Source organism: Pongo abelii, chromosome 5 (genome assembly GCF_028885655.2).
Source record: "Pongo abelii isolate AG06213 chromosome 5, NHGRI_mPonAbe1-v2.0_pri, whole genome shotgun sequence".
Taxonomy (NCBI): domain Eukaryota; kingdom Metazoa; phylum Chordata; class Mammalia; order Primates; family Hominidae; genus Pongo; species Pongo abelii.
The window spans coordinates 113,542,157-113,614,245 of NC_071990.2; the positions used below are offsets into that span (position 1 = coordinate 113,542,157).

General features: G+C 39.9%; 2 protein-coding genes and 5 pseudogenes across 2 annotated transcripts; 3 read left to right on the forward strand and 4 right to left on the reverse strand.

Moving 5' to 3' along the window:
* The first annotated feature begins 255 nt into the window (after nucleotides 1-255).
* LOC112133910 (ret finger protein-like 4B) lies at nucleotides 256-1,050 on the forward strand. The gene has a single exon (XM_063724957.1). The coding sequence runs from the start codon at nucleotides 256-258 to the stop codon at nucleotides 1,048-1,050; it is 795 nt and encodes a 264-aa protein (XP_063581027.1).
* Nucleotides 1,051-6,133: 5,083 nt separating this feature from the next.
* Nucleotides 6,134-7,127, forward strand: LOC129059829 (NADH-ubiquinone oxidoreductase chain 1-like; annotated as a pseudogene).
* A 1,168-nt stretch (nucleotides 7,128-8,295) lies between these two features.
* LOC129060034 (cytochrome c oxidase subunit 2-like) lies at nucleotides 8,296-8,961 on the reverse strand (annotated as a pseudogene).
* Nucleotides 8,962-15,166: 6,205 nt separating this feature from the next.
* On the forward strand, nucleotides 15,167-23,071 carry LOC100447442 (ret finger protein-like 4B). Its single transcript, XM_054558050.2, has 4 exons — nucleotides 15,167-15,546; nucleotides 19,060-19,175; nucleotides 20,966-21,094; nucleotides 21,380-23,071. The coding sequence occupies exon 4, from the start codon at nucleotides 21,485-21,487 to the stop codon at nucleotides 22,277-22,279; it is 795 nt and encodes a 264-aa protein (XP_054414025.1). The 5' UTR covers nucleotides 15,167-15,546; nucleotides 19,060-19,175; nucleotides 20,966-21,094; nucleotides 21,380-21,484; the 3' UTR covers nucleotides 22,280-23,071.
* Nucleotides 23,072-27,580: 4,509 nt separating this feature from the next.
* Nucleotides 27,581-28,466, reverse strand: LOC129060035 (small ribosomal subunit protein uS2B-like; annotated as a pseudogene).
* Nucleotides 28,467-30,168: 1,702 nt separating this feature from the next.
* Nucleotides 30,169-31,457, reverse strand: LOC100443012 (keratin, type I cytoskeletal 18-like; annotated as a pseudogene).
* A 5,279-nt stretch (nucleotides 31,458-36,736) lies between these two features.
* On the reverse strand, nucleotides 36,737-38,733 carry LOC100443379 (protein fem-1 homolog A-like; annotated as a pseudogene).
* Between the last annotated feature and the right edge of the window lie 33,356 nt (nucleotides 38,734-72,089).

Sequence of the window (72,089 nt, forward strand, 5' to 3'; positions counted from 1 at the left end):
TTTCATACACAAACAACAGAAATATTATTTATTTTTTGTTATTCTTAATTTCTTAGTTAATAAATTTATTATTATTTATTAAATAACATAATTCATTTATGTATGCCAGTAACTTATTTATTAATTTGTATTATTTAATCTTGGATTTAGACTATTGAAGAGTGGATTGTGTACTGAGGGCTCCCAAGTGCTTCCAGAAGCCAATAAAGGATCATTTCAGTTTACTTCACAGCTAAGGAGTAACCCTTAGGAGCCATGGCCCAATACCTGCTATCAGAGTTGTCCTGTCCAGTTTGCCTGAATTTTTTCTTCTCTCCCATTTCTCTCTCTTGTGGACACGTTTTCTGCTTTGATTGCATCCAGAATTGGATGCTAGAAAACCATGATTTTAGAGTGACGTGCCCCTTGTGTCGAGACGTGGTGAAGCTACTTCCTTTGGAAGAATGGCAAGTGAGAGCCATAGTACTTATCACCAAGCAGCACCGTAACCGACTTGAGCAAAGTCTGCACATGAGGAAGGAGCTCCGGCATTTTTGGGAGGATGTGACCCTGGATGCAGCCACTGCCAGCTCTCTCCTTGTCTTCTCCAGTGATCTAAGAAGTGCTCAGTGTGGGAAGATCCACCACTACCTGACAAAAGATCCCAGGCTGACCTGTGTCCTGGGTACTCCCTGCTTCTCCTCCGGCCAATATTACTGGGAGGTTGAAGTGGGAGAGGTGAAGTCATGGTCCCTGGGTGTCTGCAAGGAGTCGGCTGACAGAAAGAGCAGTGATTTATCCCCTGAGCATGGCTTCTGGATCATTAGCATGAATGCAGGAGCAATCCATGCTAACACCGATCTGGAGAGAATTCCTGCAAGCCCTGGCCTTCGCCGTGTGGGGATCTTCCTGGATGTTGACTTAGAAGAAATCCAGTTTTTTGATGTTGACAATAATGTCCTCATCTATACACACGATGGTTTCTTCTCTTTGGAGCCTTTGCGTCCATTCTTCTGTCTGGAGCTCTTGGGAGAAGGGGAGAGTGGCAACGTCCTGACCATCTGCCCATGAGAAAGTCAACCCTTCCTAGAAGCTTTCTAAGAGGTGAAAGAGAATTTTGGCCTGAGAAAGGTCAACATGATTGAGGAAGAGATAATGTGCTATAGTGCAAAGACTTGGTAAATTTTTAAAGTAGATTTTGTAGACTTTGTAGCAAAACAATTTTTGGATTTTTGGGGTAAATTTTTTAGAATTTGTAGCTAGGTAACTGGGGTCTTTAGGGCTGTCATTAAGTATTCTAAGCCTCAGTTTTCTAGTCTGTAGATGCGGATAATTCTATTTCAGTCAAACAACTGTGGTAATCAGAGACAATACTATGCCTTTGTCTTATAGTGAATAGCAAATAGAGCAATATTAGATTATAAGTAAGCTAGATATTAGGTTTTGTGGATAGACAATATCTTTTTCATTATTTCAGGCTGTTTTATGTAATTCCTGATAACGTCTGAGGAGGAAGAAAAAGTAAACAGCCAGTGTGAGTTATTTTGTTGATACGGCATGAAATTTCAGCGAGACAAATTGGTATTGGGGAAGAACTAAGTTTTTCATTTTTATTTTCTTTGAAACACAGCCACATAAGGTCTCTTGAAAGACAAAGAACTTTGACCAAAATGTATTGTTAATGGTGATTCATATTCTTATGGGAAGTGTCATTTACCCATCTCAATAATTGGACTACTGTGATTTATAAGAATTCTTATCAACCATGTTAAGTAACACATATTCATCAAAAATTGTTTTCAAGGTTGCTTTTGGATTTATTTTTTATTTGTAGAATTTATATTTTCTTGCAAATAAATTTATAAAGCATTGGATGTGTTCGTGTTTATGCTGTTTGGTCCGTCTCTCACATACAGTCTGAAGTTGGTACCCTCTTCCTCCACCACATCTACATGGTCCCAGACTGTGATTTCCAATATGTCATCCTTGTACTCTCATGATGGCTCCTTTTCCAACTATTCAGGTCTCTTAGGGTTGTATTTTTTCTGATTTACTGAGTCAGCCACTTCTGAGATTACAACTGCCCCAAAAGGGCTGGGGTCTGAGCATGTTCTGGAATCTGCCTTTGACTTCCTTTCTAGAGAGACCCAGAATTGTCATTTCCCTTCTCTTTCCAACTTCACTGGGAGTAGGGAGATAGCTGTTTTCCGCTCCTTATTCTCTTTTGATGTCTACAACTTTATTTCAGGGGACTCATTGCCCTTCCCTAACACTGGGCAAAATTTCAGGATACGAAATAAATGTACAAAAATCACTAGTATTCTTATATACCAAGAAGAGTCAAGCTGACAGCCAAATCAGAAATGAACTCCCATTCAGAATTGCCACAAAAAGAATAAAATACCTAGGAATATAGCTAACTAAGGGAGGTGAAAGATCTCTACGAGATCTACAAACCACTGTTGAAAGAAATCAGAGATGACAGAAACAAATGGAAAAACATTCCATGCTCATGAAAAGGAAGAATCGATATTGTTAAAATGGCCATACTGTCCAAAGCAATTTATAGTTTCAATGCTATTCCTATTAAACTACCATTGAGACTCCTCACAGAACTAGATAAAACTATTTTGAAATTCATGTGGAACCACGGATTTCCCCCTCAGATAGTTGTTTCTCGCTCACCATCCTCCGTGAAATCAATGTCCCGCACAAGAGTGCTACTCTCCTCTCTCCGGGCCCATAACACTTGGGGGTAGCTACAGTGAACTGTATCCGGCATCTGGTTTTTACCTCACGACCATAACACCCAAGATCGCCCACACGTTCCCCTTAAATAAGACATCACGATGGATCACGGGTCTATCACCCTATTAACCAGTCACGGGAGCTCTCCATGCATCTGGTATTTTTATGTGGGGGGTGTGCACGCGATAGCATTGCGAAACGCTGGCCCCAGAGCACCCTATGTCGCAGTATCTGTCTTTGATTCCTGCCCCATCCCGTTATTAATTGCACCTACGTTCAATATTCTGGACGAGCATACTCACCACAAGGTGTTAATTAATCCATGCTTGTTGGACATAACAATAACCATTGAGCACACCCACAACCACTTTCCATACCAATTCTACGATAAAATTCTACAAACCCCCCTCCCCCCACCTCTGGTTATACCACCTAAGAAAGACATCTCTGCCAAACCCCAAAAACAGAGAGCTCTAATCTAATTGAACCAGAATTCAAATTTTCTCTTTTGGCGGTATGCATTTTTAACAGTCACCCCTTAACTAACCCAACTTTTTTCCTCAACCTCACTTCACCAGCTCTATCAATTTAATTTCTTCTTCTAGTCACTTTATTCAGCACACATACCGCTACTAATCCCACACCCCAAATTAACTCTACCCCAAAGATACACTCCAACACAGTTTATGTAGCTTATTCACCCAAAGCAATACACTGAAAATGTCTCGATGGGCCCACACTGCCCCATAAACAAATAGGTTTGGTCCTACCCTTTCTGTTGGTTCTTAGTAAGATTACACATGCAAGCATCCCCGCCCCGGTGAAGTTGCCCTCTAGATCACCAGGATCAAAAGGAGCAAGTATCAAGCACGCAACAATGCAGCTCAAAACGCTTAGCCTAGCCACACCCCCAGGGGAGACAGCAGTGATAAACCTTTAGCAATAAACGAAAGTTCAACTAAGCTATACTAACCTTAGGGTTGGTCAATTTCGTGCCAGCCACCGCGGTCACACGATTAACCCAAGCTAATAGAAACCGGCATAAAGAGTGTTTTAGATCACCCTCCCCAATAAAGCTAAAATTCACCTGAGTTGCAGAAAACTCCAGTTGATATAAAATAAACTACGAAAGTGGCTTTAATATTTCTGAACACACAATAGCTAAGACCCAAACTGGGATTAGATACCCCACTATGCTTAGCCCTAAACTTCAACAGTTAAATCAACAAAACTGCTCGCCAGAACACTAAGAGCCACAGCTTAAAACTCAAAGGACCTGGCGGTGCTTCATATCCCTCCAGTGGAGCCTGTTCTGTAATCGATAAACCCCGATCAACCTCACCATCTCTTGCTCAGCCTATATACCGCCATCTGCAGCAAACTCTGACAAAGGCTGCAAAGTAAGCACAAGTATCCACGTAAAGATGTTAGGTCAAGGTGTAGCCCATGGCAAGAAATGGGCTACATTTTCTACTTCAGAAAACTACAATAACCCTTATGAAACTTAAGGGTCGAAGGTGGATTTAGCAGTAAACTAAGAGTAGAGTGTTTAGTTGAACAGGGCCCTGAAGCGTGTACACACCGCCCGTCACCCTCCTCGACTATATTTCAAGGACTATCTAACTAAAACCCCTATGCATTTATATAGAGGAGATAAGTCATAACATGGTAAGTGTACTGGGAAGTGCACTTGGACGAACCAGAGTGTAGCTTAATATAAAGCACCCGGCTTACACTTGGGAGATTTCAACTCAAGTTGACCACTCTGAGCTAACCCTAGCCCCAAACCCAATCCACCCTACTAGCAAACAACTTTAACCAAATCATTCACTCAAATAAAGTATAGGCGATAGAAATTATAACTCGGTGCAATAGATGTAGTACCGCAAGGGAAAGATGAAAACATATAACCAAGCATGACATAGCAAGGACTAACCCCTGTACCTTCTGCATAATGAATTAACTAGAAGTAACTTTGCAAGAAGAACGAAAGCTAAGACCCCCAAAACCAGACGAGCTACGTAAGAACAGCTAAAAGAGCACACCCGTCTATGTAGCAAAATAGTGGGAAGATTCACAGGTAGAGGTGACAAACCTATCGAGCCTGGTGATAGCTGGTTGTCCAAGACAGAATCTTAGTTCAACTTTAAGTTTACCTGCAGAACCCCCAATCTCCCTGTAAATTTAACTGTTAGTCTAAAGAGGAACAGCTCTTTAGACACTAGGGAAAAACCTTGTAAAGAGAGTAAAAAATACGACACCCATAGTAGGCCTAAAAGCAGCCATCAATTAAGAAAGCGTTCAAGCTCAACACCCAACCACCCAAGAAATCCCAAACACACAACTGAACTCCTTACACCCCATTGGACCAATCTACTATCCTATAGAAGAAATAATGTTAGTATAAGTAACATGAAAATATTCTCCTCTGCATAAGCCTACATCAGTCCACAATATTACACTGACAGTTAACAGCTCAATATCTACAACCAATCAACAAACCATTATTATCCCTACTGTTAACCCAACACAGGCATGCCCATAAGGAAAGGTTAAAAAAAGTAAAAGGAACCTGGAAAACCTTACCCCGCATGTTTAACAAAAACATCACCTCTAGCATTACCAGCATTAGAGGCACTGCCTGCCCAGTGACATATGTCCGACGGTCGCGGTACCCTAACAGTGCAAAGGTAGCATAATCACTCATTCCTTAAATAGGGACTTGTATGAATGGCTTCACGAAGGTTCAGCTGTCTCTTACTTTCAACCAGTGAAATTGACCTGCCCGTGAAGAGGCGGGCATAATAAAACAAGACGAGAAGACCCTATGGAGCTTCAATTTACTAATGCAAACAACACCCAATAAACCCACAGGCTCTAAACCACTAAACCTGCATTAAAAATTTTGGTTGGGGCGACCTCGGAGCATAACCCAACCTCCGAGCAACATATGCTGAGACTTCACCAGTCAAAACGAGTTACCGCGTGCAATTGATCCAATAATTTGACCAACGGAACAAGTTACCCTAGGGATAACAGCGCAATCCTATTCTAGAGTCCATATCAACAATAGGGTTTACGACCTCGATGTTGGATCAGGTAACATCCCGATGGTGCAGCCTCTATTAAAGGTTCATTTGTTCAACGATTAAAGTCCTACGTGATCTGAGTTCAGACCGGAGCAATCCAGGTCGGTTTCTATCTATTCTACATTCCTCCCTGTACGAAAGGACAAGAGAAATAAGGCCTACTTCACAAAGCGCCTCCCCCCCATAAATGATATTATCTCCATTTAATACTGTGCCTACACTTACTCAAGAACCGAGTTTGTTAAGATGGCAGAGCCCGGCAATTGCATAAAATTTAAAACTTTATAATCAGAGGTTCAATTCCTCTTCTTAACAACATGCCCATAGCCAACCTCCTACTTCTTATTGCACCTATTCTAATTGCCATAGCATTCCTAATGCTAACTGAACGAAAAGTCCTAGGTTATATGCAACTACGCAAAGGACCCAACATTGTAGGCCCCTACGGACTACTACAACCTTTTGCTGACGCTATAAAACTCTTCGCCAAAGAACCCCTAAAACCCTCCACATCTACCATCACCCTCTACATCACGGCCCCAACCTTAGCCCTCACCATCGCCCTCCTATTATGAGCCCCCCTCCCTATACCTAACCCCCTGGTTAACCTTAACCTAGGCCTCCTATTTATCCTGGCCACATCCAGCCTAGCCGTCTACTCCATCCTTTGATCAGGATGAGCATCAACTCGAACTACGCCTTAATCGGTGCATTACGAGCAGTAGCCCAAACAATCTCATACGAAGTCACCCTAGCCATCATTCTATTATCAGTACTACTAATAAGCGGTTCATTTAACCTCTGTACTCTCATCACAACACAAGAACATCTCTGATTACTCCTGCCATCATCACCCTTAGCTATAATATGATTTATCTCCACACTAGCGGAAACCAATCGAACCCCCTTCGACCTCACTGAAGGAGAATCTGAAGTAGTCTCAGGTTTTAATATTGAATATGCTGCAGGCCCATTCGCCCTATTCTTCATAGCCGAATATATAAACATTATTATAATAAACGCCCTCACCGCTACAATCTTCCTAGGAACAGTATACAACATTCACTCCCCAGAACTCTACACAACATATTTCATCATTAAAACCCTACTCCTAACATCCCTATTTTTATGAATTTGAACAGCATATCCCCGATTCCGCTATGATCAACTCATACACCTCCCATGAAAAAACTTCCTACCACTTACTCTGGCACTACTCATATGACACATCTCTATACCTACTACAATCGCCAGCATTCCCCCCCAAACTTAAGAAATATGTCTGACAAAAGAGTTACTTTGATAGAGTAAATAATAGGGGTTTAAATCCCCTCATTTCTAGGACCATAGGAATTGAACCCATCCCTGAGAATCCAAAATTCTCCGTGCCACCTGTCACACCCTATCCTAAAGTAAGGTCAGCTACATAAGCTATCGGGCCCATACCCCGAAAATGTTGGTTATCTCCTTCCCGTACTAATTAATCCCCTAGCCCAACCCATCATCTACTCTACCGTCTTCGCAGGTACATTCATTGCAACACTAAGTTCACACTGATTTTTTACCTGAGTAGATTTAGAAATAAACATACTGGCCTTTATTCCAATCTTAACTAAAAAAAGAAACCCCCGCTCTACAGAAGCCGTTATCAAATATTTTCTTACACAAGCAACAGCATCCATAATCCTTCTAATAGCCGTCCTCTCCAACAACATACTCTCTGGATAATGAACCATAACCAACGCCACCAACCAATACTCGTCATTAATAATCACAACAGCCCTAGCAATAAAACTAGGAATAGCCCCTTTCCATTTCTGAGTCCCAGAGGTCACCCAAGGAACCACCCTAATATTTTTGGTTTTAAAGCGGAAGCCTGTGGTCACTGTGCCTGCTCATAGGGGGATTGCCATGGCTAGGTTTATAGATAGTTGGGTAGTTGGTGTAAATGAGTGGGACAAGAGTCCGAGTAGATTGGTTGTGGCAATAAAAATAATCAGGGAAATTAGTATAAGGGACCAGGTTCGTCCCTTAGTGTTGTGTATCGTTATTATCTGTTTTAAGATAAGTTGAATTAGTCATTGTTGAGTGGTGATTAGTCGGTTGTTGATGAGGTATTTGGAGGTTGGGATCAATAAGGGGGGAAATAGGATGATTGGTACTGCGGCGGGTAGACCTAGTACTGTAGGGGTAATGAATGAAGTGAATAAATTTTCGTTCATTATGGTTCTCAGGGCTTATTGTAGTTTTTTATTTTAATAAATTTTGGTGGGGCAGGCAGATGATAATGTGTGTTTAGTATTCTTAGTTAGGTGATGAGAAATAATGTGAGGAGTATTGAGGTGATGATAGTAGGTCATACAGTGGTGTTTAGCTGCGGCATTTCACTGTAAAGAGATAATGATTCTCTCGGTCTCTAACTTAAAAGGTTAATGCTGGGTTAGCTTTACAGTGAACTCTGGAGAGGGAGTGAAAGGCGGGTTATAAAGTGAATACGGGTCCTATTTCGAAGATTTTTAGGGGAATTAATTCTAGGACGATAGGTATGAAACCGTGGTTAGCTTCGCAGATTTCTGACCATTGGCCATAGTATGCTCCTGGCCGTGTAGCAGTAAATGTGGTTTGGATTGCATCTGTTTTTAGGCCTAATGTGGGGACAGTTCATGAGTGTAAAACGTCTTGTGATGTAATTATCATACGAACGGGGCTTCAAGTGGAAGGACTACCTGGCTATCAACGTCAAGGAATCGAAGGTCACCTGGTTCTAGCAATAGCGGTGGGAGTATGTAGGAACTGAAGACTAATCCGCCATAGTCGGTATATTCGTAGGTTCAATATCATTGATGTCCGATTGATTTAATTGTAAAGGAGGGGCCGTTGATTTCGTCTGTTATATAAAGGATACGTAAGGATGGGAGGGCAATTAGAACTAAGATGATAGCGGGCAGGATTGTTCAGACAGTTTCGATTTCTTGGGCATCTGAGATGTTAGTGTTAGTTTTGTTGTGAGTGTTAGGAAAAGGGCGTATAGGACTAGGAAGCAGATGAGAAAAATAATTATGAGGGCATGGTCATGAAAGATGATTAATTCTTCTATGATAGGAGATGTAGCGTCTTGCAGACCTACTTGCGCTGCGTGTGCCATTAAGATATACGGGGTTTAATCTGTAATTTAACTTCGAGAAAGTTATGAAATGGTTTTTCTAATATCTTTTTGAAAAAGTCATGGAGGTTATGGGGCTGGCTTGAAACCAGCTTTGGGAGGTTCGACTCCTTCCTTTTTTGCCTAGGTTTCATGTAGATAGGTTCTTCAAACGTATGGTAGGGTGGAGGGCATCCATATAACCATTCCAGGTTGGTGGAGGGTTGTTCAATTATTAGAACTTCTCGTTTTGAGGTGACGGCTTCCCAAATTATAAAAATTATTAGTATTACTGCTGTTAGGGAGATGAATGAGCCTACAGATGATAGAATATTTCATGTGGTATATGCATCGGGGTAGTGGGAGTAACGTCGGGGTATTCCAGACAGGCCAAGAAAGGGCTGTGGGAAGAAGGTTAGATTTACGGCAACAAATATGACAGCAAAATGGATTTTGGCATAGGTTTGGTCTAGAGTATCACCTGAGAATAGGGGGAATCAGTGGATAAAACCCCCTATGATGGCGAATACAGCCCCTATTGATAAAACGTAGTGAAAGTGAGCTACAACGTAGTATGTGTCATGTAGTACAATATCTAATGATGAGTTTGCTAGTACAATACCGGGAAGGCCGCCTACAGTGAAGAGGAGAATAAAACCTAGGGCTCAGAGCCCTGCAGCAGATCGTGTGGTGTTACTTCCGTGGAGTGTAGCGAGCCAACTAAATACTTTGACGCCAGTGGGAATGGCGATAATTATAGTAGCGGAAGTGAAGTAGGCTCGTGTATCTACATCTATCCCTACTGTAAATATATGGTGGGCTCATACAATGAAACCTAGGAAACCAATTGATATTATGGCTCAGACTATACCCATGTAACCGAATGGTTCTTTTTTTCCTGAATAATATGTTACAAAGTGGGAAATCATTCCGAGGCCTGGTAGGATGAGAATATAGACTTTGGGGTGACCAAAGAATCAAAACAGATGTTGGCACAGGATAGGGTCCCCTCCTCTTGCTTGGTCAAAAAAGATGGTATTAAGGTTGAGGTCTGTTAATAGTATGGTAATGCCAGCAGCTAGGACTGGAATGGAGAGGAGGAGTAGGACAGCTGTGATTAAGACCGATCAGACGAAGAGGGGTGTTTGGTATTGAGATATGACAGGGGGTTTTATATTAATAATTGTAGTAATAAAGTTAATAGCTCCTAGAATAGAGGAGATACCTGCTAAGTGTAAGGAGAAAATGGTTAGGTCTACAGAGGCCCCTGGATGAGAGTAGTTTCCTGCTAAGGGAGGGTAGACTGTCCAGCCTGTTCCGGCACCGGCTTCTACTACAGAGGATGCGAGCAGTAGTAGGAAGGAGGGAGGGAGGAGTCAGAAGCTTATATTATTTATGCGGGGAAATGCTATGTCGGGGGCGCCAATTATTAAGGGGACTAGCCAATTGCCAAAGCCACCAATTATAATGGGTATTACCATGAAAAAGATTATTACGAATGCATGGGCTGTGACGATGACGTTATAGATGTGATCATTACCTAGGAGATTGCCGGGTTGGCCTAAGTCAGCCCGAATAAGGAGACTTAGGGCTGTGCCCAGGACTCCAGCTCATGAGCCGAATAATAGATACAGTGTTCCAATGTCTTTGTGGTTTGTGGAGAACAATCAGCTGTCGGCGAACATCAGTGGGGGGGCAGAGGGAGGGGCGGGGTAGAAGGTAGAATGGCTGAGCAAGGCATTAGACTGTAAATCTGAAGACAGAGGCTAAACCTCTTTTTAGCAGCCCTGAGGTGATTATCATGTTGAATTGCAAATTCGAAGAAGCAGCTTCAAACCTGCCGGGGCTTCTCCCGCCTTTTTTTCCTTGCGGCGGGAGAAGTAGATTGAAGCCAATTGATTAGGGTATTCAGCTGTTAACTAAATATTTGTGGGTTCAAGTCCCACTGGTCTAGTAAGGGCTTAGCTTAATTAAAGTGGCTGGTTTGCTTTCAGTTGATGCAGAGTAGGGTTTTGCAGTCCTTAGAGTTGCAGAAATTAAGTCTTGTAACTTACTGAGGGCTTTGAAGGCTCTTGGTCTATGTTTAACCTAAATTTCTATGAGATGGCCAGTATGAGGGGGGAGATGGGTAGAAGTAAGGTGGTGAGGACAATGAGTGGGGGGAGGAGGGGGGTGGGTTTTGTGTTTTCGAATTTTCATTTTATTTTTACGTTATTGGATATGGGGAATAGTGTAATTGAGGTGGAGTAGATTAGGCGCATATAAAAATAGAGGTTGAGGAGGGTGATAATGGCTATGGCAGTGGGAACAATAAGGCTATTTTTTTTGTGAATTCTTCGATGATAATTCATTTGGGTAGGAAGCCGGTTAGTGGGGGTGGGCCTCCCAGGGACAGTACGGTGGATGGGATTATAGGTACTATTCATGTTAGTTTGTTTCAGGTGCGAGATAGCAACAGGATTGTGGTGCTCGAGTTTAAGTTGAGTACTAGGAATGCGGTAGTCGTCAGGATAATGTGAATAGCTAGGTTAAAAATAGTGATGTTTGGATTATATGGTAGTACTGCTATTATTCAGCCTATGTGGGTGATTGAGGAGTATGCGAGGATTTTACGTAATTGGGTCTGGTTTAGTCCACCTCAGCTGCCTGCTATGATAGATAAAATTGAAAGAGTGAGGAGAACATTTACGTTTACTAATGGAGAGATTTGATACATGATTGAAATTGGGGCTAATTTTTGTCATGTAAGGAGGAGCAGGCCTGATTCCATTTTCTCTTAATACCTATCCTGACCCTTTCAAGCTTGTGGGAAGCACTCTTTCATCTGCTCTATAGCACGATGTGTTTTCCGTACCATAACATTTACAGAACACGTTACATTTGCTAGTTTACTTGTGTCTAACATTCACTAGTCTGCAAGTTCAGGAACTATACTTAGCTTGCTCATCTATTTTATATCTGTTACTTAGGAAATTGCCCCAAATATTGTAGGGACATGGGATGCAGGGGTATAGTAGTGTATTATTTGTGGTAAGAATACATGAAGAAATAAACTCATTGCAAATTATCAATGCATAATACTTGTTGGACATTTCCCGTAGGACAGTTATGGTAATGGGTAATTGGAATTGCGTTAGGATGGGAGGAAGGCTTGGTTAGAAAAGTAAAGCTACAGGAATTATATTGAATCCATTCATGTAGGATAGGTTCATTAACACTGGTTTGAAAGGTCTTTGATGATTTTAAGAAATAAACGTTACTTGTATGGAGGTTCTGGAAAGAGAATGTCTGAAACAAGTCAAAATACATTCTCCTTTGTTATATATACATAGACGTGACTAAAAACGTATATATGTAACCAGCAGTCCACTGCAACATACTGTAGACAGTCTTGTCTACTTCACAACATTATTTCCCTTCTCATGTACTGGTCTTATCTCCCTTCATCATGTTATAACATGAAGGGCATCGGCTGTGTCATTCCATGATTTTTTTCTGGAAGGGATCCTAGTACTTAACGGAGTACCTCAAAGATAGTAGACGCTCAGTAGATGTTCAGGTGCTCTTGGGTGTTGCTGGCTTTCCTGGTAACTTCTGAAGAAGAGTATTTATTTTGATTAGTTTATTTTGCCTAACGTCCTGACAATGGGCAGCATGCTACTAAGATCATGTGTTGTGTTTAAATGATAGTTAACTGAAAGATTTCACTGCATAATTGAAAGATTTGACTCTCTCTACTGAGTTCACAGGACTGTGCTGACTCTGCTAATTAGTTATTATCTTTCCTTGTTTTGCAATAATACCATGCTAGGGAACTCACTAATAGGATTTGTTAAAAGCTGAAGAGCTAGTCAGGCAGACAAGTACTGACAAGGACATTTAAAAGGAGAGCAAAAGATCAGGCACAGTGGCTCATTGTGCTGTAATCCCAGCACTTTGGGAGGCCAAGGCAGGCAGATTGCTTGAGGCCAGGAGTTTGAGACCAGCCCGGCCAACATGGTGGAACCCTGTCTCTACTAAAAATACAAATATTAGCTGGGTGTGGTGGCACGTGCCTGTAGTCCCAGCTATTTTGGAGGCTGAGGCATGAGAATCACTTGAACCTGAGAGGCAGTGGTGGCAGTGAGCCGAGATTGCGCCACTGCACTCCAGCCTGGGTGACAGAGTGAGACTCTGTCTCAAAAAAAAAGAAAAAAATAATGGTATGGTAGTTCTAATGAATGGTATCTGTCTCTTCAGTCAGGATGTAAACTATCAGTAAAATACAAGATATGAACCAGGCATGGTGGCTCATGCCTCTAATCCCAGTACCTGGAGAGGTTGAGGTGAGAGGATTGCTTGAGCCTAGGAGTTTGAGACCAGCCTGGGTAAGACTCTGTCTCTACAGAAAATAAGTAAAAACTAGCTGGGTGTTGTGGCACACAACTGTAGTCCCAGCTACTTGGGAGGCTGAGGTGGGGGATCTCTTGATCACGGGAGATCGAGGCTGCAGTGAGCTGAGATTGCACCACTGCACTCCAGCCTGGGCAACAGAGAGAGACCCTGTCAAAAAAAAAAAAAAAAAAAAAAAAAAAAGATATAGTAGAAAATAAAGATGGGATTTGTGATTCTGGATTTCCAGGTTCATGGATGAAGTCTGATGAGTTGCTATGACTGTCAAAATAGCATAGATTCATAGTTCCATGAAGGTAAAGGAATTAGGTTAGCACCTGTTTTAATTAAACTTTGATTGGATTGAATGCACACAATAGAAAAAGTATAAAATACACTGGTTTAAGCAAGAGAGAAGTTTATTTCCATCTCATGTGAAAGATGGCCAGAGGTGGGCAATCCAGACAGGTGTTAGTAACACATCAAGATCACACAGCCTGTGGGTGGCACAAGTCTTAAATTCATTATCCAAGATATGAAGATGAGAATAGCACCTACCTCATAGAGCTAAGAGGATTTAGTAATCAAAACCATATGAAATACTTGAATAAACACCTGGCACATATAACATGCTCAATAGGTGTTATCTATTAATGTGAGGGAGCCACAGATTACTCAAGTGATGAATAAATAGTAACTAACATTCTGATAACTTCCAAGGAGGAAGGATGAGGGATCTGGAACAGGACATCACAGGGGTTTCTCATCTAGTTAGGAGGCTCTGGGAATACTCTTCTGAGGAACTAATGCCCCAGATATATCTGAAAGATGAGTAGGTGTTAGTTGGGTGGCCGGCTGGGGATGGTTCCAATCAGAGAGAATCCACCTGTCCTGGATTAGGAGGGGCACCAGAAAGGAGTGAAAGGAGGCTTTGTGTCTGGATTTCAGAAGATGAGGCTGGAGAGGAGCAGGGCCAAGGCCAGGATACCTGTTAGGGATTTGGGTCCTTATCTGGACAGTAATGGGCAACCACCAACGAGGATCAATCAGTTGGAGGAGGAAGTAACCACGAGGCTGGATCTCTGCTTGTGTCCAGAGCTCCCAAACCCCAGGGGCTGATGCTCCCAGGTGGGACTGACTGTAGACAGCTTGCCTCAATGTATCTTGCATCCTGGAGTAGGGGTGGGGCTCCAGCCATTTTGAGAGATTCATAGTTGGTATGAATTTGATAACACATTGAATGCCAGATAACTGGGTGGAAAGGAAGCTTATTTTGATTCACACTTCCTCATTCAAACAAAAATATTCTGAAAGCCCTAAACTAGAGGAGGGAATGTATGCATAATCTGAAAACACTTATATTTGGCTCTAGAAACCACAAAAGTAAAGAGCTCAAGTGGCATGGTCACCTGTGTGTCCATATTCTTGCACTCCTGAAATTCCCTTGGATTCACACTGTCCCCCTCTGGCCCCTGCTTGGGGTCTGGGACCTACCAGTGAAAGAAGGGTGGGCCCACTTGGGGTAACTGAGCACTACTCATTTATTCCACAGTGGCTTATGGTCGTTGCAACTTACATAGGGACTCAGGTGAGAGCAAACTATTCTTGCAGATAACATGCTGTAGATGTGGAAATCTGTTGTCGGTTCTTATACAGCTATAAGCACACCATGTGCATAAAATGCACAAACATTGTTCAATTTTTTCTTAATATGTTTGACAAAAATTTTAGAGGAACAAAAATAAAGGAGTTCTTTAATAGAACTAGAGTAGGAACTACATGTTATCAAATATGTAACTATGGAGTCTAATCATCTCATCTCTGGTTTTTACTGTAGTCTGTACTTTAAAACAAGTGTGGAAGTGGAGCACTCTACATATCCTAAGTGCCAAAAATATTCTCTTCATGAAATTCGCCAGATCTGCAAAACACAGCTCCTTTTGAAGAGAAGAGCCAGGGAACTCCATTAGCAGGCTTTGATGGCATTAATAATTCAGAGAGGTGCCCTGTATCTTCTTTGAGATAGACAGAAGGGTCCCTTTTAATGTACAACCAGGCAGTAGAGAGGAGAGGACACGGGTTGGAGAGAAGAGGAGGTTGCAAGCCAGCACCTGGCCCACACCAGGGGATGGAAGCTAATTGTGAAAAGCTGCCGCACTACAGCTGCTGCCTTTTGAAAAATGCAAACTGTGTTTTGTGCAAACATATCATCCACTTGTAAGTATCTTAGATTCCTGATAGATCTGATTATTCCCTCCTCCCCACTAGTGGCTTCATCTTATCTAATTAGCATGTGTGAAAGTTGATTCCTTTTTTAATCAGGAAGCTATGGAAACAAAATTAATTTGTGATTTAATCTTACCTCATGGAAGCATTAATGATAATTAAAAATTATTTTAAAAATTAAAAAAAGTTCATGCACATTTTTGATATGTTGTCATGAGAGTATTAAGATATCACAGATAAGTGGCTTCCAATATTTCCAGCACTTGAAAATTTAAAAAAATAGTGCTTCTCTCTGAATTCAGTATTCCTGTAGTAATGGAGAATCTGGGAATCAAAGTGAGTATTTCTGGGAAAAAAATATTTCTCCTGGCAGACGAAAGCTTAGTAGCACGAAGTCAGTGTATGGTCCAGCCACAGTCAGAGCTGGCTGAAAAATGTAAGAGTCAATAAGGAATGATGTTTTTTGTTATTATCAACATCTGTTGAGGGCCTAGTAGGTGTTATTCAGTGATAGAGAAAAACTTGATTTGGAATCGTCAGTGCAGTTAAATAAACTAAATGAAAAAGTGAAAAAAGCCCCACCATTATTGGAAAAAGGAGAGAAAATGTTCCATATTTAGCCATATCGTATGTATTAGTTTTGAGATGGCAGAAGCCAGACAAAAAGATGGCTGGATGCATCATTAGAGTTTTTGGTTACCAAGGAACTAAGATTTGCTGCTGTCACTTAGAGTTATAGAATTTGTAGTAGGGCAATGATCTTTGAATAGGTTAGAGAGGTCCTGGAGGTCCCGGAGACACTTTTAGCGAGTCTGCAGAATCTTCCCTTTTCCAACTAAATATCTGTGGGAAGCCACATTTTTTTCCACATATTTAAATCAAAGCAACATATCTCAACAGGTTCAGCAAAAGTAGATGTAAGAATCCAGATGTCTTTTATTAAGCAAAAATTACAGAGGTTTGCAAACATTGAAAACAATGGAACTCTTCTAGGTAATTGTTTTTGTTTTAGAAAATAGTTATTTGTTTAAATAAAACTATATTATTTATGTGAACATGTAATGGTTTTATTTTAATTAAATAGAGCTTTAAAAAATTCTCAGTTTGAATTTCTAATATTGTAAATATGAAGAAATATAATTCATATGAATAAAAAGCTTTTTGGAGTTCTCATTTATGTATAAGAGTGCAAATGATATCACCTTACACCTGTAAGAATTGTTTTTTTATTTATTTATTTATTTATTTTTTTTTTGAGACGGAGGCTTGCTCTGTCGCCCAGGCTGGAGTGCAGTGGCGCGACCTCGGCTCAGTGCAACCTCCGCCTCCTAGGTTCAAGCAATTCTCTGCTTCAGCCTCACGAGTAGCTGGAATTACAGGTGCTTGCCACCACACCTTGCTAATTTTTTAATTTTTAGTAGAAACGGGGTTTTAGCATCTTGGCCAGGCTTGTCTTGAACTCCTAACCTCGCGATTCACCCGCCTTGGCCTCCCAAAGTTTTGGGACTACAGGCATGAGAAAAAAAAATAATAAAAAAGAGAAGAGATAACAAATGCTGGCAAAGATAGGAAGAAAAGAGAAACCTCGTACACCATTGGTGGGAATGTAAATTGGCACAGCTATTATGAAAACCAGTATGGGGGTTCTTCGAAGAACTAAAAATAGAGCTACTATGTCCTCTAGCAATTCTACTTCTGGATATATATCCAAAGAAAAGAAAATCAGTACATTGAAGAGATATCTGCTCTCCTATGTTCCTAACAGCATTATTCACAGTAGCCAAGATATAGAATCAACCTATATTCATCAACTGATGAATGCATAAAGAATCAGGATATTCCTCAATAGATGAATACATAAAGAAAACATGGTACATGTACACGATGGAATACTATCGAGTCTTAAGAAATTCTATCATTTTCAACAACATGGAACCTGGAGGACATTATGTTGAGTGAAATAAGCTGGCACCGAAAGGCAAATGCTGCATGATTTCACCTATATGTGGAATGGAAAAAAATAAAAAAAATTGAACTCATGGAAGCATGGAGTAGAACGGTGGCTACCGGGCACTGGGATAGAAAGAAGACTGAAATGGGGAGATGTTGGTTAAAAGGTAAAAAATTTTCAGGTAGATAGAAGGAATACACTTTGGAGATCCATTGTGCATCATGGTGGATATAACTAATGATAATGTATAGCACACCTAAAAATTGCTAAGATAGTAGATTTTGAAGATGTTCATGACCAAATGATAAGTATGTGAAGTGACAGGTATGTTAATTGGCTTGACTTAATCATTTCACAGTGTATACAAACATCAGACAATTGAAAAACAAATGGTAAATCTGGGTAAAGAATATATCTCTTTTTCCTATTCCTACAAATGTTCTGTGTCTAAAATTATTTCAGAATAAAATGAAAGAAAAAAATGACATTTTTGAATAATTAAAAAAGAGAGTGTAAGGATTCTTGAGATGAAAATCTCAAGTTTAAAGGGTCTTGAGATTACAATTTAAAAAGTTCGAGCTCCTAACCTTACGTGATCTGCCCACCTTGGCCTCCTGTAATCCCAGCTACTAGGGAGGCTGAGGCACAAGAATCGCTTGAACCTGGGAGGTGGAGGTTGCAATGAGCCGAGATTGAGCCACTGCACTCCAACCTGGGAGACAGAGCGAGATTGTGTCAAAAAAACAAAACAAAAAAACCCCCAACAACGCTTGAGACCTGCTCCTGCAAGTATTTAACTCACAGAAATGGAGATAGCACCAGGTAAAACTGAAGTAAAAGCTGTGTAAGCTGTGTGTTGGGCCTTGCAGAACAGGAAGCCTGAGAAAGGAGAGGTTATTTAGAATGCAGTCTCTCTTGGGGAAAACGTATATTCCAGCGATCCTCTCTACAATGGGACTTCATTCACCTTCCAAATCCCTTTTTGGAAGTTTTTGTCTTAGCTTTCCTCTCTTGTGACTTTGACTGCTCCTTCTGCTCTGGATACAGACACCATAAAATTTACCGTTCATCCAAGAACACTTTTGAGAGTAAAAAATGGAATTATTAATAATTACAGGACAATAGCCTTGCCTAGCTGCCATCTTTCTTATCCTGTCCAGTAAGTACCCCTAAGAGTAGAATTGTTGAGTCCAAGGACATGAAAACTGTTGTAGATCCTGTCCACTCATGATTCTTTCAGGAATGGGAACACCAATGATTACATTAGCCACGAGATGATTAGGTTTCAACAGTGCATTTCTGTATTTGATCTCCAACACATTTTGCTTTTTAAAGTTGAGTTCTGAAATTAGAGACAAGAGCAGATGGCAGGAGATTCACTCTAATTCAAGGAGTTATTAAGAAATTTTGAATTTTTTTACTATATAATTTGAAGTGTGCTTTAATGTCATCATCATAAACGGAAGGGTGGGTTGATGAGTTTACTCAGATTAGGGTGGTACAACCTTTGGGGCGGAGCCTCCGACTCTGATTGGTTGGACAATGTTTTCCAGGCAGTATGAAAACGCCGGTGTCTCTGTGCGGAAACTCTGAGAGGAGCAGAGGTCTGTAGAGGTAGAGACGCAGGCTTCGGATTTTTCAGAATTCTGTTGGAAGTCTCCAAGTCAAGGTAAGTTATACCTTCTGTTTAAGCTATTTCCAATGTCCTATTCTGTGTTTGGCTACAAACTGGTGTTTTCGAATGCCTTTAACTATTTATTTTAGAGGAGAAAGAACTAGTTTTTTCCCCGTGCCACGGAGCTTTCTTCACCTTTAACTATAACTTTGCCATTTAAAGTTTTACATATGAACCTCAGGTCACTCTCTGCATGAACTTGTATTTGTATGTGTTTTCAACTACAATGGATTTGCTGTTTTAAAATGGTTTCTTTTTATTTTCCAACATTTCTTAAAAGATTTGTGGGTTTTCGGCCGGGCGCCATGGTTCGCGCCTGCGCTTTGGGAGGCTGAGGTGGGTGGATCACGAGGTCAAGAGACCAGCCTGTCCAGCATGGTGAAACCCCGTCTCTACTAAAAATACAAAACTTAGTCGGACGTGGTGGCACATGCTTGTAATCCCAGCTACTCAGGAGGCCGAGGCAGGAGAATTGCTTGAACCCGGGAGGCAGAGGTTGCAGTGAGCCGAGATGGAGCCACCGCACCCCCAGTCTGGGCGACAGAGCAAGACTCCGTCTCAAAAAAAAAAAAAAAAAAGACTTCGCTTCGGGTTTTCACTTAAATATAGTTGACCACTTTTAGTAGTTGTGTCATAATTAGTGGAATCATTTTATTATTGTTAGATAATTCGATTGTTCCTGATCATTTGGGATGGTAGTCAACACTGAAATGAACAACTTGTGAATAAGTGTAGCATTTTTTTTTCTTTTGTAAAATTGTTTTCTTAGATACATTCCAAGGTGGGTTAGGCAATTAGATTTCCAGCACCATGTTAAATTTCCCATTAAATTGAAAGAGATAACAGAATTTAAGAAAGAGGTAATCTCTGGTTGTCCGCCAGCCAGGCACCATGTGATTGGAATGCTGATCAGGACTTGGAAGACAAAGTTTTATGTGGGCAGATACCCTGTTTATTCCACACGTTTGTGTTTCCAGAGTCCAGTTGAGGCCAAGAGCACAGAAGGGGCTCAATAAGTATTTGTTGGAAAGAGATTAGAGAATGTGTTCTGGGATGTAGGACAGTTCTAGTAACTCAGTCTTAGGCTGGCCTCAGCTGTGTTCATCACTTCCTCTCTCTGGTAATGTTGATGCTGCTCCTCTTTCTGTCCCTCATTCTGTTACTACTGTCACCACTAAATGTGTGATTTGTGGGTTCTTGGTAAGAAGTTCTGCTAGTTACTGCTCAGTGCAGGCTCTTATTGGAGAACAGTCCTCTGTTCACATCATCTCAAAGGTGCTGTCCGGCTTTGCGAGGCTGTCTTTGGGTCATGGGTCTAGCCTGGTCCAATATGCTGTGCCCAACATGTCAGAGACAGCTCACTCAAAGAATGACAGCCATGGTGGGAAGTCCTCTGGGAGTACCAGAGGCTCTCAAGCTTTGATAGCAGTTGGGGTAACTGGAGGGCATCTTCCTTGTCTGGAACATCTTTTTGGTTTGTATTCAGGCATGATTATTTTGGAGAAGTTGATGACTATGATATTTTTATTCACATTAATTCAAGCCTTAATTAGTTTTCTTAAAGTGCTTTAAAGCATTTCATCTAATAACACTTTCTCCTTAAACTTTATTCATTTATGGGCATCTCATTTTGCAGTGGATATTGCTGGCTTTACTCACATGTGGTAATTTTCCTGGAAATTCTGAGGATTCCTTAGAGTCTCTTTTCTGTGATGATTTATGTAGAATTGGCTTTATTTTCATGATTGAATTTAGACATGAAAATTCTTTTTCCTGCATTGCAGGTGATCTACAAAGAAATACTGAGTGGAGACTATACTGAGATTCTATTAAAGACCCACTTGAATTCAGCCCCCATTAGGAGAAACTTTGGCCAGAGCAGCCAACACATCACCTGGAAGTCTTCAGACTAGGTAAGCTGCACTGTCTGAAAAGAAAGTTTCCACTGTCCTATTTCTGTCTTGTGATTATCTAGAGTTTGAAGAGTTTTGAAATCATTTTTATCACCATGACTACATTACTGTGATTCTCTAGCAATTCAGTGTCACTTTCATACACAAACAACAGAAATATTATTTATTTTTTGTTATTCTTAATTTCTTAGTTAATAAATTTATTATTATTTATTAAATAATATAATTCATTTATGTATGCCAATAACTTATTTATTAATTTGTATTATTTAATCTTGGATTTAGACTATTGAAGAGTGGATTGTGTACTGAGGGCTCCCAAGTGCTTCCAGAAGTCAATAAAGGATCATTTCAGTTTACTTCAAGGCTGAGGAGTAACCCTTAGGAGCCATGGCCCAATACCTGCAAGCAGAGTTGTCCTGTCCAGTTTGCCTGAATTTTTTCTCCTGTCCCATTTCTCTCTCTTGTAAACACGTTTTCTGTTTTAATTGCATCCAGAATTGGATGCTAGAAAACCATGATTTTCGCTTGATGTGCCCCTTGTGTCGAGAGGTGGTGAAGGCACCTCCTTTTGAGGAATGGCACGTGAGAGCCCTAGCACTCATCACCAAGCTCCACGGTAACCAATTTGAGGAAAGTGTGGACATGAGGGAGGAGCTCCGGCATTTTCGGGAGGATGTGACCTTGGATGCAGCCACTGCCAGCTCCCTCCTTGTCTTCTCCAGTGATCTAAGAAGCGCTCAGTGTGGGAAGATCCACCACGACCTGACAAAAGATCCCAGGCTGACCTGTGTCCTGGGTACTCCCCGCTTCTCCTCCGGCCAACATTACTGGGAGGTTGAAGTGGGAGAGGTGAAGTCATGGTCCCTGGGCGTCTGCAAGGAGTCGGCTGACAGAAAGAGCAGTGATTTATCCCCTGAGCATGGCTTCTGGATCATTAGCATGAAGGCAGGAGCAATCCATGCTAACACCGATCTGGAGAGAATTCCTGCAAGCCCTGGCCTTCGCCGTGTGGGAATTTTCCTGGATGTTGACTTAGAAAAAATCCAGTTTTTTGATGTTGACAATAATGTCCTCATCTATACACATGACGGTTTCTTCTCTTTGGAGCCTTTGCGTCCATTCTTCTGTCTTGAGCTCTTGGGAGAAGGGGAGAGTGGCAACGTCCTGACCATCTGCCCATGAGAAAATCAACCCTTCCTAGAAGCTTTCTAAGAGGTGAAAGAGAATTTTGGCCTGAGAAAGGTCAACATGATTGAGGAAGAGATAATGTGCTATAGTGCAAAGACTTGGTAAATTTTTAAAGTAGATTTTGTAGCCTTTGTAGCAAAACAATTTTTGGATTTTTGGGGTAAATTTTGTAGAATTTGTAGCTAGGTAACTGGGGTCTTTAGGGATGTCATTAAGTACTCTAAGCCTCAGTTTTCTAGTCTGTAGGTGTGGATAATTGTATCTCAAACAGCTGTGGTAATTAGAGACAATACTGTGCCTTTGTCTTATAGTAAATAACAATAGAGCAATATTAGACTGTAAGTAAGCTAGATATTAGGTTTTGTGGATAGACAATATCTTTTTCATTATTTCAAGCTATTTTGTGTAATTCCAGATAATGTCTGAGGAGGAAGAAAAATTAAACAGCCAGTGTGAGTTATTTTGTTGATATGGCATGAAATTTCAGAGAGACAAATTGGTATTGGGGAAGAACTAAGTTTTTCATTTTTATTTTGTTTGAAACACAGCCACATGAGGTTTCTTGAAAGACAAAGGACTTTGACCAAAATGTATTGTTAATGGTGATTCATATTCTTATGGGAAGTATCATTTGCCCATCTCAATAATTGGACTATTGTGATTTATAAGAATTCTTATCAACCATGTTAAGTAACACATATTCATCAAAAATTGTTTTCAAGGTTGCTTTTGGATTTATTTTTTATTTGTAGAAGTTATATTTTCTTGCAAATAAATTTATAAAGCATTGGATGTGTTCGTGTTTATGCTGTTTGGTCCGTCTCTCACATACAGTCTGAAGTTGGTACCCCTCTTCCTCTACCACATCTACATGGTCCCAGACTGTGATTTCCAATATGTCATCCTTGTACTCTCATGATGTCTCCTTTTCCAACTATTCAGGTCTCTTAGGGTTGTATTTTTTCTGATTTACTGAGTCAGCCACTTCTGAGATTACAACTGCCCCAAAAGGGCTGGGGTCTGAGCATGTTCTGGAATCTGCCTTTGACTTCCTTTCTAGAGAGACCCAGAATTGTCATTTCCCTTCTCTTTCCAACTTCACTGGGAGTAGGGAGATAGCCGTTTTCCGCTCCTTATTCTCTTTTGATGTCTACAACTTTATTTCAGGGGACTCATTGCCCTTCCCTAACACTGGGCAAAATTTCAGGATACAAAATGAATGTACAAAAATCACTAGTATTCTTATATACCAAGAAGAGTCAAGCTGACAGCCAAATCAGGAATGAACTCCCATTCAGAATTGCCACAAAAAAAATAAAATACCTAGGAATATAGCTAACTAAGGGAGGTGAAAGATCTCTACGAGATCTACAAACCACTGTTGAAAGAAATCAGAGATGACAGAAACAAATGGAAAAACATTCCATGCTCATGAAAAGGAAGAATCGATATTTTTAAAATGGCCATACTGTCCAAAGTAATTTATAGTTTCAATTCTACTCCCATTAAGCTACCATTGAGACTCCTCACAGAACTAGACAAAACTATTTTGAAATTCATATGGAACCAAAAAAGAGCCTGAATAGCCAAGGCTATTTTTTAGCCAAGGCTAAGCAAAAAGAACAAAGCTGGAGACATCACAAGGCTACAGTATTATAGTTTGTATCAGTACCAAAGCAGCATGGTACTGGTACAAAAACAGACATATAGACCAATGGAACAGATTAGAGTACCCAGAAACAAGACCACATACCCACAAATATTTGATCTTTGACAAAAGCAAGCAATGGAGAAAGGATTCCTTTTTCGATAAATAGTGCTGGGATAACTGGCTAGCCATATGCAGAAGATTGAAACCAGACCCATTCCTTACACCGCATACAAAAATCAACTCAAGATAGATGAAAGATTTAAATGTAAAACCCCAAACTATAAAAACCCTGGAAGACAACCTAGGCAACATCATTCAGGACATAGGCATGGGCAATGAGTTCATGACAAAGATGGCAATTGCAGCAAAAGCAAAAATGGACAAATGGGATCAAATTAAACTAAAGAACTTCTGCACAGCAAAAGAAACTATCCACAGAGTGAACAGGCAACCTAAAGAATGATAGCAAAATTTTGCAAACTATGCATGTGACAAAGGTCTAATACCCAGCATCTATAAGGAACTTAAGTGTACAAGAAAAAAACCAAACAACCTCATTAAAAAGTGGCAAAGGACACTAACAGAAGTTTTTCTAAAGAAGACATACATGTGGCCAACAAGCATATGAAAATAAGCTCAACATCAATGATTATTAGAGAAATGCAAATCAAAACCACGATGACATACCATCTCACACCAGTCAGAATGGCTACAGCTAAAACATCAAAAAGTAACAGATGCTGGTGAGGTTGTCAAGAAAAAGGAATACTTATATACTGTTGATGGGGGTGTAAATTAGTTCAACCATTGTGGAAGCCATAAAGACAAATACAGTACACTAAAAAAAAAAAAAGAAAAAAAAAAGAAACTGGCTGCTTATTGTAATGACCCAAATGTTTATTCTCCTTAATATTGGGATTTAGAACTTTCCGTAAGACAGAGGCTCTTGTGCAGGCCTTGCTCTTTTCATAGGAAGTAAACAGGAAAAAATGGCGAAATGTTTTACCCCTTAAGAGGTTACTGTCTTTGGGCAGCCTGCAAATATTGGCTAAGAATTTGGTGGAATGCTGTTGCTTCTCATAGGTGGCAGATTCAGTTGTGCCTCTAAAATGTATGTATAGATGCTGCATGCATCTATCTCAGGCCTTAGCATGGCAGCTTCTAGGAACTTCCCTTAAGGGACAGTTGGTTCTCTCTCCTTGCCTACTTTTAGTTCTCTTCCTGCACCCCTGCTGCCTGGAGTGCAGACGATTGGGCCACAGGGATGAGGGGCCTGGGAGAACAGTGAACTGGAATAAGCCTGCACTCCTGAAGGCTACAGGGATCCCTGAGGGCTACAGAGATCCCTGAGGGCTACAGAGCCACTCTGACAGCACTGGGACACTTACCTCTGTCTTCATTAATGTGATAAAGAAATCCCATGGGGCTAGTTTACCTGCATAACAAACCTGTGCATGTACCCATGAACTTAAAATACAAGTTAAAAAAAGTATTCTATATCTCAGCAAAAATAAATGAGAAATATTTGAGGTGATGAATGTGTTAATTAGCCTGATTTGATCATTCCACAATGTATACATGTATCAGAACATCATGCAGTACCCCACGAATATATACAATTATTTGTCAATTAAAAGCAAAACTTAAAAAGAGAATAAACACTTTGTTTTAAGCCACTGTTATTTTTGTGTTCTGCCTGCCCTTGAACTTATTCCTAACTCCTGTTCTATTGTACCAAGATTTCTGAAGGCCTGCTGGGCAGCCTCAAAAATGCCTTTTATTTTGCTTTGCCCTTCTCAGCTCTGGCCATTAGAACTTTGGTGAGTGTCTTCCAAGTGTCTCACAGTTTGCCCTTGGCTTCCTTCTCCTACATTTCTATGACCAGCTTCAATAAATGAAAAAGTAGAAGTAAAACGTGCCTCACTTGTATTTTTTAATGGAAAATTTTAAACATACAAAAATAGAGAATAGTATAATGAATCCACATGTACCTATCACTCAGTTTCAATAATATCAACAATGGCCAACCTCCTGCCCCTAGATTATTTAAGATCAAATCTTACACATCATATCATTTCATTCATAAATTCTTGTGAATATCTCTAAATGAAATGTACTTAGGAAAATGTAATTATGATCCATTATCATACATAAAAATGAATAATTCCTTAATATAATCAGTGAATAATTCCTTAATATAATGAAATATCCAATCAACATTCACAATCCTTTCTGATTCAGCTGTGAGGGTTTCCATTTAAGCAGTTCCAGCTTTTCTGAACTGGTCTAAAGAGTGTTTGCTTGCATTTGACTCTTTGTGTTTTCTGTATTTAAGATTTCCACCCTCAAAATAGGCAGGCACTTTTTTTTTTCCAGTCATATTTTCGATACTTAAGAAAAACCAACTAGGGCTCTCCTCACCTCCTCCTCATCCCCAAGTCATTATACCACCCTAATGCCTGCCTGGGGCTCCTAGGCATCCCTGCCACAGTCACCCAGGTATAGTTTGCTTTAAGGACACCAATGATCTTAAACTTCAACTTTCAAATTTGCGTCCAGGTGAAAATGTGAAAAATTGACATTCACAGATAGCATGTATGTGTCACATTCTGAGACATGTTACTTAAGCAACATCTCAGTTCTATGGCCTCCTCATTTGGTTCTGGAGTAGCATTGTCTGAAGATTGTTTCTATTTTCTTTATAAGCTTCCTCAGTAATGAGGGAGTAATTTCTGGGATTAGTGGCCAGATCCACTCTTTACTGAACCTGTGGGCTCTTAGTGTGGGCAGATGATCTAGCCGTAAATATTCTCCCTCAACAAGTGAAGACATTCCTTTTTAAGAAATTGCATTAGGGAGCATAGGTTTGTGGATGATCTTCCAAATCAGTGGCAAGGTGAAAATGAATCTATATTTCTTCCTAGGAGAATGATTTAAGTATCAAAGACTAAGAGAGGCCTTTGGAAAAATGGAAACATTCATGCCAAAAGCATCATGTTTATGGTTTTGCCACTAAAGTTAACCACAAATTAGGATTGGAGATTTTATCCAATTATGTTAGAAAAATTACTTGATTCAGTCTTTGCTCAGTTGAAGGAGTTGTGCTCAGTTGCAATGATCATCTAAACTTTTTTATAGCTAAAGTAAAATTAAACTAATTGTAATTAGTCTTTAATTGTTTAAGATGACATTTCAAACGAAATTTTTATTATTTTTCTATAAAAAAGTTCTTCCGCTTTAAACTTTATTTTCCATAAATATTTATAATCATTCATTTGCTATGTGCATATTTTGGGATTTTTTTTTTTTTTTTTCACCCAGGCCAGAGTGCAGTGGCGCTATCTCGGCTCACTGCAAGCTCTGCCTCCTGGGTTCACACCATTCTCCTGCCTCAGCCTCCCGAGTAGCTGGGAGTACAGGCGCCCGCCACCGCGCCCGGCTAATTTTTTGTATTTTTAGAAGAGACGGGGTTTCACTGTGTTAGCCAGGATGGTCTCGATCTCCTGACCTCGTGATCCGCCTGCCTCGGCCTCCCAAAGTATTCTGGGATTTTTTGTGCTTCAGACTTTTCTTTTTTTAGAAACTGATGTTTATTTTCCATTAACCTTATTTCCATGTTGCTTAAGAGCCCGGGCAAGGGCAGCTTAAGACCATTCAGTGGTTGCTTCTACCCATTCAGTGGTCTGAGACTGGAAGCTGCAGACCAGTCTTCTGTGGCAGGCTGAGCACTCCACTCTTCAGTAGGGAACTGCTGAATAGTCACACAGGGCACCTGCATGCCTTCAGACCAGTCTGCAACTTCAGGCTGAGTAGCAGTGAACTCAGGAGCTGGAGCAGTCCATTCACCCTGAAATTCCTTTTTGGTCACTGCCTTTTCAGCAGCAGCCTGCTCTTCTTTTTCAATCTCTTCAGGATCTCTGTAGAAGTAGAGATCAGGCATGACCTCCCAGGGGTGTTCACAGGAAATGGTGCCACGCATGCACAGAACTTCCCGAGCCGGCGTCCACCACATCATACCCACCGAGTGAGCTCCCTTGTTGTTGCATGTGATGGCAATGTCCACATAGCACAAGGAGAATCTGTGTTACAGAGCAATGGTAGGTAGGTTAACATAAGATGCCTCTGTGAGAGGCTGGTGGTCAGCCCTGGGGTCAGTAACCACAAGGAGCCGTGGCTCCCAGAAAGCTGCCTGGATCTGGTTAGTGAAGGTTCCAGGAGTGAAGCGGCCAGCAATTGGAGTGGCTCCAGTGGCAGCAGCAAACTTCAGCACAGCCCTCTGGCCAGTATTCCTGGAGGATATAACACTGACATCTGCAGGGTTTTCAATGGCAGCAATGGCACGAGCTGGCAGCAGAAGCTTCTCCCAGGTCCTCTTCAGATTTATGATGTAGACGCCATCACTTTTCCTTTTACAGATGTACTGCTCCATCTGGAAGTCAAGATTGGTGCCACCTAAGTGGGTTCCTGCTGCAAGGACATCCTCCTCCTTCATTTGCAGGACATCAAGGGCTCTGGACGTTGTGAAAGTTTCCCTTTTCAGTTACGACAGGAATCCAGAACAATGCCATATGGACACCTCTGTGGGTAGTGTGGAAAGGCTTCAGACTTTTTTAACCAGCTAATAAATGCAAATACATGGGGTCCAATATTTAAAACGTCACACAGTGAAACTGTTTCCTGACACTCCCCATTTATTCATTCTCCCTGAAAACGACTCCTGTTACCAATTGCTTGAGGATTCTTCCAAAGGTATTCTATATGTGTATATATGTATGTATTTCACCTATATAGAAATTTAGTACTACCTATACATTATTTTGCACCTTTTTTTCACTTCAGAATATTTAAGGAGATGACTTCAGACAGTCTTTTTTCAGGACTCAGATAATACTTTTTGTATTACATTTATCAACTTAGTCAATTTTGTGCTAACAATTCTCAATCAGACTTATAAGCATTAATTTTCCCTTAAGCTTTCCAGGAAGTCATTAACACCTGTCACTCCAAAATGCATGACATCATAGCTGCCATCAAAGGACTTCTAGAAGATCTAATTACTACAAAATATCAGTAAAATCAGATCGACTTCAAACCCTGTATCTTTCAAAAAAGAAACAATTTTGTTTTTCAAGCATTGTTATTAGATATAGTAAAAATGATTTTTTTCTTCTGTTTTTTGTTTTCAGACAGAGTCTTTCTCACTCTGTTGCCCAGGCTGGAGTGCAGTGGCATGATCTCGGCTCACTGCAACCTCCACCTCCCAGGTTCAAGCAGTTCTCTTGCCTCAGCCTCCCCAGTAGCTGGGATTACAGGTGTGTGCCACCACGTCCGGCTAATTTTTGGTAGAGACAGGGTTTCACCGTGTTAGCCAGGATGGTCTCAATCTCCTGACCTTGTGATCTGCTTGCCTCGGCCTCAAAAAGTGCTGGGATTACAGGTGTGAGCCACCGCGCCCGGCCCCCGTTCTTTATTCCTTTACTATCTTAATAAATTTGCTTTCACTTTGCTCTATGGACTTGCCCTGAATTCTTTCTTGCACAAGGTCCAAGAACCCTCTCTTAGAGTCTGGATAGGGATCCGTTTCTGGTAACAGAAAGATTTTTCCACAGTGGACACACCTTAGGTCATTAGAGAGGACAAGGAGAGAGGTGGTGGTGACAACGTTGTGGTTCACATCAGTTGGAACCTCTGTATTAGATCACACATATTCAGACTTCCGTCCAGCAGGGTACAGTTCCATTTGATGAGAAATGATGCCTTCACAAGCCCTGAATTCATCCACATTAATCTCTTAGTTACTGCCTGACTCACTGAATTTACTGTGTGTGAGACATTGGATTTGTTGCCTAACACGAATTATTTCATTTAAACCTCATAAAAGTCATACAAGGTATATATTCTAATACCCCTATTTAAATAATTAGGAAACTGAGGCAAAGGGAGTTTAAATAAGTTGCCTAATTATTAAGTCTCCTCACTTCCTAAGTAGTCTATAGCCTAGAAAAGACAAAAATAGACTGTGGATCTCAACAGTTCACTCAGAGAGCATAGTCTTCATCGTGGGACAGATGTGGGGCACTGCTGTGCTTAGCCGTTTTCTCCTCCCCAGTCCTTGGTCAGCATCTCTAATTGACAATGACACTCCCTCTTTCTTTCTTTTTCTTTCTTTCTTTTTTAACCTCTGAATTTTTATTGGCATCCTGCTCCCTAAGGGTCCCCTGCTTCTGCTGGCTTAATGTCTCAGAACTTTGGTGTCGTTGGTCTCAGACACAACTTTGCCATCCATTATCCAGCAGCTGTTGGTCTTTTGGATGGTTTGCATGGAGGTGCTGCTGTCCAGGGCATTAAGAAGATTGAAGTTCTTGCCATCTTCCAGCAGGCTGTTGTAGGTGGTTATCTCAGCCTCCAGCTTGACCTTGATGTTCAGCAGGGCCTCATACTCCTGGGCCTGGTGCTGTCCCTCTGCCCGAGTCTGTGCCAGCTCTGACTCCAGGTGCAGTAGGATCCCATTGAGCTGTTCCATCTGCACGGCATAGAGGGCCTCCACCTCCCTCAGGCTGTTCTCCAAGCTGGCCTTCAGATTTCTCATGGAGTCCAGATCGATCTCCAAGGACTGGACTATACGTCTCAGCTCTGTGAGTGTCATCTCTGCAGCTCCAACCTCAGTGGACTGCGTGGTGACCACTGTGGTGCTCTCCTCAATCTGCTGAGACCAGTACTTGTCCAGCTCCTCTCAGTTCTTCTGAGACAGCTTGTCATATTGGGCCTGGATGTCTGCCATGATCTTGGAATGGTCCTGAGATTTGGGGGCATCTACCTCCACAGTCAACCCAGAGCTGGCATTCTGGACTTGTAGGCCTTTTACTTCCTCTTCATGGTTCTTCTTCATGAAGAGCAGCTCCTCCTTTAGAGCCTCGATCTCTGTCTCCAGCTGCAGCCAAGTGACATTGGTGTCATCAATGACTTTGCGGAGCCCATGGATGTCGCTCTCCACAGACTGGCACATGGTCAGCTCTGTCTCATACTTGACTCTGAAGTCATCAGCAGCAAGACAGACATTGTCTGTCTGCAGAACGATGCGGGCATTGTCCACAGTATTTGTGAAGTTCTGAGCCCTTAGGTCCTGGATAGTCTTGAAGTAATGGCTCCAGTGTCTGACCTGGGATCCCTTCTTCTCCAGGTGCTTCCGGATTTTGCTCTCCAGCTTCCAGTTCTCAGTCTCCAGGCTCCTCATTCTGTCCAGGTAGGAGGCCAAGCGGTTGTTTAGGCTTTGCATGGTCTCCTTGTTCTGGATGCTTCCCATTCCTGCCAGACCCCCGGCCATCCCCACAGCCAGGGCCCCAGACCCCAAGCCGCCCCAGAAGCTGGTAGAGCAGGACATGGAGTTCCCGGAACCAGAACCCCAGGTGCCTGCACAGATGCTGGCTGCACTGCTGACTGGCCGGGCATGTAGCTGGGCACCTGGACAGAGCCCAGGGAACGGTAGTTGGTGGAGAAGGTGGAGGGAGTGGTGAAGCTCATGCTGCCCGGGGAAGAGAATGAGGGGACAGAACTCAGGCTTTGCCGACGACCGACATTCCCTCTTTCTAAGTCCAGATACAGAGCTCCAAGAACCCACTAGCATGTAATCAAATGGAGCACACAGGGAGCAAGTTATTTGCTGCTGGATACTAAAGTATCAGGGTGAAGGAAAGGCTGCTTGCTGCTATCATTGCTATTTAACATTGCTCTCTAAATAGTGGCTAAATAAATTATAAGCAGCACTTCCGGATCCTGTTTGTATAGGTTCTAGACTGCTGACTGGGCCCCAGCTCTGCATTCAGTGACGTCATGTTGCAGCTTCACATTGATCGTGTTAGAGGTAATTATACTGGCAAACAGGCACATGTTACAATTAAAGCCTTTTTTTCTTTTTCTTGCTTCTCTTTTCTCTTAATTTTTGAGAATCAGTTGTTAGACATTTACTAGCATGACACTGATTCATAAGCTAGTAATAAAGCTAACTATTGAAAAGGGGAGATCAAATGATCATTACGTAGAGAATATATGAGTTCATACACTGAAAACCTTAGAGGGGAAACAGTTCTCTCAGAGGTAACAACATTTCTGTACAATATTGTTACAGACTGCTGATTCATTCCTTCTAGACAAACAACATTCCTTCAGCATTGGGTGAGTTTGCAGGTTGCAAATCTTGGTGCAGACAGCATCTGTGATTTCCATCATGTGGAGAAAGCTGATATCAAGGGAGAAAAAAAAGTCAGCATTTTGTGAGAGGCTGTGGTGGTGGCAGACTAACTGTGACATTTCACATCCCAGGTTCTAAAAGGCCTGGGGCCCAACGGCATCCTGGCTTCCTTTGTTCTTTGGCTCTGCCCTGAAACACTGTAGTGTCCCTTCCTCTAAACTCCACTTTTTGTTTAAGCCAGTCCAATAAGAGGTTTCTTTCATTCCAGTCAAAATCAGCTTAATTAACAAAGTCATCTATTTATTCTTACTGAATCTATAAAGGAAAAGCCTCTAACTTCCTCCCTTGCCCCGATACTCTCCTTGCAGAAACATTAATGCTTTGCACAAGGATCAATAGGACTCTTCTTGTAACACCCTCAATACAAACTAGGTATTTTCTTGAGTTTTCTGCAATGATGTATTTAAATGTTATATAAAGTGACATTGATTTGTGGTGATAAATGTAATTAATGAAGTTGGGGGACAACACTCTGATGTTAAACCAAGGGATCTGATTTTAAAAATACTGATCTCTAAAAAGACAGATATCTCGTTAAAAACAGGCAAAAGATTTGAATAGACATTTCTCAAAAGAAGACATACAAGGCCAGGAATGGTGGTTTATGCCTGTAATTCCAGCATTTTGGGAAGCTGAGGCAGAAGGACTGCTTAAGCCCAGGAGTTCAAGACCAGCCTGGGCAACATAGAGAGACCATGTCTCTACCAAAAATTAAACAAAAAAATTAGCTGGGCGTGGTGGTGAACACCTGTAGTCCCAGCTACTTGGGAGGCTGAGGCAGGAAGATTGCTTGGGCCTTGGAAGTCGAGGCTGCAGTGGGCCATGATGGTACCACTGTAATCCAGCCTGAGCAACAGAGTGAGACCCTCTCTCAAAAAAAAAAAAAAAAGACATACAAATGGCCAAGAGGTATATGAAAATATACTCAGCATCACTAATCATCAGGGAAATGCAAATTAAAACTACAATGAGATATTGTCTCACCCCAGTTAGAATGCCTATGATTAAAAAGACAAAAAAAAAAAAACATGCAAGCAATATGCAGAGAAAAGAGAACTCTTATACTCTTATACACTGTTGGTACAAATGTAAATTAGTACAACCATTATGAAAAACTGTATGAAGATTTCTCAAAAATCTAAACATAGAACTACCATACAATCCAGCAACATCATTAGTAGGTATCTATCCAAAGAAATAGAAATCAGTATATCAAAGGGATAGCTGCACTTGCATGACTACTGTAGACCTATTCAAAGTAGTAAAAATATAAAATCAACCTAAATGACCATCAATGAATGATGGATAAAGAAAATATGAAAGTGTGGTATATGTACACAATGAGATATTGTTAGACCATAAAAAGAATGAAATCATGTGATTTGCAGCAACATGGATGCAAATGAAGGTTGTTATGTTAAGGAAAATAAGCCAGACACAGAAAGACAAAGACTGCATGTTCTTACTCATATGAGAGAGCTAAAAAACTTGATCTTATGGACATAGAGAATAGAGTAATAGATATGAGAGACTGGGAAGGGTAGGTGGAGGGGAAGGGGAAATGAAGAGAGGTTGGTTATGGTGTAAATATACATTTAGATAGAATAAGTTCTAATGTTTGATAGCAGACGAGGGTGACTATACTTGGCGGCCATATTAAATATATTTCAGCATAAGTAGAAGAGAGTACTTGAAATGATACCAATACATGCAATTGATAAACGCTCAAGTGATGGATACCCCAAATACCCTGGCTTGATCATTACACATTCTAAGCATGTAACAGACATATGTGCTCCATAAATCTGTGAAATATTATGTATTAATGAAAGAAAAAATGACTGATCTATGTAGTGATGATAAATAACTGCTAGTCATGTCTTCATCAGCACTGTGCTAAAAATTTTGAGATTCCTTCTTTCTAGTCCTCATTTTCTTATTGGCAATCAAACCCTCCCCTTCTCATGGAGCCTCCCCCCATTCCCCACTCAAGGTGCACATTGGTGACATTCAAAGAATTTCCACCTTGGTCTGCTTCTTGATACTGTATCTAAATATATCTGCAGGTGTGAACAAAGCCTTCTGGTTAAAGTTCATAGGCCCAGAAAACATGTTACCACCTCTTGGAATGATGAGAAAGAAGTACCAAAGAGACCGAACTTGTAACAATTTTGAGAATGGGAAGCTGGAAAACTGTATGTTTTATATGGATTTCAGAAATTTAGAAAAAGCGTCTGGGCTCTTTTTAGCAAATAATAGAAAAAATCAATACTTTCTCCTTTAGGGAGATTTTTATTATGTAAAGTTTTAAACATACACATAATAGAGCATATAAACAATGGAATGCATCTATAACCCAACCTCAATCATTATAAACATGTGGCCTCAAGGTTATTTTGAAGCAAATCCCAGCCACTGTATCATTTCTTTTTTCTCTCTTCAACTATCTTTTTTTTAATGACTTGAACACCAGCACTGAGACTCATGATTTAACTGCCTAATTTCTTTGCTTTGTGCTTTAGAAAGGACAGGGATGGCATTTCCCACCTTGGCTGAGTTAAGTTAAAACTTTGTCTTGTAAATAAATACATAGTTTCCTACCACACACTGCAAATCCAAATGAGACCTGGTTTCCATCAAGGGGCCAGATGTTTCTGGGCACCCACTGTCACTGCTCCTCCTGAGGGCCGGGCTGTGGCTGCCACAGGAGAATGCAGCCAAAATGGCTCCCCTTCTGCAATTTGCTGCTCTTCAGACAGGCCGAGAATCTGCTCCTGCCTGCCAGAGGTTATGGAGTCTGGCTCTTGAGAAAAATCATGCTGGGGCAGGTCCTCTAGCAGTACCAACACTTTACCCTGAATGACGGTGAGCTGAGACTTTGTACAAACGTTAGCTGGCAAGTTGGTTTTGACACTCACTATTTTAGCTGATTTATGGAGTTAATACTGTCCTAGGGCCTTTCTCAGGAAGACCTGGATTCCTGTCCTCGGAGAAGCTGAAAAAAGTGGCTTGGGCCAGCTATGGATATGCCTACAAGGAAAAGAGAGACTGTGGGAGGTTTGCAAGGCTGAGCAGCCTGTAGTTTTAACTCGGAAACTGGCAACCCAGGCCCAAACCAACTGTGCTAGTTCTTGTAAGGTGGAGAAGAACTAGGTGGCAAAGGCTTTGATGTCACTCCTTTGGTGCTTGACCTTATTTCCTGTTTGGGAAAACAGTTCTCTTTCTAATGAGAATAGAAAATTGGGAGGCCTGTTGTATTAGTCTGTTCTCATGCTGTTAATAAAGACATATCCAAGACTGACTGCGTAATTTATAAAGAAAAAGAGGTTTAGTTCCACATGGCTGGGGAGGCCTCACAAGCATGGTGGAAGGCAAAGGAGGAGCAAAGACACATCTTATATGGTGACAGGTGAGAGAGCATGTGCAGGGGAACTGCCCTTTATAAAACCATCAGATCTCCTGAGACTTACTCACTTTCACAAGAACAGCATGGAAAACTGTCCTCGTGATTCAGTTACCTCCCACCGGGTGCCTTCCATGACACGTGGGGATTATGGAAGCTACAATTCAAGATGAGATTTGGGTGGGGACACATCCAAACCATATCACCTGTAAAAGGCAGTAGAGTGGAGTTGTATAAAAATGTACAGTCACCCACATTTTAGGGACCAACACCATGGACTTTATCTTGCTTACCAAATTCTTCACATGATAGAGCTCACTCCCCATGGCCTTAGCATCTCAGGCACCGCAGAATCTTCACTGCTTGAAATTCACTTATGAAGTCCGACAAATAACTTTCTTTAAACAAACAAAGAGGCATTTCTTCAACTTGAAGTATATAAAACAAACAAACAAAAATCCACCAACAAAACAAAAAAGGCAGTAAAATCTCAGAACTTTTGTGCAATGCTTCCAACCTGGCCACTTATTAAATAACCAGAACACCAAACCAACCAAAAGCTATGCAAGTGGCAGGCCACCCTGGGCAGAGCTCTGCCTGCCTGCTCATGGCTACCCCAGCTGGGGAGCAGGGCGTGATCATGCTGGAAGAAATGAGAGGTGGGCTTGCTCCTTGACTTTCAAACTCTAACCTTGGGAGCCCCTAGTCCTAACTCTGTTTTCGGTAGCTAGAGCTATCCAGCCACATCAAGGGCAAGGGAAGGCAAAGCAATTCTCAACTTCTTCCTGTGTTTCTAGCAGGAAGGAAGGCAATGGCTTCAGTCCCTTCGCCTCTAGGTAACAAGGCAAAGGCCTCCAAAACCCAGGAAGAAAGGATGTGAAGTTTTTGCTTCTTTTCCCAACTCAGGATGAGTGAATGGGCTCCTAGAGAAAGACAGTGCTCCTAGCACAGAACCCTGAAGGCTTCTAGCACCAAAGTCTCACTAATTCCTCTTCCCCTCTGTTTGCAGGTAAAGGGGGTGGGAGGCAGAAGAGCCCTTCTTCTGATTTGTGCTTGAAGGAGGCAAGAACTGGCATCTGCTATATGCCCTCATGATTTCTCCCCTCAGCAGGAGAGGGGAGAGGCGAGGGTGCAAACGCTCTGGGCAGGTCAGTGCAGTTGGATGAAAGCCTCCAGCTATTCTGGGATGAAGCCCTTGTAGAGCATCTTGTTCTTGTCCAGGGCCCAGGCTGCTAGGCATTGCAGGGTCATGTAGTTGAAGGGCTGCGTGGTGCCCCTGGCCAGCAGCTTGTCCTCCAGCAGCTCATAGGCCATCTTCCTGAAGGTGTTGGTGGTGTCTGTCTGTGTGGGCCCCTGCTTGGATCAGGGAGTTCATGATTGCCGGGCAGTTAGTTGTTCTGGGCTGCCATGTGTAGCCGGGTGTTGTTGTCAAAGTACCTGCTGTCTGGGTCGGCCCGCAGTTGAGCAGCACTTCGACTGCATGCAGGGAGGTGAATCTGCCTCCATTTGTGGTCACATTTGTGGTGTCCTTGCCTACAGCCATGTGCAGAGGGGTGAAGCTGTTCTTGCCCCTGGGCGCACACTTGAGCAGGTGGTAGATGGTCTGGTGCTTCAGCTGCTCCTGGCTAGGGGTGCACTCCACTTTCTCCAACAGATAGAGAAAGTAGAGGATATGTCCAACTCCTTGGTGAACTGGGCCGCGTCTTCAGGCTCCTTGGGCAGCGGCAGCTCCTTAGGTCCGGGAAACGTTCCATTTGCCAGATCCCTTTCGTGATAACCCCTATGAGGTCTGCAAAGCCGATTTGCCTTTGGCCGCCCGGTCCTGCAGCACCTAAGCAAAGAGTTCCGCGAAGGAGAGGAAGCTGCTGGCGGTCATGGGGCTCAGAGGCTGGCTGACCTGCTGCATGGCCAGGTCCCACTTCCGCAAGTGGATGCAGCGCTGGAAATTGCCGCAGCCCGCCTACAACGCGCCCCAGTAACGGATGTAACAGGAAGTGTCGGGGTGAGAGGCCCAGAGGATTCGCTAATAGATCAACAGGGCCTGTATGCGCATCTCATCAGGGTGGCTTATCAGAGCTTCCAACTCCTCGGTGGTGTGGATCTCCCTGAAATAGCCATAGGCCAAGACCAGCTTCTGGGGTTCTGGTTTGGGCAGGTGACTCCATGGCTCGTCTCCAGTGTTTAAGGATCCCAAGCAGATCTCGCTTCTTTTCCACATAAGTGGCTCCCAGAAATTCCAAGGCTTCCAAGGCAGCTTCCGGGCTGGTGGGACAGCAGCTTTCATAAGATTCCCCGTTCAGTGGTTCCTCCGCAGAGGAGCTACAGCATGGAGTCCCTGAGGCTGCGTGCACCGCTGGCTGGTGGAGGGCCTTCTTGGGGTAGCCCTGGCTGGACCTCTCTCCCAGCGTCCTGCTCCTGGCTGGGCTGCTCCTGGATGAGGTACTCCACTATGCTAGTGTGACCCGTCACGCTGGCACCAGCAGCGAGGTCCTGCGAAGGCCATCCCATGTTGGTCTGGCATCCCAGCAGCAGCTTCAGGCTCTCCAGGCTGCCAAACTCGGCTCAGTCGCGTAGGGCCGTGTTGCCATTGGCGCTGCGCCGGTTCACCTGGGAGCCCTGCTCCAGCAGGTAGCGGGCGATCTCTCGGTGGCCCTTGTAGCACGAGATCATGAGGCACATGTGGCCGTGCCGGTTGGCCACCTCCGGGTCGGTCTGGTTCTCGCCAGTGGCCATGGAAGCAGGCGGCGCTCAGGGGCGTGGAGTTGGTGCGCCTGGTGCGGTTCGCCGAGGCCCTGTGGGGCAGCAGGCTCCGCACCACGTCCAGGTGGCCGGCGGCAGAGGCGGCCCACAGCGGCGGCGAGCCCACGATGGTCTCGCCACCGAAGTGTCCCTAGCCGTCAGCCTCCACCCTCGCGCCGCACCGGTTCACCAGGTATCGTACTGCGTCCAGGGGGCCGGAGCGTGCTGGGGGTGCACTCCACTTTCTCCAACAAGTAGAGCAGGTGGATGAGCAGCGGCGTCCCCCGCGCTGGCCACTTCGCCTATCAGCTTGTCCAGCTCCTCCGGGCTCCGGCCGGTGAACACCTTCTAGAGCAGCTGCAGCTACCGTCGCGGGCGGCGTCGCACACCGCAGTGCGGAGGTCCATAGTCTGGGCGCCGCGGGACACGGAGACAGAGGATTAGAGCCCGGATGGGCTGGCGGGCGGCAGCCTTCACCGTCTCCCCCGCCGCCACCTGAGGGGTTCCCATATCATTTCGTCTATACATATTTACTGTATATATCTCTTAGAGAACCAAATCCTTTAAAAATAACCAAAATATCATTATCACATCTAAAAATACAGTTTTTAAAATAATATCAAGCGTCCACTGTTCACATTTCCTAAATTGTCTTACACATTGTTTATCCAGTGTGTACGTTTGAATTGAAATCCAAATAAGATACAAACATTGCTGTTGGCTGATGTATCTATACATTTTCCCCTTCACTTCTTTCCCTTGAGAGTCTTTGGCTGAAGAAACTGGGTTGAAGAGATCTCAGTGTCAGGATTTTGCTGAGTGTGTCAGTTATAAAGATTACTGATAAAAAGACTTCAATGTCCGGTGAATTTCAGTGGGTTCCTTCTCATAGAGCTTTGCTTTTGAGGATGTGAGGTGAGGAAGAAAGCCCCTCCACAGGGACCTTCTCTCTTTGGCCAGAACTGGCCTCCATCGTGGAAGGAGGGGAAAAAGTGATTTCAAATGCTTTTGAGTATTAATCCGAATGTCCAGTTACAGAATCTGTAACTTATCTGGGAATTACCTTTAAGTGCATCATACTTATATAAGTAAAGTATATAAAAGAAACAAAAAAATTGGAGGTAAATTATGTTTGCGGATGGGATAATTTAATATTTTAAATATTTAAGGCAGTTGAATTAAAATCCCAGTAAACTTTTTTTTTTTTTTGCGTTTGCATCTTCACTAGCTGATTTCCAGATGAACGCAGATGAATGAATGTGTATAAATAGTGAAGCTAATTTAGAAAATGAGGGCACAAAATTATCTGAGTTTAAGTTATTATTCAAAGCAGTAGAAATGAAAAAATACACATAAATACACTTAGTATTTGATCTTTGGAAAATGAATGAGTTACTTAATAAATAGTGTTGGGAGACTTGGACAGAATATAAAGTATGGAATAGGAGGAAAAATTAAGTTATATAAGCAGGTAGATTTAAAAAATTAAATTTGAAAGCTAAAAGTGTAAAGCTAATAGAAGAAAATTCAGAAATTTTTCTTTGTGATTGGGCATGTAGAAAGATTCTAAAATAAATCCATCAGATAGAGTGACCTTGGACCATAAATAAATAATAAATCCTTCAAGTATAAACTATAAAGAGAAAAATTAATATATTTCACTACATCAAAACGAACTGTTACCTGGCTACCCTAACTTCTAGAGTCTGGAAAGGTGGCATTTTAGCTTTCTAGTCAGTACTTAATAAAGGACAATCAAAAACACCACAAACAAAATTTAGGAATGGGGTTTCATTTGGAGAAAATGAAAACAAAACTTAGGATAAGTGACAGTTTGAGAGAAGATCTATAGTATATTTATCACCAACAAAGAATTAATATTTAGAATAATAAAATAAATTTTTGTAAATAAGCAAGAAAAAAACAATATAAAAAGTCAAGGATTATAATTAAGACATACCCTAATGGCTGACAAATGACATGCAAAAATGAGTTGTTTAACTTCATTTTAATCAACAAAATATAACTTAAAACTCTGAGATACTGCTTACTGAAGTGCAAAAAATTAGAACATTGCGTATCAAATGCTGGTGGGACTATGGAGAGATGGGAAACCTCACGTACTGCTGGGAGATATGGACTGGTATGATCACCTTAGAAAGCTATAAAGCAGTACTTAGTGGAATTGATTCATTACTCTGTAGACCCTAAACACTGTAGAAATTCTCACAAGCATGCACCAGAGATATTTAAGAGGATGTTTATCGCAGCATTATTTGTGCTAGCAAAGAACCAGGGGATAATTAGGCTAAATTTAGATTATACAGCAGTCACAAGAAATGAACAAAGTAGATATTTAGCCACATGAACAGATCTCAAAAACGTAATTTTTGTAGTCTAGCACTATTTATGTAAATTACATGTACACAAATATTAATGTTCATATTTTAAAGACATTTACGTGTATATAAATATATATATTGGAGGTTGAAGGTATAAATAAAAATATTGGAGGTTGAAGGTACAAATATGAAATACTTTAGTTTGGGAGCCTGTGGAGGGGAAGATAAATTGGATTGTATAAGATGAAGATAAAAATAAGATAAGAAACAAAGATAATGTGTCGTGAATTGATGGCATGATTAATCCGATTAATCCCTTTCTACCCATCTGACATGCCTACAATAAACGAACTTATAAAACCACCAGCTTCTCTTGAGAAACAGGAAGATTTGACCACCTAAGATTTGGTATGGTGGAAGCCAGGAGGTGAGACACATGTGGAGCAAGGCTTTGCAGCTCCCCTCCCTGTTGTCTATCACCAGTCAATGGAAGACAAGTTGATTGGTCTCTGGTTTCTGTAAGCACTTGTACTGAGGCTTCTGCTCTACAGAGGTGTGAAAACTTTGTTCCAGAGGGGGTTTCAGGAGTAGGTGACCTCATGGGCATGGACCAGTTTCATAAGCCTAATGGAGTGAATTCATTTATCCTAAAAGCTGTTGCTATGCTGTTAAGTTGCCTGGGCTGAGAACCCCAAAGACAGAGCCATTCAGAAATTTTATAGGCACTGAAGTCAATATTCACTCTAGGCAGGACTCCCCCTGAAGATCCAAATAGATTAAGGGAAATAATTCTAAATGAAGTCCATAAGGAAACTTTTATAAGAGTGTAATATCTTCTTCCATCATGAATAATTCAGTTAAGAGACCTATGAAGAGCACACCTCTTTTCCCCTTTGACCGTTCTACTATTGGAAATGATCGAACTTTCAGTCCCTGATTAAAGTTTTCAATTTACCCCACTGAAAATGTGCCAATTAATTCTGACTCCTGTAGACCCTTGTCAGAAAGTAGCAGCTTTTCCAATCATGACCTTGTTTGGTTAAAATGCTAAGAATGTTCTATTTTAGAATAGCTAATAACTTGAGACCACCTTCAAAAATAGACTCTTTAGGATGAAGTAAGAGAAATAATCTCAAAACAGCTTAAAAAAGATATTTTCTTTTTGAAAGAAAAGGGTTTGTCTGTAAGTCATAGGTGAAATAAGGTTAGTTACTACATTCATCACTGATGTATAACAGGTGGAAAAAGATTAAGAGAGCTTCAATAAAAGTTCTTACTTAGGACAAAGGAAAGTCAAAGCAAACACAGGACCCCTCCATACATTGGTCATCTGTAGAGAATGTGTATTACTTTTCATAGGGCAGTATTAGCAAGGACAGTGAATCTAATGGACTTCACCTTGTTGAATATCTTCTTTGTTAACAGAGACTAACAGCCAAGGCCCATTTTGCCAGAGTGTGTTAATAATTTTTTTTTAATGCGGTACTTGATAATGTAAAAAAAAAATCAACAAAAAATAAGTCTGCATTTGGCTATGTGTAGCTGTGGTCATATTATGGACTTGTGCCATGTTAGGGGAACCATTTTCTGAATTTCAACCCACTTTGCTGCCACCCAGGAGAACAGTGACATCAATATGCACTGGAGATTAACATGCTTTGCAATAAACACTCACCATCATGACCCAATCCTGGTGAGCACCAGTTACTCCACATTGATAGCTGAAGGACTGAATTTGAAAGTCTGCTCTTACATTACCAGAAACACATGGCTTCTAATATGAGGCAGTTTATTGCCAGTGGTGGTGTAGAATGATATAAAATGCAGACAAGCACCCAGATTTCAGGGCTCTGTGTTACCATTCCCCAAAATGAACCAGTTCTCCCTTGAGGGGAGCGACTACTTAACTTGGGCAGGAAGAGCAAGATAGATCTGGAACATCTTAGCTGAATGGGAGTGATGATGATACTTTCAGAAATTTCTGGGGTAGTGTTAAGAGGTGAAAAGAGGTCAGCCTTATAAAAATGAATAAGTGGTGACAAATGAAAGTCAACTATTACCACAACGTGAAACAGGTTGAGTTTAAACAGGAGCATAACACACAAAACACAACAACAAAAAAAACAGGTGTCTTGGCATGTGGTAAGAGGCTATGGAAAGACAATTGTATTAAACACAAGCATGCATTTTCAGCTGAAGAAAATATAATATATGGAATGAGTGATATTGTGAGGATTATACTAAAATTGCTATTGGGAAAAAGTTTTTGTTCATTTACTTATAATGAATATCAGTAATCTCAGATGTCCAGCTTTGGATTTGCCCCTTCCCACTCTCCTTATGAAAGTTTGCATGGGTTAACAGGTAACTTTGATCTGATGTTAAAGCCTCCACTGTTGGGTTGGCCATAACCTGACAGTTAACAGCTTCCCCTACTGATTCTTCATTGACAAGGAAGCCTGCCTTTGAGTTAACAAGCTCATGGAAACAACTACCCTCCTCTGATATAGCAGCAAAGAGACAAGCGCTACTATAAAAAGGGCCAAGGTTCTTTGGTCAAACAGGGTTTTGCATAGCATGTCATAGCTATTCTGTCTGGTTACTATCCTGAGGTGCATCTCTTCCCCTCCATCTTTTCTCCAAGAACCTTGGTTGTAGTGGGGAGTGTGTGTGTGCATGTGTGTGTGTGTGTGTGTGTGTGTGCAGAAAGCACAGACTATAGTGCATATGGTGCCAGCCACATTCATCCTAAGGTTGAGAATTCCAGATGAAGAAATTATCCTGCCACTGGACTAATGGTAGATAGTTGCTGCTACTTCCATTTTTGTCCACTAGACCCACTAAATATGACTTTTCTGGCTATTATTTTTCTTGAAATCTAATGTTGAGGACTTAATATAGTGGAGCATTTGAATAGATTGACTTTAATATTACTATTTAGGAGTCATCTTCAATAATTTGGAAAGAAATAGTGCACCCTCTAGTGAACATTTTAAGGACTAGCATAGACCACTGTGCAAAACAGGTTGCAATTGGGTCAGTTAACCGGGAGTAACGTTACACATCCTTGGCACCCTTTAGTCTGTAGCTTACTGGTTGCCATCTTTGTGGCAACATGAGGAGTATGAAGGACTAACCACAGGACCAGAAGACAACAATGGTTGGAAGAGGGGAGTGTGTATGTAGAATGTGGTAGAGTCCTTGCTGCTTCACTCTACTGCCCTTTGCAGAGTGTAGGAAGAATAGGGCAAAGTTTTGCAGGGAATTTGGAGAGACACTCTCTCACAGAAAAGAAAATTGGAGCATCTGGGTATCATGACATGGAAATATAAAAATGTAAAAAAAACCTGTGATTGTGAAATTAGAAAAATTATTTTAATTCTCATTAGACTAAAGTCACTTGGCATACAGAGAATTGGCCAAGTTATGAAAAGCAGGAAGAAATTTTGCTCTTGAAATCTGACGATTTTGTCTTCACTGACCCCAGTCAATTAACTTCGGGAAGACTATGGAATGGCAATATTTCCATAGAATGCGATAGAAAGTGTGATGGATAGAAGTGGCAATATGGTTACCTAATATCCTAAAAGCCACTACTAGCAGAGATTATTCTTTTCTATTTTTTAATTTTTTGAAGCAATGCTTCTTTTGACAATGTCCACATATAAATTTTTTTAAAATTCAGACAGAGGTAATATATACGAGCTAGGTTAAAAGTGTGCTCAAAGGTAATAAAAATAGTATCAATTGTTAGAAATAATAAAACCCATATATATAATTTGAATTGCTTGATTTGCAATGTATGTTTATTTATATTTTAAAACTAGAAAAGGCCTTTTTACTTTGTTCTTATGTGACATTTCTGATGGGCTTGCAAGCAATTTGTTATTTTTGAAATCATGGTTACTTGCTCCAAACCTCCAAACAAGAATCTTTGTGAATTTGGTTTATTAGAAAAGTTTTTCACTGTATCTACTTTGTAATTTGTTTGGTTTTCTCTTAAAGCAAAATGTAAGATTAAACAGAACTCTATGCTATAAGGTTAAACATATAGTATTTTTAAACAATCAAGTACTTTATATAAATTAGATGTAATAACTTTTAAAGACACGTTAGCCTGAAAGTGATTTTCTGTGACTTTGCCAGGAATGCACTGGGAAAGGGCACTAAAGAGGCAGTGTGCTCAGAAATCGAGATAGCCAGAGATTCTTTTTTTTTTTTTTTTGACTTATCTTTACAGCTTTATTTTTAGTCATACTGGACACACACCTTAAACTCTATTCATTTTGTGTATTTTCTTTTTTTTTTTTACTTCTATTATTATTATTATTATTATTATACTTTAGGTTTTATGGTACATGTGCGCAATGTGCAGGTTAGTTACATACGTATACATGTGCCATGCTGGTGCGCTGCACCCACTAACTCGTCATCTAGCATTAGGTATATCTCCCAATGCTATCCCTCCCCCCTCCCCCCACCCCACAACAGTCCCCGAAGTGTGATGTTCCCCTTCCTGTGTCCATGTGTTCTCATTGTTCAATTCCCACCTATGAGTGAGAATATGCGGTGTTTGGTTTTTTGTTCTTGCGATAGTTTACTGAGAATGATGATTTCCAATTTCATCCATGTCCCTACAAAGGACATGAACTCATCATTTTTTATGGCTGCATAGTATTCCATGGTGTATATGTGCCACATTTTCTTAATCCAGTCTATCATTGTTGGACATTTGGCTTGGTTCCAAGTCTTTGCTATTGTGAATAATGCTGCAATAAACATACGTGTGCATGTGTCTTTATAGCAGCATGATTTATAGTCCTTTGGGTATATACCCAGTAATGGGATGGCTGGGTCAAATGGAATTTCTAGTTCTAGATCCCTGAGGAATCGCCACACTGACTTCCACAAGGGTTGAACTAGTTTACAGTCCCACCAACAGTGTAAAAGTGTTCCTATTTCTCCACATCCTCTCCAGCACCTGTTGTTTCCTGACTTTTTAATGATCGCCATTCTAACTGGTGTGAGATGGTATCTCATTGTGGGTTTGATTTGCATTTCTCTGACGGCCAGTGATGGTGAGCATTTTTTCATGTGTTTTTTGGCTGCATAAATGTCTTCTTTTGAGAAGTGTCTGTTCATGTCCTTTGCCCACTTTTTGATGGGGTTGTTTGTTTTTTTCTTGTAAATTTGTTGGAGTTCATTGTAGATTCTGGATATTAGCCCTTTGTCAGATGAGTAGGTTGCCAAAATTTTCTCCCATTTTGTAGGTTGCCTGTTCACTCTGATGGTAGTTTCTTTTGCTGTACAGAAGCTCTTTAGTTTAATTAGATCCCATTTGTCAATTTTGGCTTTTCTTTTTAATCAAAGGTATGTAGAAGCTCACCAGTTGCCCCAGAGACACAGAAGTGAAAGTATTGCTAGACCACAGTAAAAGTTGGCTCAAATCTTCTCTAGGGTGAGAGGGAGAAACACACACAGGGGGATACCTAGTAGTACTGGTAAAGTTTCAAATGGAATTAAATAAACTGGCCCTTTGAAATCAGAATCACAAATTAAATTATGCATTTTGGTTTTGTTTGGACGTTTCCATACTGACTGATTGCTTTTCTTTTAAAGGGACTCTTTTTTGGTAGAGGGGGTGAATTTAAACAGATAAATTGTATATACTTGCTGGCAAGCTGCAGCTTCACTAACCATGTAATGCTAAATTTTGTGGGATGGAGGCATGGAGGTATACAACCCAGTGACTCCCAGACTTAGTGTGCTTAAATGTTATGTGGAAAGACTGTCACAGATGTCTAGGCATCAAGCCCAGGGGTTTGGATTCAGAAGTTCTGAGAGGGGGATGAGAAGGCATCATTTTAAACAAGAACCCCAACCCCAGGTGACTCGGAAGCAACTGGTCTAGGGATTATCACTAAGAAAAACACCAGCTGACCTGAGGTCAATAATGTGGAGATGTGCAACCATTTATAAATGAATTTATTGAGAAAACTTCAGTAATAGTTATTTTTGAGGAGTCTGTGTGTGTTTTGGAAAAATTGGGAGGTGAGCCAACAATGACTGAAATATAATTGCACTGGTATACAAATCTGAATGTATTACAAAATGCAGGCTCTTCAGGGCATGTGCTGGAGCCAGGGCAGAACTCCTCAGCCCTACTCTGCATTCTTGCAGCAGGGCTTCCATTCCTGCTCCATCCTCTCCTGGGGACGCTCTTCTTCTTGTCCTCCTGACTTTCTCTAATCAGTCAGACTCTGCTATCTTGTCACCTCTCAGGAGCCTTCTATGAAACCATCAATAAACCTCCTTTCCCAGCCACTACCCTTCTCCTTTTCCTACTTCGTCTTTCTTTATAGCACTTGCAATTTGCTGAAATAATATTGTTGATCTGTTTACTTTTTTAGTGTTTCTTTTTTGAGACTAAACTCCAGGAGGTCAGGGATTTTGTTTGTTTCATGCGTAGCTGTATATCCAGCACCTAGAATTAAGTAGTGAAAGAAATCCAGTTCCTTTTCCAATCAAAACTTAACTGGTTTTGTGGCCTATTTTCCAGGGGTTTGTGCTCTAATATGGAAGAATGCACTGACTCCCTGAACAAGTCCATTCTTGAACCATGGGGAGTTCAGTGTTATGCCCATTTTCCCCAATGATTGAGAAACTTACTTTGATATTCCCTTTTACTCTTGATGGCTATCACTTTTTTGAAAACTTGAGATTGGTAATAGACAATGTATTTCTCACTGTCTTTAATACAATAGATTAAAGATTAATGAATAAATATGGCATATCTTGAAATGAGTTGTGTGTATTTAGCATTCATCTGAGTGTCACCACACAGTGGTAGAGGATGGATGGGATTAAGAAAGAATATTTGTCAGTGCTCATTCAGGAAAACAGCTCATGCCAACTAGTTCAATAGAAGGCATCCAATATGGGAAACTAGTTACAGCAGTGATGCAAGATCCAAAATGGCAGGAAGGGAAAAAAGAGGCATTCCCATTATTATCCACAGCAGGAATTTCCTACCAGCTTTAGAATGGAGGAAAGGGGGAAAAGGGAGGTAGTATGGCCAGGGTCCAGAGGGGCTGGGAGCACAGAAGGAGAGGCTGTCCAGAGGAATCTTGAAGTCCTGGAGGATGTCCAGCCACTTCCGAAGATGCCTCCAAAACAGAAAGGTAGGTGAAGAAATGCCCTGGCCTCTTCTTTTTTTCACCCTCAAATATTCTGCCAGTGTTCCCACTGCCTGAACCCAACTACAAGGCAGTAGGAAATGGAATTTGCAGGGATCAGCCCAGGCCACTACAGAAGAGACTAGAGAAAGGGCTGGAATGGGTCCCAGAGCACACAAGGACAGAAGGAATTTGGAGAAGTGCAAATGATATAATCATCTTGGTTCAGGTTTGTGCTGCATATGAATTATTCTATCTGCGTGGTGTGAAGCTCACCATGTGATATAAAATTTCCTAAGATCCTGCCACAAAGCTGTCTTATTTGCATGAGTCCAAAAACTGCAGGCTAGAAAGGTGACTGAAAGTTACAAAATGGTTACATAAATGATCAGCCATCCACATGGGCTTGTTTTGGATTTACTACCATTATTTTTTATTTTATTATTTTAGTGCTACTGTTATACTGCATCAAACCTTGTTTTCCTGTGGGGCCTTTGGCTCCCTTAATGACAACTCAAGTCATTTCTGTAATCTTTCAAACACTTTTAGTTATTAAGAGAGGTGAATTTCAAATATTAGACCTAACCTTGTGCATCCTCTGTTCCTCTTCCCATGAATACAGGTGGACTTAAAGCTCTAGCAGCTGGGAACTATGGACATTGGTGTAGTTATTCTCTCACTCATCTCCTTTCCTGCACTTGCCCTCCTGGTGTTGAGAGGAGAAGGAAAATGAGGGAGGGAGGCTTCACACATACCTGCAGGTTTTTTCCTCCTGTTGTTCATCAATGAGTCCAGATGGGACTGTCGGTTTCCTCAGAGAAGCAGGCTGTCCTGGCTGGTGGGGTGTGTGTTTGGCTCGTTGGAGGGGCAGTCCCTTCAGAGGCCCTGGTAAAGGACCAGCAACTGAGCTTGTGTTTTTCTCACCTGTAGCCCCTGCAACAAGTTATCCAGATTATCTTGTTGCTGCTAGGGTTGCCTCACCCAGAAGTGGCTCTCTTGAAGGGGCCAGTACAATGAATGGCTGAATCCCTACCACCTGCTACAGGGTTTGATTGAATATCTGTAGGAAATCCACAGATGTTTACACATCAAATGGTAACGCAGTCCAACTAGGTTCTCTCTCTGCACCAAGGCCACTCTTCTGCCCGTTTCTTTATGCTTCCACCATCAGACTTGGGGAAACAGGCACTGTGTGAGAACAGAGGTTCAGCATTTTTACACGAAAGATAATTGAAAATCTTGAGCACAGTGGCTTAGGTATCTCCAGTATCCAGTATCACAGGGATGGGGCAGGGGGATTAATAGAATGGCCCTATCCTGAAAGATAGAAGAGGAGGAATGGATGGTTTGCTACTCCACAAATTATGCATCTCTATTCTCCCAACCTGTGGCAAACTTGCATCCCTTCTCTAGTCCTCTGGTAGTTTTATATTAATACATATTCTGCTGAAATGGTCCTTCTGTGTCCAGAGTTGGTTCCTTCTGGTGGGCTCATGGTCTCACTGACTTCAAGAATGAAGCCGCAGACCTTTGTGGTGAGTGTTACAGCTCTTAAAGGTGGCATGGACCCAAAGAATGAGCAGCAGCAAGATTTACTGTGAAGAGCAAAAGAACAAAGCTTCCACAGCATGGAAGGAGACCCGAGTGGGTTGCCTCTGCTGGCTGGGGTGGCTAGCTTTTATTCCCTTATTTGTCCCCACCCATGTCCTGCTGATTGGTCCATTTTACAGAGAGCTGATTGGTCCATTTTATAAACCTCTAGCTAGCTACAGAGCACTGATTGGAGAATTTTTACAGAGTACTCGGTGCATTTTACAAACCTCTAGCTAGCTACAGAATGTTGATTGGTGTGTTTTACAAACCTCTTGTAAGAATTGTACCTCTTAAAAGAATTCTTTAACTTTTTAACTTATTCATTTTAACTATTGAGCACTTAACAATTGCTAGGGATTTAGCTGGTCATTGAGGATAACATGAACGATGTACGGTTGCTGCCTTGAGAAGCCTCCAGATGGATAAATGGACAAATAACAGGAATTAATTGTGGAGCATTTATTCAAGGCCAGATGGTTTGTCAACTTAGTTTAACTTCTCATAGTTCTGTTGCAAAGTGAGAATTATTATCACCAGTACACCAATGAGGAAATGGTTATAAAAGTGATATAACTCATAGAGTTTAGATAACTTAACCAGGACTGCTCGGGCGTTGGGAATCATGACCAAGTGTTGGTCCTGGGACCATCAGTGCACCTTATTTCCTCAGGGGCCCTCACTTTCCTCAGAGTCAAATGTCTCTTTGCTTTCAGAAAATTCCAGAAACTGTAGTGATGATCAGGGTTTGTGACTTAGTTTTATTTATTTTGGGAGCAGGTTCAGGCATGTGTATAGAATGGAGGCGGTCAATGGTATGAAGACCTTGACAGAAAATGACCAATGGTGAAATTGTTCGGCTCCTGTGGACAGGACTAGCTAACTCATAGCTAAAACTCCCAGATGTGAAAAATTTAAGGCCAGGGTTAAATTTCTCAAATTTGAAAATCTTATAAACTTAAGAAAATTTGATCTTGTAAACTCATATCAGAAAATGGCGTTCAATTCTTAGTTGTAAATTAACTCAATTTGAATTGAAGAATAAGTAAAGCAGAGTTAAAAAATAGAATAACTTATCCTTCCAAAGCAATTAGCCTCTCAACCCTGCAGCTATAAGGAAAACAGATAAAAGTACTTTAAACATTTGATTCACCTCAATTAGCAATTTAATTGAGGATAATGGCTCTTTTGTGGAGCCACAAAGGCAACTTTTTTGTTGTTGTTGAGACAGATTCTCGCTCTGGAGTGCAGTGGCGCTATCTCGGCTCACTGCAAGCTCCGCCTCCCGGGTTCACGCCCTTCTCCTGCCTCAGCCTCCCGAGTAGCTGGAACTACAGGCGCCCGCAGCCACGCCCGGCTAATTTTTTTGTATTTTTAGTAGAGATGGGGTTTCACCGTGTTAGCCAGGATGGTCTCGATCTCCTGACCTCGTGATCCGCCCGCCTCGGCCTCCCAAAGTGCTGGGATTACAGGCGGGAGCCACTGCGCCTGGCCACAAAGGCAACCCTTTACTCAAATACACACATAAACACACACACTAACTTCTTAATTGATAGGGATGATGTTATCTAACACAACAAGGTGTCATAATATTCTGCTAAGAATATAGACACTGTCCATGTAGCACAGTATTTTTAGTTGTTTAAATTGAGTCTAACACACATTCAGAGAAGAGTAAAAATTACGTTTTTGCTTTTTTTTTTTTTCCAAAATGAGCACACCCATGTAAACAGCCAGATCAAAAAACAATCAAGAGCTTGAAGTAAATGAAATCAGTATTCGCTCTTTTGTGTCTGGCTTCCTTCACTTGGGATTATGTTTATGAGGTTTATGGTTATTGTTGTATATAGTTGTGTATACTCTTTCTGAATAGTATCAATGGGGAGTAGAACTACATAGTATTCTATTATCTGAATGTAACACAATTTATTTTTCATTCTTTATGGACATTTGGGTATATTCCAGCTTTTGGCTATTATAAAAAGTGCTCCTATGAACACTCATTTTGTATCTTTTGGTGAACATATGTATACACATCTTTTGTGTATAGAGGGTCATAAGATAGGCATATGTTCAGCATTAGTAAATACTGCCAGATAATTTTTCCAATATGTTTGCATCAATTTTCACTCCCACTGTCAGTATATGAGAGTTTAGGTTGTTATACATTCTTGCCAACACTGGGTATTTATTTCTTTGAGTTTTGCTTTTAATTTGCATAGTCATGATGCCTAATCACATTGTGTACCTTAAGCGCTTAAGTCATTTTCTCCATTTTCCATCAAGTTGTCTTTTTCTTATTAGTTTGCAGTTCTTGGTATATTTTGGATGCAAATTCTATATTGGGTAAATATATTACAAATATGTTACATTACATGGGTTGCCTTTTTATTCTCAGTAATGTCTTTTGATGAGCAGAGTTTTGTTTTGGTGCAGTCCAATTTATAATCTTTTCTTTATTATAGCTCTGTTTGGAACTCTTTGTCTGCTATGAAAACGTCCTCCAACATTTTCTTCAAAAACTTTTATTGCTTTAATGGTTACAATTATATTTGTAGTCTACTTAGACTGTGTTTTAATGGTTTGAGAATGATATACGTTTTGTTTTCCATATGGATATCCAATGAATTAAACCTGGTAGCACAATTAAAAAATATGTAATTTTAAAAATTCGAATAATGGTACTATTGTTACATGGAATGGATTGTATCCCAAATTATTCTATAAGTATTTAAGTAGTTAAATTTATGGAGTCTTTGTATCACATACTATGAATATTTCTTTTTAATATGCTTTGAGATGATCAGATACTATCAAATAAATGAAACCTTGGGTGATAAATAGCTTTGGAAATACTTTCTCAAATCCATTATATATATATTGAGTAGATTAGAGATAGTGAATCCAGAACCTTCAATATTTAAGCATATTGACTCAAATAAATTAACATTCATTATTTGCTATAACACTTTATAGAAATGTGCAGAAAACATTTGAAGCAACTTGAAGAAAATAGTTTATATATATCATATTAAAAAACCCAGACAATGAAAGATGGGCAGAGATAGTGCTTTTTCTGAGGGATTTAATTAGAAAAGGAAGAGAGGAGTCAGTGACAAACAGTGCTAAATAGAAAACATTTGCATGAACTTGTGATTTTGAAAAATTCTTATTCAGTAACAAAAACAACTTTTTCTACTCTGCTGACACTCTATCTACTTCAATATGAAGAGAGTAAAAAGGCAACCTGCAGGATGGAAGAGCATCTGTTGCCAGTGCTTGGTTGGAATGAGATCACCTGCAGGTAGCACCCAGATCACGATTCTTTGCATGGGCTTTTACTAAGCAGAGTGGGCTCTCTAGAACAAAGCCATTATTAGCTCTAGAGTCAGGAAAAGCAAGACAGTCCCAGAGTATCTCATGGCAGAGAGGCAAAGATGACTTGGCAGATATCTGGAGTAAAACTGAAATGGTTCAAGGTGCCAACCCCCAGAAGAAGGCTTTGCTCAAATTGTAAGAATTCTCTACTACAGTTTTTAATCAACACCAGAGTTAATTCACTCCTTGGACTCAGAAGGCATTTTGTTCTTTAGAAGGCTTTCTTTGTTTCTCCACTGGCTTTATTGAGGTGTAGTTGAGAAATTAAAAAAAATGTACTCAGAGTGTACAATGTGATGCTTTGATGAACCTATACATTGTATAATGATTTCCACAAACTAATCAACACATTCATCACCATGCATACTCTTTTTTGGGGGTATATTTGTGGTTAGGACACTTAAGATCTACTCCTTTAGCAAATTTCAAGTAAATAACACAATATTAATCAGTCACCATGCTAACCATTAGATTTGCAGAACTTATCTATTATACCTGAAAGTTCGTGTCTTTTGACCAACATTTCCCCACATCCCCGCTACAACAACATGGATGAACCTGGAGGACGTTCTGCTACGTGAAATAAGCCAGACACAGAAAGACTAATACTGTACAATTTCATTTATATGTGGACCCTAAAAAGTCAAGCTCGTAGAGAGTAAAACGGTTGTTAGTGGGGCTTCTGAAGAGGGGGATTCTTCTCTGGTGTGGCAGATCTTGCCTATTAGCAGAATGGGAATTTAATGTGTAATTCTAGTTTACCATCACATAGGGCATATCACAAGCTTTATTTTGTTTAATTTTACTTATACATTTTATTTTATTTTATTTTTATACGTTCTGTGCCCAGGCTGGAGTGCAGTGGCACAATCACAGCTCACTGCAGCCTCCATACACTGGGCTCAAGTGATCCTCCTGCCTTAGCTTCTCAAGTAACTGGGATGGCAGGCGTGAGCCACTGTGTCCAGCCCTGTTTAATTTTCTAGCAGGAATTAAGCACCACATAGAGATGATTTTTTTGATTATTTAGGAACAAGGCAGAGTCTTTGACTGGTGAATGAAGGGGAAGCACTCTGCAAGATATTAACAGGCCAGTATAGTGTACTTTCCTAAGAACAGAAATTACAAGTGTTTCATTAAGAAATGTAAATTGTTGACAGAATTTTAATCCACAGCATTATTTAAATTGTCTAGTTCAAGATTATTTTGAGAAAACAATTAACTCTGGCAATTCTAATTAAATCCCCTTGATGTGTATGTTGGAAAAATATATAAAGCACAGATTATAAAATAAAGAACAGCATTGGAAAGTTTCAAAATATATATTTTTAGGAAAAGCTAAAATAAGAGTCAAAATGAATTTGTTTGGATTCAGATTTTGAGTATATTTTGGTTCAGAATTTTCTGCTTGAAGTAAATAGAGATAATTTAAAACTGATTAACATAATCGAGCCACCAAAATACTTTAAATTCTGTCACTAAACTGGAATTTAATCTGTGTTTCCCTAAGTAAGATAAAGCAATCCAACTTTCGATAATTAGACTGGTACTTCTTGGAGGAGTAAATAAGTCAAGGATAAGTAATTCCCACTTCTGCTCTAAGAGTCTTAGCATATGGAATACTTAGGGGAGAAGACCAGGCCCTGGTGGACAAGAGAGAGTGGGAGATGGGAACTCTACTGAGTCTTGGTCACCAGGAGCAATGCTACCTTTAATCTACTACCTGAGTTGGCTGTATAATTTCTGGTACCCAATGCAAAATGAAAACTTTGGGCCCCTTAATGAAAAACAGGAAAAAAAGTCCTTTTAAGGTTCTAAAGTATAAAGCTTTGTTTCTGTATTCCATGGGCCCTCTCTCTCATCTTCTCATGGTGGTTTTTGTTATTTAATGTCCTAAATGAAATAAATTATTAGCATAAATTTTTACCATTCATCTTTATAATGTACAATGCCCGTTTTAAATGCAAATACAAAAGTATTTAACTTGTATGCAGAATCACTGAACTCACATAATTTGAATTTTGTACATGCATATGTATTTTGTTCTTCCTAGAATAGTGGAAAACCTGCTGAAAATAACTCAAATGTTTTTATTTTACTTCTTGATATGTGTACAATATGGGTTACCCTGTCTTTCTCTTTCTTTTCCTTTCCTTCTGTGTCATCACTTTCGGTGTAAGTCCTTGAATAATACAGGAAAGTGATACAAGTAAGAAAGAATATGATAATTTCTTAGTCATGAGTGTTTTAGAACATCATTGCCTCATTTCTGAGTTCTGGGTTGAATGGAAAATGTGGCTATCAATGTCCCATTTACTCAGTCGTGGATATAACACATTCATCCTGCACTTTGAGTGTTGCTGGACTCCCATACATTGCTGGTCCACTGGAACTTTACACTCATGGGACTCTTGAATGCTATATGCAAATAGGGCAGCAAGGCACACCCTAAATGCAGACTGTGTGCAGCTCCTCTGCTCGTGCTTCATTGTGTTTTCAGACTTCACTTCCAAAAAAGTTCAAAGATAGTATCATTAAGAATCCAAAGATGGTGACAGCTAGAGCATGAAACCAAGTGCAGGGCTCTTCTGCACATGGCTTCCTGTAAAATTGCACTGGTTATAAAACCATGGAACCAGCCTTGCCTGCAACAGTCAATTTGTTCAGATAGCACCTCGAGATTTACACTATTTGTCTTTAGAGTAGCAGCCCTTCCAGGGCATGAGGCTCAGTCAAAGGGAGGCCCAAGAGGAAACATTCACATTGCATTTAGCACTAGCTCCTTCACCTCAGTGGTGAATTCCTACACTACACGATGATCTGCCCTTGTGCCCAGGCCACAGTCCAGACTGTGAGATCAGTTGTCAAAATGTCTGGAAGTGGGTCGGACATGTTAAAGATTCCCAGGGGATTCCAAAGTGTAGATTAGGTTAAGAACCACTACTTCACTGCTACTGCTTCTTGTTACTGAAAGTATGACCCCTAGACCAGTAACATCAGCATCAATCACCTGGCAGCTTGCCAGGAACACAGAACCTCAGGCCCCACACCTACCACGTCAGGTCAGAATCTGCATTTTCATCTGCAATTACACTTTGAGAAGCATGGCTGCAGCTGCATGGGCCATTTGTAACACCTAAAAGTTGACTCCTTAGGCTCTTCTATAAACACTGGTTATTAGCCCTGGTTGTACATTTAAATGATCTGTTGTATTCTAGCACCTAAGTACATAAATTCATTACATTTATTTTTATGTTTAATAATTGTTTATCAGAATTGTGCAATTGGATTATTTTAACCAGTTGAGCTTTATTAACAACAAATGTCATTAAGATTTATTTTAATGCTTGGAAACATATAATCATAAAATTAAAATATGTTTTAATGTTTTAACCTACATATGAAATTTGGCTACAGAGAAATATAATGTGTGACCAAAAAAACCTATAAATATATTAAAGCATAATTTAGATTTCAGTAGTAAAAAGTATGTGAGGAAGTAGATTGGAAATATGAGATAAAGGAGAAAATGCATGTAAAAATTTTGACTGTTAAAGATGGACATGTTCATGTATTTTTTAAGTGGCTGATGATAGATGTAAAATCCTGATGGTTTCTTCATTCCATTGGATACATTTAAAAGAGTAATATAACAGTTTTATTTCAAGATATCAAAAGGTCAATACTTGAAATATGCCAACAACTAAATTACTTCTAACTGTTTACATTTATGATGAAAACACTAGACAACAATATCTTTATTTTGGTGTCAATATTTATAATATATCAGGGATTATGTTATTTGCAACAATTTAAATTTCTGATGAAATACGTTAAATGCCTGTGAGAGGTACATAATTTTTCAAAATTCTACAGATGTAAAATAATTTGAAGACCACTGAGATACATGACAGGAGCTAAGAATCTCATGGGAATCTTTGAATTTCTCAGCCTGCAGCCTCCCTGGGGTCCACTTACCAGCACACATTCATTTTCTAGTATCCTATGCATCACTCTGAGAGGAATATGAAGGACAATTCTTTTGCTGAGTCTTCTGTGTTGCCTAAGCTTTTCCTTCTCACTGGTGAGGCTACCCAAACCTGGGCATGGCCTGAGTTGTTGAACAATCACAGACTTACTTGTTATTGTATCCCCCGTTGGCAATGCAGCTTAATAGCCTAATGAGTACCTTGTCACCTTGATTTTGGGAGATTCAGTTATCTAATAATCATGTTCAGCCAAGCCTTTGAATCTTTATTCTGAACTTAGAGTTTCCCTTTCTTAATACTAAGCTTGTGGGCTGTGCCATTCACAGAACAGGGAAAGAAAACCACAGGCTGTGTTGGGGAGAATGGAATGCCTTAGAATGTTGTCACTCAGAGTCCTAGTTGAATGCAACTCACAAAATTTAATTTTTGTTTTTATCGAGTTGTTTATTCATCAAAGTAATGTCAGCACACAGTTTTCAAATCAAAGAATTACCAAAAAGCTCATATTAAGAAGACTTTTCCCTCCCTATCTCTCTCCATCTGTAATTCCACTTCTAGAGGTAACTACTTTCAACTCTTAGCCTTTTCTTTTGGGATTTACATTTGTCTATTTACAAAAGTTACTTATGGTGCTCCTTCTTGATTTATTTAGCTAATTTAGACTTTATTTGTAACATTTTTTATCGCAGCTGAGGCATTGACTCTTACAAGACATCCTTTTTATCTTCTTCTGCCAACCAATGCAGTCATAACTCAAATTTTGGTTAATATTTTTGTTGCATTATTATGAATATACAAACTTTTTCACTGATGAGTCAGAATGCTAGGTTAAAAATAATTTTCACTCAGACGTTGAACGGTACTCCTGCTCTGTGCTCTAGCATTCAGTGCTGCTCATGAAAAGTGGTGTTATTATCTTCCTGATACCAAAACCTGGCAGAGATACAACAAAAAAAGAAAACTTCAGGCCAGTATCCCTGATGAACAACAGTGTGAAAATCCTCAATAAAATACTGGCAAACCGAATCCAGCAGCACATCAAAAAGTTTATCCACCATGTTCAAGTTGACTTCATCCCTGGGATGCAAGGCTGGTTCAACATACACAAATCAATAAATGTAATTCATTACATAAACAGAATCAAAGACAAAAACCAGATATTATCTCAATAGCCAAAGAAAAGGCCTTCAATAAAATTCAACACCCATTCATGTTAAAAACTCTCAATAAACTAGGTGCTGAAGGAGCATACATTAAAATAATAAGAGCCATTTATGACAAACCCACAGCTCATATCATACTGAATGGGCAAAAGCTGGAGGCATTCCCCTTGAAAACTGGCACAAGACAAGGATTCCCTCTCTCACCAGTCTTATTCAATACAGTGTTCTGAATACAATACAGTGTTCTGAATATTCAATACAGTGTTCTGAATTCAATACAGAAGTTCTGGCCAGGGCAATCAGGCAAGAGAAAGAAATACAGGGTATTCAAATAGGAAGAGATGACATCAAATTGGCTTTGTTTGCAGATGACATAATTCTATATCTAGAAAACCCCATTGTCTCAGTCCAAAAGCTTCTTAAGCTGATAAACAACTTTAGCAAAGCCTCAGGATACAAAATCAATGTGAAAAAATCATAAGCATTCCTATACACCAAAAATAGACAAGTAGAGAGCTAAATCATGAATGAACTCCCATTCATGATTGCTACAAATAGAATAAAATACCTAGGAATACAGCTAACAAGAGAAGGGAAGGACCTTTTGAGGGAGAATTACAAACCATGGCTCAAGGAAATCAGAGAGGACACAAGCAGATGGAAAAGCATTCCATGCTTATGGATAGGAAGAATGAATATCATGAAAATGGCCATATTGTCCAAAGCAATTTATAGATTCAATGCTATTCCCTTTAAGCTACCATTGACATTCTTCACCGAATTAGAAAAAAACTATTTTACAATTCATATGGAACCAAAAAAGAGCCTGCATAGCCAAGACTATCCTAAGCAAAAAGAATAAAGCTGGAGGCATCACACTACCTGACTTCAAACTATACTACAAGGCCACAGTAACCAAAACAGCATGGTACTGCTACAAAAACAGGCATGTAGACCAAAGGAACAGAATAGAGAACTCAGAAATAATCCAGACATGTACTGTTATCTGATCTTTGACAAACCTGACAAAAACAACCAATGGGGAAAGATTCCCTGTTTAATAAATAGTGCTGGGAGAATTGGCTAGCCATATGCAGAAAATCGAAACTGGATCCCTTCCTTACACCTTACACAAAAATTAACTCAAGATGGATTAAAGACGTAAATGTAAAATCCAAAGCTATAAAAACCCTAGAAGAAAATCTAGGCAATACCATGCAGGACATAGACATGGGCAAAAACTTTATGATGAAATTGCCAAAAGCAATTGCAACAAAAGCAAAAATTGACAAATGGGATCTAATTAAGCTAAAGAGCTTCTGCACAGCAAATGAAACTATCAGTGCAAACAGACAACATACAGAATGGGAGAAAATTTTTGCAATCTATTCATCTGACAAATGTCTAATATCCAGAATCTACAAGGAACCTAAGCAAATTTACAATAATAAAAAAAACCCATTAAAAAGTGGGCAAAGGATATGAACATACACTTCTCAAAAAAAGACATACATGCGGCCAACAAACATGTGAAAAATAGCTCAACATCACTGATCACAGGAGAAATGCAAATCAAAATCACAATGAGATACCATCTCACACCTGTTAGAATGGCGATTATTAAAAAGTCAAGAAACAACAGATGCTGGTGAGGTTGTGGAGAAATAGGAATGCTTTTACACTGTTGGTGGGAATGTAAATTGTGGAAGACAGTGTGGTGATTCCTCAAAGATTTAGAACTGGAAATACCATTTGACCCAGCAATCCCATTACTAGGTATATACCCAAAGGAATATAAATCATTCTATTATAAAGATACATGCACGTGGATGTTCATTGCAGCACTGTTCACAATAGCAAAGAGATGGAATCAACCCAAATGCCTATCAATGATAGACTGGATAAAGAAAATGTGGTACATATACACCATGGAATACTATGCAGCCGTAAAAAGAAATGAGATCATGTCCTTTGCAGGGACATGGATGAAGCTGGAAGCCATTATCCTCAGCAAACTAACGCAGGAACAGCAAATCAAACACCACATGTTCTCACTTATAAGTGGGAGCTGAACAATGAGAACACATGAACACAGGGAGAGGAACAACACTGACTGGGGCCTGTTCAGGAAGGGCAGTGGGAGGAGAGCATTAGGGAAAAGAGTTGATGCGTGCTTGGCTTAATACCTAGGTGATGGGTTGACAGGTGCAGCAAACCACCATGGCACACATTTACCTATGTAACAAACCTGCACTTCCTGCACATGTACCCCAAAACTTAAAAAATAAATTAATTAAAAAAAAGAAAAGTGGTGCTATTTGAATTTCCATTCCTTTGTACATGGGCTTCTGTTTGCTTTCTGCAGGTTTTTAGGATATTCTGTGCTTCATATATTGAGTCTTTAATTTTATTATCTTTTAAAATTTTCTGTTTGTATTTTTATTCAGCTTCCTAGGAGATTTGTTGGAATTATCTTTTGATTCTTCTACTATATTTTAAAGAATGATTACCTTTTTTCTATCTATAAGAGCTCTGTCTTATTCTGATTGGTGAAACTTGTTTTATTGACACACAGTAGTTTCTTATGTTATTGCATTGTAGTGTGTGGTTAAGAGGTAGACCTGCAGTCAGACAACCTACATTCAAATCCCAGCTCTGTCATTTAATGGCTGTGCAAACTCGGACAAATTACTAAATTTTCTCATCTGTAAAACAGGATAAGGCCTTCATCATAGGACTGCTGTGATTATTCAATGAATGAATACGCTTAAAGCACTTAGAACACTGCTTGACCTGTAACAAGAGCTCCATAAGCATTTGCTGCTTTCTTTATCTCTCTGAGGTTATTAGTTACAGGAAAAAAAAAAATTTTCCGGTTTGTCTCCTTCCTTTGCATCCCTTTTGTTTAATTTGGTGCCCATCTTGACACTGGAAGGTTTTCTCAAATGTCTGGTGATCTCTGGCTGTTCATAATTAAGAGTCACTAAAAAGTTGATTGTAAATTGTAAATGTGTGTATCAAGCACCAGAATGTTTTTCTGATGGAGTTCACTGTATGATGTGAACATGGTAAACCTTCCCTTTTTTGTTTTTTTGGCAGGATGCTGAAAATCAGTACATAGATATCTTTCATCTAGAGCTGTTCAGTTTCTCCAGAGAAGAACTCTGGGAGCAATGAAAGTTCTTGGCATCCAATAGTTCAATATGTACATTTTCATTAATCCCCATTTTTGTCACATACTTTGCCACAGTTGTGCATCCTTTAGTCTGGACCCTCTCTGGTTAGGTTTCTTCAAAGAAAAAATATCTCATTTTCTTTTGGGAAATTGTTGAAGGGGTGGTTACTTATTCTCTTTGAGAAGGAGAGATAGGACTTCCAGCTACTCTATTTAAATAGATTGTCAATAAATCCGTCAATTGAAATGTGTTTAACTACATTTAACACTTATCTGGTATCTTTAACCCTGAGCCTTTCATGGGTGGGATATGTTAGCTCATTTCCTGTTAGTATCTTAACTCTATAAGCACTTAAGTTAAATATTTCTCAACTCTGTTTAGTCAGTTAGTTACTACTGCTCTTTCCTCTTTCTACTTTTGAAAATTTTATTAATATATTTTCTTTGCAGTTGTCTTCTATCTCATTCTTTTTGCCTTTAGGTTTATATATTTTTATTTCTCTTAGTAATCACTTGGGTGGGGCTCAAAGAAGTAGGCACCTACGATTAATTTGTCATGTTTAACTAGAACTCAAATACATTTTTTTAATGGGAAGCTTTATCACCTTTTTCTGGGAAAGGTGAGGAATCAGTGACTACTAATAACTCTAGATCCTGTCGAATACACCTATTCCAATTTCTAGGAGCCAATATTCTGCCTGTCAGCTAAACACTTCAGGGTGAGAAAGAGTTTGCTGCAATTCATCAAATTGTATTATTATCTGATCTCCAGAAATTTCATGTTATGGAGTCAATATTGTCTTATAACGAAGCTATCCCACATGTTTTTTTTTTTTTTTTTTCTGTCAGTTTTCAATGAGTCAGCTTGTCTCTCCCATACTTTATTTTTGTGAATGCTGAAGGAAGTGGCCAACACCCTATAATAGTCATGGCAGCATTTTCCTATCAAGCTGCCTAAGGCTCAAGTCTCCATGATAACTTGATCTGAACCCAAGAGCTGACAGGCAATAGTTTAACCAACTGCTTTCCCACCTTCAAAAAGTGTACATAGTAATAAAAATGTTCATATGGAATTCTTGGATTCCAAACCTCAACCTTCAGAAATATACTTATTTACATTTTATTTGGATTCAGCCACATCAAAATTTTAGGTTCTATCCTTGTGAAAACCTTTTTCTGGATAATAATTTAAAAATATCAGCCTGGATTCTTTGGGTTCTAACTAACCATAGTCAAACTAAAAATTATCTGTCAGAATCCATAGAAGAATTCAACAGTAAAGCTGAGAAGCATCTGGTTCTCATAAGTAGTCGTGACCAGGAACCTCAATGACAGCAGGACATAACCTGTCTCATCTCTGCTATTTTGTATATCGCCATCATCATTTCTAGTTTGCACGACAGAGGTCTGAATATAAGCCACCAGAAGTTCATGAGTTTTCGATACTATATCTTCCACCAAAACAAAAGACAGTTCTACTTTTTCAGTTTCAGTCCAAAGATATCCCTGGGAAGGGCTTCACTTGGCACAGCTTGAATGAAGTGTCTATTCCTGAGCCAATCAACTGAGGCTGTAGCATGGGGTCAGGTAAGACTGGGTTATCTCCCAAGGGAATCATTTAGATAGGGAAGCTGTGGTGACAGTGGCATGTCCTCAAAAAAGTTGTGGAGCATGTTTTTTTCTCTAAGTTCAAAATACAGGTAATGCTATGTTCCTTATACACATCAACTTAAAGTGTAGCTATGAGAGGCAAAGGAAACCTTTTTGTCATTTCAAACCCTTCACTCTTTTACTCTGAAAACACCAGCTTATAGCAACAAAACTGATAGTTCACTTTAAAAAAAGGAAATCTGAGAGCACTTACTGACTTCAATTCATTCAACAGGAAAACTTTCTTGTGGTATTGACAACCAGGACTATAAGCAACAGAGTTAAGGATGCTGGATTGAAAAATACTTTTAACATAATAGACCTCAGTAAATATTTTGGATATTGGTGGTAGTGAAATGTCCAACCTGGAATTAGAATCACTTTAAAACATGATAGATAGCCATTAAGTCAGTCACTAAAGTGATTTCTGACAATATGATTGGTGTATGCATATGAATGATTTAATAAAATTACATAAATTGAAAGGGAAGATTTGCATTTTGCCTCAGCACATACAGTTTGTCAGAGCTAGTTATTGATACCTTGCAAAGGAATTGACACAAACTTGAATTTGAATTTCTTCAGTTGGTTTGCTGTCGCACAGTGATTTTTACATTCTGCTTGTTTAAAAATACACGTAAGAATTACAATTTGCATTTGAGCTTGTTCAAGCAAGTGCAAACAATTCAAGACTTATAATTTAATACTGAGTTATCCTTCCCTGCAATTTGAAGATGAGGAAATTGAATTATTTACTTTGTGTATCAGTGCAGATACCATAGACCTGATTTATTGCTGGTAATGATAGTCAGTAAGTAGATTAGCACTCTGAATATTCAAAATTTAAAACACATCTTATTAATTGTTAAAAGTCTCCTAAGAATTAATGCTTGACTTTGAAAAGGAAGAAAACACATTTTGGTAAGTGCAAGTTTTCAAAAACATTAATGGAGACTAGTCAGAAGTATTCCCTACTGTTATAATTTTCTCTGCTTCAAAATTTCAGAAACTCTCTGACCCCAAATATACATGCACAGTGATTTCAGATAATTTCACCTATGTGTAAAGTGTGATAGATAGCTGTGAATTTAGGTACATTATTTTAAAATTCCTCTTTTGTGATATTCTCTTTAGGGTAATGCATTAAGAATGCATGCGTATTTATGTAGATTACACTGTATATTTGTCTAACATAAATGTAGATGATAGAGTCGTTAGAGCCTTATTCATTTCAACTCACATTAAAATCTTTGAAATTTGAAACATTCAGGGATGAGACAGAAGGTGAGTGTGAGGACAGAAATGTATGAGGATGTATCTTCTGTTTCTGTTTCAGCTTTAACTTTAGCAGCGTCACAGTGCCCAGGGAACAGAACGAAAGATTAAAAGGGATGTTATGAGCTAGGAGTCATATATTTTGCCTTCATCAGTGGGATATGAGCTCTGTTAAAGCTGGTAGACTTCGAATAAAGTCATAATACACCAGACTGTAGAGGGAGCATTCCAGAGAAAGTGGCTGGTAAAAAGATAATTTGACAGTCTATATTTAAGAATTATTTATAACTGTTTCTCAGAGTCCTTATGAATACCAGAGTTGTAAAGGTGTGGAAGAAACTAGGCCAAATGAAGCTGCATGTAGATTAATTAACCTAGATTCAGGAAATATATGAAGATGTATCATTGCCCAGTGTTGTGTGTGGGATGTTCTTGATCATTTAATAGAGAGATGGTGGTTTTCAGAATTAAGCTTTAGGAGTCAGTATTATCAGATAAGTGCCCCAAATTGGGTGTAGATGATAGGATGCTTTAAGGCATTGCCTATGTCCCCACTTTGTGTCTGATAGAAAGGGTGACTGGGATTATGGAAGATATGGAAAGGATAGTGAACTTTGATATACCTTGGTTCTTGTCATGGCTTTGAAGGAGCCCAAGCAAAACCTTTTTATAGGGTTAGTTGTCCAATATCAGTGAAGTATGTGGAATGAAGATCAGGAGGAGTAAGCTTTCCCTGAAAGATTTTTGCTCTGACTACAGACATTGTTCTACTAAATTCAGGGACTACAACATTTTTAGACTTTAATAGATAATATGAGTGACTTATAAACAACTATGTCCAAATTTCCAAGCTTTTCTTGATTTAACTCAAAGTTATCAAATGCAGGAATGTGGGTTAGGGTTCTTGCTAGAGGGATGGAAGCCCTGGACAGACCCACACACTGAAGGAGGTGAAGGTCCACTAGTCCACAGACTCGAGGTTCACATAACAACATGCTGCGGTGAGTCAGTTGCTCCTCTAGGAGAAAAAAGCTTTACCTCGATGGTATTTTTCTGGCTGTCACACACCTCCAGTTGAAAGGCAAGTTGTCATGAATGTTCATCTACAGAGCGCTACTGGTTGTCTCAGAACCTCCAGCGGAGGAATGACCTGGGTCTATTGTTTCAGCTCTACTCCATCATGGACTCTGGGATACTTGGCAGCATCTCAGTATCTTGCTTCCCTTCTGTGTCTCTTCACTTCCTTTTGACTGTGATGAATGTGTTTCAGGTACTGCCTGTAATAAGAATGAAGAGATCTACAGCTCACCCTCTGCCAAGTGAATGGGGGATTATTATAAACACTAATTATTAAGACTCATTTGACTGTCTGCTGCCTTCACTACCTGCAATCCACCCTACTCTACCCAATCCAAGGAAAGAAACAAAGAGAAGAAGGAAGAAAAAATAAGGAACAAAGAAGCAGAGAAAGAGACTTGCATAGTTTACATATGAATCTATACAAAAACATTTTAATAAAATATTTAATTTCATCACACAGAAAACTAGAACTGTCAAGCAATTTACTGCTAGACTGTGTGAAGAGTAAATCTGTGAAGACTTTTACTCATAATGCCAATGGAAATAGATTGAGAAAGCGATCACTGATTTATGTAAGCTGGGATTCCAAGCAAATCTGCTGGTCTGAAAGAAATCAGGATGATTGTTGCTGCCTTATTGATTGTCAGAACTCTAATTTGGGAACACGGGATCCACTTAAAACCTGGACTACTCTCTCACTGTTTGGGGCAACTTGCACCAACATCTAGGGATTAATTGGCTGTGAAAATAAAGTCACCTAATGGGAATTTGTTACAACATAATCACATAAGTTTACTCCAAAACCCACGAGACCCCTGCCACCCCAAACCCTGAAGCCTCATCAGTCAGGCTCCTTACCATTATTTCCCTCTTCTTATAAACCTTTCCTTCATTTTTGTGCTTCCAAACCCCACAAAATAGAAAACTGTCCTACAATTGCAGTTGCTAATTAATTGTTGATGGCAAAGTGAAAGCCATTGAAAAATAGAGTGAGTGAATACTCAGGATATTTGTCTGTAAGACCATGATGGTATTTCAAATAATGGGGATTTATCATTAAGTTACTGATGTGGCAGTAATGGAGATGGGGTTTTACAAAGTCTGTGAAGAGCTAGGTCATTCCAAAGGAACAGGGGCCATGCTTACAGACACAATTTAGAGGCTACACTAGAAGGAAGAGTCATTCAAGATTCAAGGCTTCTCTGTGGAACCAGGCTTTATGGGGCCTGCTCAGGCCTTCAATTCTCTGCTGGGTTCCTTCTGATTTTGTGACTTCTGCTTAACTATCATCCTCTACTCACAGCTTTACTCTATGGTATACTTTTTGTTGACTGAAAGTTTCTGCTTACTTGTAATTTGGCTCCTCTATGGTTCCTCCGCTTCATGTCTGCTTTTGCTGTTTTTTTTTTTTTTTTAATTTCCTGCTCCTGCTGATTAGAGTCCTCTGTCTTTCACACTAATATTTCTGCCATATTAAAGGAAGATACTTTGGCAAGACAATTACCATGATTCCTGTTGAGCAGAACGTTTCTTTTGGTTTGTTTTTGTTTTGATGACAAATGGTTTTTTAAAAATTGTGATAACATTTATATAAAGTAAAACTCATCTTTTTAGCCTTTTTAAAGTGTATAATTCATTGACATTTAATGCATTCACAATTGTTGTACAAACATTACCACTATTTAGTTTTAGAGCATTTTCATCACCACAAATGGAAACCCCATACCCATTAATCAATGACTCCTCATTTTTCCCTTCCCCAAGCCACTGGCAATCACTAGTCTTTTCCTTCTCTGTGGATTTGCCTATTCTGGACATTTTATATAAATGGAATCACACGACATGAACTTTTGTGTCTGGTTTCTTTCACTTCACATAATGTTTACAGGTTCATCCATGGAGCATGTGTCAGTACTTCATTTCTTTTTTATAGCTGAATAATATTCTATTGTATGGATATTTTGTTTGGCCATTTATTGTTTTGTGGACGTTTGGATTATTTCCACCTTTTGGTTGCTGTGAATAATGCTGCTATAAACATTCATGTTCAAGTTCCTGTTTGAACACCTGTTTTAAGTTCTTTCAGGTATATACCTAGGTGTAGAGTTGCAAGGTCATATGGTAGTTTTGTGTTTAACTTATTGAGGAACCACTGAACTGCTTTCAAAGTAACAGTACCATTCTACATTCCCATTAGCAATGTAAGAGAGTTCTAATTTCTCCATATCCTTACTAGCACTTGTTACTTCCCATTTCTTTTTAAAAAAGAGCCTTCTTAGTGTGAAGTGGTATCACCAAGTACTTTTTCTAAAGCTTAATTTAATTTTTAAAAATTGACATTCAATAATTGTACATATTTATGTAGTACCTAGTGCTGTTTTGATATATACAACGTATAGTGATCAGATGGGGTAATTAGCATATTAATTCTTTTTGTTGAGAACATTCAATAACTATAGTCATCCTACAGTGGTATAGAACACTAGCAATTATTTCTCCTATTTAGTTGTGATTTTGTATCCTTTAACAAATCTTTCCCTATTTCCCCATTTTCTCTACTCTTTTCAGTATCTCTATCCTCTGTTCTACTTTTAACAGCTGTTTTCAGCATCTACATATGAGTGAGAATATGCAGTGTTTAACTTTCCTTTTGTGGTTAATTTCACTTAGCATAATGTCACCTAGCTCCATCCATATTGCTGTGAATGACGGTATTTATTAATTTTTTATGGCTGAATAGTATTCCATTGTGCATATACACAGCATTTTCTTTATCCATTCATCTCTTGTTGGACACCTAAGTTGATTCTATAGCTTGGCTATTGTGAATAGGGCTGCGATAAACCTGGAGGTACAGATATCTCCTTGATATACTAATTTCCTTTTCTTTAGATATATATACCCTGCAGTAGGATTGCTGGATCATATGCTAGTTCTATTGGTAGTTTTTTGAAGAACCGCTATACTGTTCTCGATATTGGTTGTACTAGCTTACATTCCCACCAACAGTGTATGAGTTCCCTTTTATCCACATCCTTACCAGCATTTGTTATTGTTTGTCTTTTTCATAATAACCATCCTAACTAGGGTAAAATGGTATCTGTTGGCCATTTGTATGTCTTCTTTTGAGAAACGTCTGTTCAGATCATTTGTCCATTTTTTAATTGGATTTTTTGTTTTTTTTTTGCTGTTGAGATGTTTGAGTTCCTTGTATATTCTAGATGCTAATCCCCTGTTGAATGAATAGTTTGCAAATATTTGCTTCCATTCTGTAGGTTGTCTTTTCACTTTGTTGGTGGTTTTCTTCGATGTGCTGATGTTTTGTAGTTCTTATATAATCTCATTTCTTTCTGTTTGTTTGTTTTGCTTTTGTAGCCTGTGCTTTTGAGGTCTTATTCATAAAAATCTCTTCCCAGACCAATGTCCTAAAACACTTTCCCTATGTTTTCTTTTTAATTATTTCATAGTTCTTGGTCTTACATTTAGGTCTTTGATCCATTTTGAGTTGATTTTTGTATGGAGTGACAAATGGAGTCTAATTTCTGCTTAGATTAAAAAAAACCTTGGAGTTGTCTTCGATTTTCTTTTGATTCCATATAGCTGCATCACCACAAATGGCCCTACTTTGAATATATACCTGGAATTTGACCAGCTCTCCTCACTTCCACTGCTTCCACTTTGGTCCAAGTCACCATCATCTCTTGCTCCTCTACAGTTGTTTCTCTCTCCTGTCACTCCACTGCTGACAGCTGCCTATTAGCTTTCAGTCTCACTAAGAATAAACATTCCAGATTCCAAATCATAAAAGTCCCTGATTGGATGCCAACCCTTTCTATGATGTAATCTCCTCTCTTTCTCTAACTTCTTTCCACCCAGGCAGAGTACTCTGTATTTTACTTAGGCATAAACTTTTCCTCCACCTATGGTTTACTTTTGCTTTTCTCTTTTCCTGGAACACTTGTCTTCTCCCATCAGCTTCTTTTTTTGTTATTCAGGTCCCTGTTCAAATATTATTCCTCAAGATGGCCTTCTTCAACTACCTTAGATAAACTTTTCCTTTCCCAACCTCATTCTCCTTTCTTATTTTAATTCATATCAGTTATTACTATTTATTTATTTGCTTAAATAGCTATTGTCTATTTCTCCCACTAGAATATAAGCGAGATGATGTCAAGTTCTTTGTTGTATTTATCTCAGCTTTCCCAGTGATTATCGTAGCATCTGACATATAGTAGCTGTTCAATACGTATTTATTGCATGAATGAATGAATAAAAAAAAAACCCATCCTTCTGTGGTGTTCTCAGTAGAGTCTACAGCATGAAGCGGAGCTGGGCAGGCAAAATTAATAACAATTTATAAGTTCAAAATATTTTTGCCTCATTCATCTTCAGGAAAGGACTTTATTGTCTCATTTATTTTCTACTGCTTATTGAAAAAAAATTGGATTATTTGTTTTTCTATTCATTTGCTGTCCTTATGTAATTTTTTTTGGTACAGCTAAACAGACTACAGTTTCAGTTTCAGCCACTTTTGGATGAAGGCAACCTTGTTTTCAAGGACTTTTTACTCAGTCCTTAACTTTTTCAGAAGAATGGTATAACGCACACGTAATTCATATGAGGCTATATTTTTCCCTGATGGGTTTACTAGTTTTAATAAATTGTAAGTTCTATGAATCCAGCTCTTACCTTTTAATTTCATTCTTGATACTATGAATTTTATCATCAGAAAGCATATTCATTTCTTTCCGTAACCTTTTCTTCTTCATGTTAAAAGAGTTCTGTTTGTGTAGTACTGCTTCATGGTGGGTAATCCTCAAAAGAGAAAACTCTCTGATCTGTCATAATTGAATAAACATTTTCAAATTTGACAAAATATGATCTGGCATAGTTATGACCAAATCACAATTGGCCATTTGTTTTTTTTGGCCAAAGCTCTGATGCCAATGAACTAGGTAAAAGAAATTTTAAGAGCATAGGCTTTGGAGTTGGTCAACATGGGGTCAAATCTCAGTTTTGCCCCTTATATCTATAATGAACAAGTTACTTCTTTGAATTTCAGTTTCTTTCTTTGTAAAATGGCTAATACAGTGCAAGGCTTCAGTGTCATGAACATGAGCAATGATGCATGCAAAACATCTGGCAGACTCTAGCTGGTAAAGATGGCTGGATAACTGATGTTATTGTTTAGCCATATTTCTTGAAGGTTTTACTTCATAACCATAGGTTCCATATAAAAATGGAAAATTCCTAGTCATTATAATTTTCATTTTAATACTAGCATTTGTTCTATTTTTTAAACCAAGGAAGTATAATCTGGTTGGCTATTTCCCCCTGTCCCACTCTTAGAAATTGCCTACTGTCTTTTTGGATAGTATTTCTACTGTTTGAAAATGTAACTTAGCAGAGTAAAAGTTGAGGGCTTTTGGTTGAGACAGATGGAAGATAAAGAGTGCATGTATGGAGGTAAGACAGATTATGTAACCTAGTGTGACTAGATCTCAGGTTCCCTTGGGTATGTGGTAGCATATATGGCTGGTTGCAAGATTTGCAAGGCCAAATCTCATTGGGACTACAGGTGCCCGCCAACACGCCCAGCTAATTTTTTTGTATTTTTAGTAGAGATGGGGCTTCACCCTGTTAGCCAGGATGGTCTCGATCTCCTGACCTCGTGATCTGCCCGCCTCAGCCTCCCAAAGTGCTGGGATTACAGGTGTGAGCCACCGCACCTGGCCCTACTAACAATATTTTTTCTTGGAAAAATATTTTTGTGGATATGTTAGATAATACAATGAAAAAGAATTATCTGAGAAGAAGGAAATACATTAAATGTCAGCAATTGTTGTCTTTGAATAGAAGGATTATGAGGGTGATTTTAATTTTCTCTCTACTTTTCAGAAGTTTCCAAATATTCTAAAATGAGCATATATTACTTTTACAATCAGAAGAAGTCAAAATGCACAATGAAAAGAAGATATCACATTTAATTTTATTGTGGGAAAGTTGAAGAAGCAGGACATATTCTAATTTTCTTGGCAAAACACCACGTACTCATGAAAAATTGCTTTTGGTGAGAATAACCAGGGGACATACAAACTCTGTCTCAGAATATAGTCCTTTCTGAAATACGCCAGGGGATGGGGCAATCAGGGTAATACTCGTCCCTGGCCTTTAGCTCGTGGGTTTATTTCTATCACTGCTGCTTGTGAGTCCCTCTGCTGTTGCAACTGTGCTTCACAATCCCCAAGGTGGGAAAAGCACAGGGAACTGAAGCTCCTTGAGATGGTTAATTATAGGTGTCAACTTGGTAGGCTATGGTGCTCAGTTGTTTCTTCAAACACTAATTTAGGGGTTGCCATGAAGGTGTTTTGTCTGATATGATTAACATTTACAATCAGTTTACTTTCAATAAAGGAGATTATTCTCCATAATGTGGTAGGCCTCATTCAATCAATTCAAAGCCTCAAGAGGTTTTCCATAGAAATTCCACCTTAGTCTCCAGCCAGCTGTCCTGCCCTACACACTTGCCAGCTCCCATTGTCAAGTGAGCCAGTTCCTTAAAATCTCTCTCTCTCTACACATATGTTACCTATTTATATATATAAAACATATATATTAACATGCTTATAAAAATATAAAGACCCTTACTGAAACACACCTCTAAGCTCATTTTTCCCTGGAGCCCACACAATGACCAGAGAGATGTTACTGATGCAGGAGTTTTCTCGGCCACTTTGCCAACCAGAGACCTCCATGGCCAGTAACACCCCTCTGCCTGGGCCTTGCTCAGTCCCCAGCCTGCTGCTGGAGGTGCCCCACCCACTCATCCCAGTTGTGCTATAGCTTGCATCTGCATTCTGTGGTTCCTGAGCTCTTTTCTCGAGTCCAAGAAGAATGAGGATACTCTGATAATTGAAAGGTGAGGATGGGCAAAGGAGGATAATTT

Coding starts and splice junctions, on each gene's coding strand:
- LOC112133910 (XM_063724957.1), top strand. CDS start 256: ATGGCCCAATACCTGCTATCAGAGTTGTCCTGTCCAGTTTGCCTGAAT.
- LOC100447442 (XM_054558050.2), top strand. CDS start 21,485: ATGGCCCAATACCTGCAAGCAGAGTTGTCCTGTCCAGTTTGCCTGAAT.